Source organism: Megascapheus bottae, chromosome 15 (genome assembly GCF_031878675.1).
Source record: "Megascapheus bottae isolate mThoBot1 chromosome 15, mThoBot2.hap1, whole genome shotgun sequence".
Taxonomy (NCBI): domain Eukaryota; kingdom Metazoa; phylum Chordata; class Mammalia; order Rodentia; family Geomyidae; genus Megascapheus; species Megascapheus bottae.
Window position 1 is genome coordinate 14,488,115 of NC_143523.1, and position 71,815 is coordinate 14,559,929.

Here is a 71,815-nt window from a genome sequence, read left to right on the forward strand (position 1 = left end):
CACTTAAGGTGAAAATCAGTTAATCTTAAAACCTCTAATAAGTTTCCAGCAATAGAAGACCAACAGATCCCTAGGGTCACTTAGAATTCATAGCTCTGGTTCTAGGATTAGCATTTCTTTTCTGTCTGAATCATTGAACAGACAGGGAAGCCTAGTGATAGCATTTTTCCCCCTGTTTGCGTAGATACCATCAGTTACTCTCAGTCTCTCCACAATTGCTAATAATAGCCTCACACTAGCCACAGTTGCGAAGCACTCCTGCATACTCCGCTTACTTAAGGTAACAGTATACCTTTGGTTTATCAACTTTTATCCATGTAGATGACTCCTCCTTTCTTCCCTTCTTCTATCATCTTCTTTCTTTCAAAACCCTTCATTGGAAGTATGCCTTAATCAGCTTTTGTCACTATCACATTATACCTGAGTCAGGCTAACTTCCTAAAGAGAAGAGCTTGATTTAGTTCTATCCCAGAGGTGACGCTCTTGGCCAGCATGGGTTGTTTGATCCTCAGCAATGCACACACACAAAACAACCTCCCAGAAGTAACATTTTTCTGCCTTATCTTGCTTCAAGCATTGTTAAAAGAACAGAATATAAATTCAGCTATTGTATGGACTTTGCTTTTAATCACTGACTTGGTTTATTGATAAATGAAACATTTATGGTACAAAAGGTAATGTTTTGATATGCACCTATACACTGTGGAATGATGGAATGAAGATAACAGATTCTTTACTACCTTTTCCAAGCATTTGTGTGTGTGTGTGTGTGTGTGTGTGTGTGTGTGTGTGAGAGAGAGAGAGAGAGAGAGAGAGAGAGAGAAAAGAATTAAAATCTAATCTCTTAGCAATGTCAAGTATATAGCACACTATATTGAATTATTGCCACTCTGTACATTAGACCTTATTAATTATGATATGTGGACCCCATACCTGGCTCTAATGTCTAATTGTCCTTTTAGGGAAGACATTTCTCCTAAGCACTCCCATGAGAACTGTGAGCACTGGATCATATTCACTGTGTACCTATCTCCAGACATTATATATTTTAACTCATAATCCTTGCCATCCTATAAAGTGGGTATTGTGATTATCTTTGTTTTACAGATGAGGAAAATGAGGCACAGAGAGATTAAAAACCACAAATGAAGTTTACATTCCTCCTTCCTTTCCAATTCTAGATCAGGTAGTTTGTTGAGATGTAATTACTGGATAATTATAATTTTGAATATGTTTCCACAGTAGCCATGTTGCAATCTTGAAGCACATGCCTAAATAATCACAGGATTCCTATGTGTTCACTTCTGGTTTTGGACTAAGAAAAGTTTACCAGGTCAGAAGCAAGAAGCAAGCCAGTTGACTGTTCTATTTAATTAGTATTTGGCTTAGAGTCACTGTGGGACTGTGTCACTGTGAAAAAAAAATGAGATTAACTAACCAATGAGGCAATTGGACTTTTGTAGCCATTGTCATTACTAAAAGTTTACGCTGTGTATACAAAGCATGCCTCAACTCCCAAGAGCTAAAAGTCAACTAAAACTTGCTCCTGGGAGGTTAAAATGTCATTCATTCCAGGATTTGATCAATTGATGTGTTTTCTGATAGAATCCACTCTTTGTCTAAGTTATATTTATTCATTAGTTAATGAACAAATGGCCTAGAAATTTAGATGGCTTGTGCTTTAAAGACACCCCTTACTCTAGAGAAAAACCAATATTACTGATATTAATATTTGTTTAGCTCATCCATTCACTGAAGTGCTCACTCGTGTACAATTGACAAATATCCATCGATTTATGGAGATGAAGCAGGGATCCTCCCACAGAATTGACAATTGCAGGAAAGAGTAACATATTATCATCAATGACATGGTGGAAGTATGGGGTTTTTTTCATATTATAACTAAAACCAAATGTGCGATGGCAATTGTGTGAAGGTGTAAGTCACCCAAAGTGAATGGTGGAACTCCATGATCCATCCAACCAGTAGTAAAAAATAGTTGGAGTTAGACAGGTAACAGCACCCTGTGAATTTTGTGTGATGGGAAGCCTATCAGAACACCTTCACTTGTGTATTGGAGACCAACATCTGGATACATTTGACTAAATCCATAGTTAACTGTGTTTAGGCTTTATATTTAGGATTTTTGCTTTCCAGCAGGTATTTTGGATAATTGGAATCTGGGTTCAAGATGAATTCTTAACTTTGGAAACCATTTTTGGGGGGGAATGTGGGAGTTAAAAGCCTAAGATATTAGTGAGAGTATATTTGAAGCATGCAAGAGAATAAATTTTTCCACAGAGAAAAAAAATCTATGAACTTTTATATGTCCTTGAAAATAATTAAATTCCTTTAGAAGTATTCTATAAGTGAACCTTGGTTGAATTTTGATTCATCTTCCTCCTAATTAGACTTAATGAATGAGGTTCTATTTGTCCTGTTCTATTCTAATCTACTCTATTCAAATCTAAATATACAATACTTCTGTTTCTCCTCTTCATGAAAATTCTGTCCTTTTTGATGAAATCTGATTTTGGAAGGAAAGAGAAAAGCAACCATGTCTAGCTCTTCATTTGAAGTATGTTTTCCAATTCTTTACTTCAGGTGTACTTGGCAGATGTATATTTCCTTCCAGCTTCAGCTTGGCTTAGCTCTATGGCAACTGTTTTACCCTGGGGCTCCACCCCAGCCCCCCTGTGCCACTGGTTACCTTTAAGGACCTCAGCCTTTGTTTCTTCTCACAGTTCTAAGCTAGGAAATAGGGTTAGGAAACAGATGGGGAATCTGAGCTTACTTTTCTATCAAGTTTGAGTACATGACTGCGCAGAGATCCACAAAGCATTTACTCCTCCAAATCCCATCCTTGAACACTTCCTATTTCTGGCGTTGAGCACCTGATTTGTGCAAGACATTGCTCCATACTAGGAATGAATGCAATGGATGGGAATGGGGGACATCGAGAATGACACATATGAGGTAAACATGAAATGGTAAATTTTACCACTATTTCATTATAAACATGATAGATCCCATGAGAGAGCAATGTGTGGCAAGGACTCAATATGAAGGATCAATAAAGGTTTTAATGAAGTGGTAAGATTTGAGCTGCAGTAAGAAGTGTGAAATAGAGAAAAGAAGTGAGGGGTGTATGAGAGAGAGAGAGAGAGAGAGAGAGAGAGAGAGAGAGAGAGAGAGAGAGAGAGAGAGAGAGAGAGAGAGAGTGGGGAAACAAATGTAATCAAAGAGATTTCCATGTGCAAGAGGAAGGCACTATTTTTTATAAAGGAATTGAAAGAAATCTACGGTGGCTTCTTTTAGAGAGAAATAAGCTGAGTAGAAGCAGGTGGCAGTGGTCATTGAGGACAAACCAAACCAGACAGCAGACACCATGTTTAAGACTTTCAATTCAACTAGTGACTGGTAGTTCACACCTGTAATGTCAACTACTTAAGAGGCTGAGATCTGAGGATCCAAATTAAAGTAAGCTCAGGCAGAAAATCCCTGAGACTCTTCTCTGCAATCATCCAGCTAAAAGCTGCAAACAGAGCTGGGGCTCAAGTGGTTGTGCAGCAGCTTAGAGCAAAAAAAAAAAGTCAAGGGAAATCATGAGATCCTGAGTTCAAACTTCAGTACCAGCATTTGCAAGCTGCACATACCACACACACACACATACACACACACACACACACACACACACACACACACACACACACACACAGTGTTTTGTCTTAATGCTATAAGGAATACTGGAAAGGATTGTAATCAGTTGCTGTGCTTCACATGCTTGTTCTGGCTGAGGGGGAGGTTTGGAAGGGCAGTGGGTGGAAAGCCAGACATGAGGAATCCTGGCACTAAGTCACCGCTTGCCCCCCTTCCCTCACCAGGATGGCTGTGGTTTGTATAAGGAGAGAACAGATAGGAAGAAAGAAGGATGGGAAAGGCTTTAGAACAATTTAGAAAGTATGGGAAGAAAGCCAGAATGACTCCTAGATTTCTGGTCTGCTAAGTACAGAATGTAAGGTGAGAACGAGTTGGAACTTGAGCTAGTAGAAGATATCAAGAAAAATCACATAGGTAGGTAGAGAGATGAAAGAGAGCATGAGTTGTCAAGGCAACTTCTTATCATCAGAACTTGGGTGACTTGCTTAACAGGCTGTCAATACCCAACAGACCGATAGGAGGCAATAGAACAGTAGAAAGTATCCTCTGAATACACCTGCAGTCCATGGGAGCTTTCCCTCTTCCAGAAATAAGATGCCTTCATCTCTCCAGCTAGGCTGGATGCATGACTTAGCATTTATGTGCTTGTACTCTGGAATCAGACAGAACTGAAGTCTGCCACTGTCTAGATTCATGTGACCTTTCCTCATGCCCCCAAGTTCCTCTTTGAAAAATGGAGGTACTAATTACTCCTAGCCTGGGAGATTATCGGAAGATCCTGTCCCTCTTATCCTTCCAGACTTATTTACCATCCTGCCCTGTCCCATTCTCCCTCTTGGTAGCTCTGCAGATTTATGTCTCAGTCTTCCTTTGTGGCTTGTTCTAGCTTACAGGAAGGGCTGGTAGGTGATAGGAAGGCAGAAACCAAGTATGCCAGGGTTTATCCCTCTTGCTCAAGTGATGGTTCTGTAGTGTTAGGCTCCTCCTGGGCACCCTCCCCTCCTTTGTCCCAGTTGGTTGTGTCAGTCCAGCCCAAGGGAGGGTAATGATCTTGTGTTGTTGCTAATCCCCAAATTGCTTCACTACACCCCACATGTGTCCTTTTTGGTCTTCCGGGACCTTGTTAAGCATTTATCTGTGTGAAAGTTCCAGTCCTGAGCTGTTTGGCATGGCACTGTGTTTTCCTGTTTCATGACTGACAGAAAGGCTTGCTTGAGGCAATGCTTGGCCCTTAGCACTGGATAAAGGAACACTTATATAATAGATTTACCTCCCACCTAGAGCCTCTCTGACCAGTTTACCCCAGGCCGGTCCGTGAGAAGCTCTCAGTGCCCACCTCCCTTCCTTCCAGACTGATGGAGCCTACAGACATGTGTTTGTACCTCATTCATCCTTATCTACTCTTAAAGGTGCACAAATCCCCTCTATGATATTTATGACACATGTAACCATTTATCTTTAATTTCCCAAACATTTTTACTGCTATAGCTGCTCCCTTCTGGATTTACTTGCTTGCTCCCTACCTCTTTCTCTTTATTTCATGCCCACAATACTGACCTTGACTCAATTCTCACTATCTGCTACACTCTGTCCTTCCTCTGGGCTTTGGCATTTTAGGTACCTCTTGCATGGGTTTTTTTCTGAGCTCCTGGCTCACTGTAGCTCTCCCCTTCCATTTTGAGGCCCTCTATGAACATTTGAAGGTTGCTCACCTGTCTCTGTAATGAATGCAGTTTGAATTCCTATTGCCACTTTCTTACCTTGTGTATTTGTTTATTATCTTTCTTCCTCCTGTCCATTCCTAAAGGCAAACACCTCCAGACTGTTAATTTCATAAGGCACATTGGTGAAATCTTCAGCTTTCGTGTGCATGTGTGTGTGTGTGGTGTGTGTGTGTGTGTGTGTGTGTGTGTGTGTGTGTGTGTGTGTGTATGTGTACGTGTTGGTACTAGGGCTTAACTCATAGTCTCATGTTCTCACTTGGTTCAGGGGGGGAAACAGAATGTCAGGCAACATAGTTTGGATGAATAAATATTGAATTAACTTGTCTCTAAACAGCTCAGAAAAAAGTTCCTTAATTCCAGGTGACTATTTTGAGCCTGTTATTTACCTGAAGTTTGTGTTATTCAGAGACCTAAGCTCAGTTCAAGCTGATTTTTGTCCTTGCCTAACCCTGTGTGGAATACAAAGCTCTATTCTCTCAACACCCAACACTTGAGACTTTCCCAAAGACTCTCACTCTTCACAGTGGTCTCATTTCAGCCTCCTTTGAGGACCTGCTATGCCCTAGGCCCTGTGTCCATCAGGGGAGACTTCATCACTGAACCCCCCCCAGTCAGACCCCTCAGTCCTGTCTGTATTTTTCTAAGTACCTGCAGGATGTTGCCTCTAGCTCCTTCAAAGACATCCTCTCCTCACACAATCCAGTCCAACTCTTAGAGGAAAACAAAAACCCTTTGATGTCTTGTCTACTTGGCTACTGACCCCAGCGAAGCAACTGTGTATCCTTTTCTCAGCCATGAGTAAAGGAGAATCATCTTTCATTCCTTAAGAATAAGCAAAGGGTTGTTTTATTTTCTGATGCCTGTTCTGAGGTTTGAACTCTGAGTCTGTCCCTAAACTTTTGTGCTCAAGGTTAGTACTCTCCCGCTTAAACCACAGCTTTTTTATTTATTTATTTTGTAAAAATTTTTGGTGTTTAATTAGAGGTAAGAGTCTCATGGTCCTTCTTGCCCTAGCTGACTTCAAACCTTGATCCTCTGAGCTCAGCCTCCTGAGTAGCTAGGATTATAGGCATGCATTACTGGTACCAAGTGTAGTTTCTTTTCTTTTTTAAAGGCATGCAGGTTAATTTTTAATTTATGCTCCTCTGCACATCCTAGGCCCTAGCTCTTCTCTTAACACAAATATCTGCTTTGAGACACAGCTGGAGGCTGAAAACCTGGAATCTAGCTAATTCCTGCTGTGCTTCTTTCCTGAGGAGTTAAGCTTTGCCTTGTACCCCATCCTTTTAGGTAACAATAGGACAGGTCTCCCAGAAGCCTGACCTCCTGGTGCTTGGCTCAGGTATATTTAACAGCCCTTCTGAGGGACTGCTGCTCCAGTCTGTTGTGGCGTATGTTTTAAGTCCCTTATAACTAAGTCCTCCCATCTCGTATATGCATGAGTTAAATATGGGCCTGGCACATTCTTTGTATGTTATGTCTCACTATAACTGGCTTTGGTATTGGGGAAACAGTCCTCATCTTCATTTTATGGGGTTGTGTCCTCATAGCTCCTCTCTAGGTTGAAGTCTTAGTGTGCCTTGGCCTTGACTTTTGGAAACTTATACAGTAATAAGCCACAGTTCTGTCTTCTTTTAAGACCCAAAGCAAGTAAATATGTAAGAGAAAAGTATTGCAGATAGCTTAGGGTGGGTTCCATAACTCAGGACCAAGTAATTTGTTTGGATGTGGTAGGCAGAGCCCAGTTTTCATGGGACACCATTTTGGGAGAACCTTACTTTCTCTAGAAGAAAGCCAATACTCATTATTTGCTTCTCTGAATGGTGCAAAATTGAATATTAATTCTACTAATCTATAGATTATTTAAGTATAGATTCTATATGTCTCTACATATACAACATTGATTTTAGGCAGTGAGGAATACAGGTAGTAGCCCAGGGATGGATGAAATTGTAGGTATTTTCAGTGAATGCTAAACCTAATTTTCTAATCATTCTTTAAAATCTTCTATTGGAAGCTTAATCTACTGATTAGTTTACTGATGAAGCATTGTAGTATCAAGATCTGTGATTTGCTTAAGACTAAAAGAAGTCATGATGCTAGTGATTTAAGTAGGAGGGGATTTGATGCGAATGGGAATGGGCATGCCACACGCTAAGGGGAGCACTTTCTGTGTCTACTCCCTTTTACTTGGAAAAAGAAGCTCCACAGATCCTCAGAGTTGCCTTTCTGAGAGATCACATGGCTCTGTGCTGGATCGTGGACTGGCTTGGCTACAGGGAAGTTGCAATTTAGAGAACAAGATTATCATAATTGGCTGCCATACTTCATTTCATTCTTCACTCTGGGCTGGGCAAGGAATCGCCCTGTACAAAATCAGAGGGAGAAAATAGATGTTGCATAGTTGAGTGTCTCTTAGAGCAGCTCCAAGTCAGCTCAGTGAATTCTAGAAGCCACAGACCAAAGAACTTGAGGCTCATCTTTGAATCTTTCTGGAAACAGTTCTTAAGTGGAAGTAGAGTAAGTATTCTAGATTGTAAGCTGTAACTGGGGAAGGGTTATTCTAACTCAAGATTGTGTCTACAGAAGAATGCCTGGTGTGAAGTAGAGGTTTTATAAATATAGATTAAACAAATAAGCAAAAGGATCAGAGGAGAAAAGAGAAGACGAGGAAGACAGACTGGGTCCAGTGAGAGTAAATTATGTCAAATATGTCCTTTAAAATTGAATGGAATTTTTAGATCAAAGAACGTCACAGGTTCTTTATCATTGAATGTTTGTGAGCCAGTCACCAATGTTCTTATAATATTCCTGTGGAGAAATACTAGGATATATAGGTGGAACTGTCGCAAAAGAAACAAATGTGGTTGGTAGGTTTTTGATCAATGAGTCTGGATCAAGCTGAGGGAAAGCCTTTTGAAGGTGGTCTGCTAGGAAGGCATTGTGCTTGATTGACAAGGAGTAACTGCGAGAAAAGGCTTGGATATAGGTCCCTTTTCTGCCACCTTCTGTCTGTTCTTTCTAGACTTTGTGTTATTATAATATATCTTATTGATACATATATGTAATTTCCTCAAAATATGATTTCAACTTCATTGCAGGTTTCCAGTTAGCATTTTTTCTAGTTAGCTTTTTCAAAGGATTTAAAAATAAGAAAAACATTTTTCTTTATATTTATGGTTTCCAAAGATCTTACTTCCCTTAGACAGATGAATTCTCCTAACTAGTAGCATTTTCTTGATTCTTTTGAACAATTTTATTTTCTCTCAGGGACTGGCTCTTAAGAGTTGTTCAGGAGGACCACAGCAATATTTTCTATGAAGCTAATTTTGCTGTGCTACTGACCTGGGAGCCCTCTGAATTCTTTCAGTGTGTGTGTGTGTGTGTGTGTGTGTGTGTGTGTGTGTGTGTGTGTGTGTGTGTGTGTGTGTATGTATGTAAAATGAGAACTTATCTTCCTTCTTTTTCTTTTTTCTTCAAGGATACAACCTGAATGTATACTAAATTTATTGATACTTGTTTATTTTTATTTTCAGTCTGCTTCCTCTCTTAGTGTTTCTTTTTGGGTAGTTTCCATCACTTTTTAAACATTTTATTCTCTTTTTTAATAATGTTTCATCTGTTGCAAATCATATGCATGCGTGTGTGCAGGTACAAGTTAAAAATTGCTATTATTTTGTAATGTTTAAATTAGATTATTTAAGGTTTAAAAAGTTTTCCCTGTTAGTCGGGCGCCCTGGCTCACACCTGTAATCCTAGCTACTCAGGAGGCTGAGATCTGAGGATCAAGGTTCAAAGCCAGCCTGGGCACAAAAGGACCTGAGGCTCTTATTTCCTATTAACTTCTAGAAAATGGGAAGTGGGGCTTGGCTTAAGGGTAGGGTGGTAGCCTTGAGCTGAAGAACTCAGGGACAGCGCCCAGGCCAAGTTCAAGCCCCCCCCCCACATCCCTCCCACACAAAAAATCCCTGTTGGTGCTTAACAAGTTCTTGTCTCAACTTTTATCATTTGTTAGTATTCTTCCAGTTAATAATTCTACTTTCTCAGTATGGGGGATGATTTTTTCCTGCCTTTTTTTTCACATCCGTAATTTCAACACCATTGAGAAATTTTTCCTTGTCCTGTGTGGATTGTTTTGATTGTCTATAGCCATTCTTAAGCTTGATTCTTGGATGCTTTGTTCTTAGAGACACGTTGCTCCTCTGGAAGGAGGGTTTTTAAGGTTTGTTTAGTCTAGACCACAGTAGCACTTTTGGTAAGGCTAATTTGCCCTGCTCCTTTAGTGAGCTCATTTGTGATACAAATCATAATTTTCTAGTCTTTGATTTTTTGCACTCTGAGTGCCAGGATTGGGCCCTGTTCTTGGTCATTTATGATCATTGCATGTCTTTTGGCTGTGATTTGTAAAGACAGAAATTCTCCACCCTATGCAAACAGGTAATTGCAGTTTCTTCTCTTTATAAGCTGCTCTTCCCTGGTCTGGGCAGGTTCCTCAAGTGTCTATACTAATCCGCTGAACACTGGATAGAGATCTTCAGTAGATATCTATGCTTCCCTCTCTGTGTGTGTGTTTTCCTAAGTTCTGTAACTTCACTTCCAGTCCCAGCAGTTTTGGCCTTCCTGATAACCTCATTTTAACTCCTCAACTCAGAAGAATCAGTGTAGGTTTTCTTTCTCTCTGTTGCAGCATGGCCACTCTTTCTAGGTGATAAAGTGAAGAGTTACAGGGCTCAAGATAACATAATGTCTCATGTTTAGAAGCCATTGTTTTATATTTGCCTATTTTCACTTGCTTTAAGAGGGACAGTAAATTGACTCCTGTTGCTCCATCTTGGATGGCTAGACTGGATGACTAGAAATTATTGTTTACATTATTGAGGGTGTCATTTAGAATACTAAGTAGGTATCTGTTTCCAAAACAATTTTATTAAGCAACCTGAAATACCTGGCATGCAATCAATCCACATTTACAGGGACGTAACCTTGTGCAATGAGTGTTAATGAAAAGTTGTATATAAGTGAATTTTGTGGTAAGATAATTTTCCCTGGTGGCTTACTTTTTAACATTTCTGCGATACTCCCTTTTCTCTATTTCTTATTGCTGCCCTTTTAGTAGTGATTCAAACCCTAAGGCTTTTTACTGTATTTTCTTCTTTCCATCATTTTTTCTTTGTTAGGAGCCAGTAATATGTACACAACTTTTTTGGAATGTTTGGAATTTGAATCTATTTTATCCTCCTCAACACATAGTGATGTAAAACTAGATATGGGCTGGTTACTAAGCTAGATGTGAGGTTAAATAAAGTTAGGGACTTTGACTTCAAGAAGGTCAATGTCTGTTTTGGTTTTTGTTTTTAAATAGGAACATTCACTGAGGATTTTTGCATTGGATGATAGATTTATATATAGAAGTATCTAGTTCAAGAAAAGAAAATCTCCTTTGTGTTGGTGCTTCTCAGCTGGAGTGTTTATTGTGTTCTTTACCATATCAAGGAATGAAATGATCGTGAGATTGAAACAAGTCCCTGGCAGTTGGTAATGATGTGATAGTTTGACACAGATTGGGAAAGACTTAGGATGTGAAGCCATAGATTATCTATGAGATTTTGCAGGACAATGTGATCACTGAGACTTGGAGATAAAAGAGAAAACTCCGAGAACTAGTTCAGGAACCATAAGATATGGTGAGAATGCCACAAGCAGACTTAAGAGTTTGAATGACTATGACTTGTCTCTAAACAATCAGAGGGGTAGTGCCTCCTGCTGGAGAAAGATGAGGAAAAATAGAAGCCTGTGTATATAGGCCTCTCATATCAGGTGTAGATATTTGTGTTCTAAAGAGCTTTGAATGGGTTTTAGTTGGGTGGAGGCATGCAAAGATTTGAGCAGAGCATATGAGCTAATTCATGCATGGAGACAAGGACTGTTGGCAGAGGCTTGAGGACAGAAATTTCTTAGTCATCTTAGTTTTCCCAGTTCCTAGTTTATCTTTGATGCTTGTGGCCTGAGTGCAAGCAAAAGGTTATCATGTACCTTTTAAATTGCAAATGCTCTTGACAGCCAGGGGCCTTGTCAGTGGCATGATTAATATTGCCAAAGAGTCTCTTCCTGCCCAGTGTTGTTTTGCTCAAATAGCTAAAAGGAGACAAATTTTGGCTTAGACTTTAATCCTAAAACACATTTTAATTATAAAATAACAAATCAGTTACAAAGTCTAAGGTACAAAGTAATTTGATTTTGTAATATAATGTGAAGTGCTTTAATTAACTCAAATACCATGTTTTTGTGGTGAGAACATTTGAAATGTACATTTCAGTATCTCTGAGGATACAATGCATTCTTATTTATTGTATGTAACTGCACATATCTCTGACGCTATATGTACAACTTTTCAAAGGAAAGTCATTTCCCCTCTGACTGAGGCTTTGTACCTTTGACTCTTTGTTTTCCTTTTTCCAGTCTACCTTTTCCACATCTCTTATAGAAATCATATAAGATATTCACCATCTCTGTCGCCCTCATCCTTAGTCAATCCTGAATCGTCTTACAAATGTCATAAAAGGGCAGATCATAAATGTACAACCGAGCCCAGGAGAGGTACAATTCCCATATTACACACCGACACAGCAGGAGGAGGAGATACCAATTCCCAGACTACCACGCGCAAGCACACACACACACACACACACACACACAGCGCTTCAGATCCATCCAGCAGGTAGCACCACGCCGCCTGGCCCCGCCCCTCTCCAGGCCCCTCCCCTCTCCGGGCCCCGCCCCTCTCAGAGGCCTTGCCCTCTCCCGGCCCCGCCCCTCTCCGGGCCCCTCCCCTCTCCTGGCCCCGCCCCTCTCCCGGCCCCGCCCCTCTCCCGGCCCCAGCTGTCTCCGGGCCCCTGCGCTCTCCGGGCCCCGCCCCTCTCCGAGGCCCTGCCCTCTTCTGGCCTCGCCCCCTCTCCCTGCCCCTGCGCTCTCCGGGCCCCGCCCCTCCCCCGACCCCGCCCCTCTCCGGCCGGGGGCCTGTCACTAGCAGCTCTGGCCACGTCACTGGTTGGGCCGGTTGCATCATCAGGGCGCGACATTGCAGCAGGCGCTTGCTTCAAGTGCGGGCAGCTGCGGCGGCGCCGGAGCTGCGGGCGGAGCTGCGGGGCGGGGCGGGTGCGGGAGGCCGCTCCGCTGGAGCGCTGGGACAGGTGCGTGGTCGTCCCCCGTCCCCGGGCCTGGCCAGATTCCCGGCTGTGTGGGGAGCGGAGAAGGCGGCCGGGCTCTGCCGGCTGGGATGGGCACGGTCCCGCCCGGGAGCGGGGCCTGGCGCAGCCGAGTCCCCGGGCCGGACAGCTTCCGAAGCGCTCGGGGCCGGAGCCGCGCCGGCCAGCCCCGCGGCGGCGGCGGGAGCAGCCGGGCTGGGGTGGCCCGGGCGCGGCCCCACGTTGGCTGGACCCGGAGCTCGCCCGTGTCACGTGCTTTGTACGCGTTACTCACTTAGACTTGCAGCCCGAGTAGGAGGGGTAGGCTTCTGCCCGCTTTCCAGATGGGGAAACTGAGGCACGGGAGCTAGCCAGCCTGCCCAGGTGTGTGTGTGTGTGTGTGCGTACCTCAGAGCTGGCCCTCTGTTTTAGATCCCACTGCCTGCTCATCCTCACCCAGGTTCCTGATGTGATGATGATAATGATGATTTCTTGTCCTTCTTCTTCTCCTTCTCCTCCTCCTCCTCCTCCTCCTTCTTCTTCTTCTTCTTCTTCCCCTCCTCCTCCTCCTCCTCCTCCTCCTCCTCCTCCTCCTCCTCCTCCTCCTCCTCCTCCTTCCTATTACTCTTATTTTTAATGTACTTGACCTTGTGTAAACCCTTTGGGTAGGGAGGAGGAGGAGCAAAGCGTGAACTTCCTATTGGCATGCCTGTCTCTTTTTCTTCCCTGCCACCTTGACACTCTCCCCCTTCCCCCCTCCCCACAGCAGCTTGTGTTCACACTGTTGTGTGTGTTGTGTGGACATTTCTTCATGGGGAAACTGAGAACAAAGTGCTGCATTTTTAGTCTCTAGGACAGAAGAACTTTTCTTCTTCCCTGCGCGTGGCTTTCTTTACTCTGCTCCCCGACTATTATGTTACATTGTTACTTACAGGTAAACGATCAAGGGCAGCCCATGGAGTAATTACTTTGAGGTTCATAGTTATTGTAGCAACTTCATATGGCAATTGTAAAGAAATTAGAATATACCCTTGGTAGAGCTCTGCTACATGGAGGTGATTTTTTTTCAGGATTTTAAGGAATTAATCCAGCTGAGAAATTGCCCAAAGCTAAATAGAGGATAAAGACAAAGTTTTGATATTTTGCATTAATAATCTGTTTTAGAAGTTTACTCCCATTGCTTTTAAAGCATGTTATGAAAACTATGAAGCTCAATTCGTTTTAAGTGGGCAAGTTATGGAGATGCCTTAATTCTTTTGTCTATTTTACACTACATAATTGTGGACGCATGAAAATTCCCAGCTCATAATTTAAAAAGTTGTATGTATGCATGTACTGTATGTATTAAGTGCATTTCTTCATTCTCTGAGAATTATTTAGTTATCAATAGGGATGAGATAATTATTTGTTTCATTCTGGGCATAAGTCATTATTACATTTGCAAATTAATATTCACAGCTGTTTCAAACAAGAAATCTAAGGACACATGTCATTATTTAAGATACGAATGTGACACCCATCTCTCCAGTTAGGGTTGCCTCACTGAACTACCAACCCATCAAGGGCAGGTTTTTTTTTTTTTTTTTTACAGTGTAACTCAATCAAGTAGAAGTCTACCAATTTAATGGTTAGCCTGTTGGGGAACAAAATAATGTATAAAGTCAAAATCTAGAACTGTATTAACTTTCTGGATTCCTCATTAAACAGTATATATTTCTTATAGCACATGATTTGGAAGTTTTGTTCTGGGACATGGATGAGTCTGCACTGACCCTGGGTACAATAGATGTTTCTTATGTTCCAAATTCTTCAGAATACAGCCTCGGTCGATGTAAGCACGCAAATGAAGAATGGGTAAGTGTGAGAGATAAGTGAAAACTTTCAGGTCAGCAGTGTTCATTTTAGTGTTACCACAGCAACATAATATGAAATAGAGATTATCTGTTGCAGAAATTGCCTCCTGTGGTTAGAAGTGACATTATAAAATCTAACAATTACAGACATTTTTATAGTATTATGTTAATTGGGAAGAAAAATTGGATAAAAAGGTAAGCACAGTGATTATATTAGGGATGGGACCCTAATAGATGTTTTTGGTAGTATACTTATTTATAAAGAAATTCTCCCCTTTCTTTTGGTGTCTACTCTCTGTAAGTTTTATTTAATAAGCATGAATAATTATAATGGAAGTAGACTAAAGTTAAATATGAAAAAAGTTTGTATCAATATAACATGGCATGTTGCTTCTTTTTGCAAAATAGTTTATATCAATAGGATTTGTGCAATGAATGAGCTCAAAGTTCAGAGGAAAGTTTTGGAACAGCAGAGCAGGATTTCACCCTAATGTAGCAACATGGCTTTAATGCCATGTTTAAAGGCCAGCCAGCCTTTATTCTCATTTGATAGGATCAAGGAATTTTGCTATGTTTACCTTCTTTTTCATTACAGTAAAGTATTTTAAGCTGTAGAACAAAGTACTCACAAAATAAGGCATTTAACAACTTTAATATGGTAGTTGTGCATATCCATGGAGCCACAGTGTCTCACTTTAACACATGTAGTAAAGTGTACAAAGATCCAATCAGGGTGATTAATCCATCAGTTTGAACAGTGATCCTTTCCTTGTCTTAGAAATATTCAAAATGCTTTCTTGTAGTGTTTGAGAAATGCATAGTAAGTTATCGTTGTGTGGTCATGTATGCCTATGTAATCCAAGCTAGGTGGGGGGTGGAGCTAGGAGAATCACAGTTTGAGGCCAGCCCAGGCCAAAGCTCAATATCCTCAATTTTCTGATGGAAAACTACAACAAAAACTAAAAACAAAAAAAGACTATGGGCATTACAGTATTAGAGTACTTGCTAAAGCCCTTGTGTTCATTTTTACAATGTTCTGGACCACAAGAATGCAATGTTCCTGTATAATTATATAATTGTACCCCTTCTCCAGCATTTCTTTACTCACCAACTTGCCTAGCCAACAACCACTATTCCCCTCTAATTCTCCAGCACCAACTTTTTTGTCTTTTACCTATGAGTGAGGACATGTGGTATTTGTCTTTCTTTGCCTGGCTTATTTAAGTAAACAGAATGAAATCTTAGTTTTAGAGATCAAGTGGACAAGTATAATTCTCTTCCCATTTAGTCTCTATTTTCCTTTAATATTCATTAGGGTGACTGTGGTTTTAGACCCACCTTCTTCAGGTCTGCAACATTAAAATGGAAAGAAAGCCTCATGAGCCGGAAAAGACCATTCGTCGGAAGATGTTGTTATTCCTGCACTCCTCAGAGCTGGGTAAGAGTGGTCGTGTTTGGTGGTCTTTAAGAAACAGAAAAATATATGACATAGGTTCAGAGCTTGGTGTACATTTTGTTGTTTGGTCTTAGTGGTCTTGGTTTGTCCTTAGAACCAAGACACACATGTATACACCAAATATTCCCAGTAGAAACACAGACTTGATTTTTCTTTCTTTTTTCCCTCCCAGTAAGTACTGGTTTCATCATAAGTCTAGGCAACATCTTCATTCCTTTGTGGCTTTCATATGATTTTATGGAGAGAGTAGTTCTTGCCCAGAGTTAACTCTTTCAGAGAGCTAGAAGAAACCTTCATGTACCTTCTAGACTTTGATTTTCAGCCTTAACATTAGCATCCTGGTAAGATGAGAGATTGTGGGAGCTGTGGCTTTTCTGTTCTCCTTGAATGTGTTTCTGTTGCTCAGGAACATCTTTTAATTGTGGTAGTAAGAAATGGTCACTGAGATGTTAGGATGAAGACTGAAGAAAGAGTATGTTTGGATCTGTTCCTTGTATTTTGGTGAACAGAAGCTGTGCTTGAGATTGCAGCATCTGAGAGGAGCTGAGGTGGGTGAGATGTGGGCTTCTCGTGGCGGTTGCTGCCCTCGCCAAATTGACATAAGGTGTAGAATGTTGTTTGGCAGTGTGTTTGAGCATTAGGGTAACCTTCTAAAAGGTTATATTTAGATGTTAAACTCACCCTGAGTTGGGCCAGTTATTATGAGGCAGGAATTCTGGCATTTAAGAGCCTGTTATTAATACATGTTCATTCTAATCTGTACAAATAGTTAACTATGCTGCTGAAATTTTCTACTTATGGTTGGCATGGTTGGAAATAGAATTCCAAGTTTGATTTCCTAATATCAGAGAGATTTCTGTAAGACTCAAAACAGGTTGTGTTTGTGTTCAATATTTAGGTGTGATTAAGAATTTGTCATTAGAAGCATTTGCTTAAACCCTAGAGCCTCGCTGCAAGAATATGGTAAAATTGAAAGATCATGGAAATTTCTAGTTCAGGCGTAAAGCCAGTTCCTTTTTCAGAGGACAATGGAAATAAAGATTTAAATAGAAGATCGGATCTTTTTAGATCTGACCTCCCCCTTAATTCTCATTTTAAATGCATATTCAACACAGTATAGTAACCACAATGTTACAATGTGTTCTGATGTCTGAAGGCACTATGAAGAATTATTTGGGACCTGGGAGGGTTGAATGGCTAGAGACAGTGCAACAGATCATTGATATTTGCACCAGTATGGTAATCGGTCAAGCTGAATTTGATCTCCTTCTATGGCATGTTCATTTAAAGTAGTTGGTGTGGAAATATTTTACAGTTTTTGTCATTTGCTATCATTACTCTGAAATCCTATTTGTAAAGAACTCTCTAAAGAAATTTTACCTAAGTATTTTTTTACATCTTTTTTGAGGTTACATTATGTCTTTTTAAATTAGCATTTACTTCCAAGCCTTGCACCATGTTTTGCCCACATCATTAAAGTTGTAACTTACTCTAACAGAGCTGTCTCTAGATTATCTTTGAAGATCATATATAAAAATAATAATCTGGGTCTAGCGTTTAGCCTAGTGGTAGAGTGCTTACCTAGCATACACAAGGACCTGGATTTGATTCCTTGGTACCACATATGTAGAAAAAACCCAAAAGTGGTTCTGTGGCTCAAGTGGTAGAGCTCTAGCCTGAGAAAATCTAAGGACAGTGCTCAGGCCCTGAGCTCAAGCCCAGGACTGCCAGTAAAATAAATAAATAAATAAATAATGTGTGAGAGTATGTATTTTTTTCATTAAGTGAACAGTCATATAGGGGAATAGGATGACCACCTTCTCTGGGGTGAGATCTTAGACTGAACTGGGACAAACTGTGTTTTTCTCAACTGAAGAGTTTTTGAGGCTTTTCAGAATTAGTAAGCTTATATTTGAAACTTCTAAATTTCAAACCAGCCTTAATGATGATCATGATTTTATTGTCTTTTGGGAGATTTGGTAATCTGATCACAGTCTGCGGTACTTTGCGTAGTACTTGTGTGTTTGGGAACACTGAGATCTGTGGCTGTCCCTTGTCCTGTCCTTGTGAATGACTTAAGCCAACTCTATTTCTTTGTGGGTAAAGGTGAAGAGTGAGACAGGAAGGGAAGAGGCACCACATGCACCCTTTGGTTTTCTGACATTAAAAACTAATATGAACAAATATAACCCCTGCTTATCTGGATGACCTTATCTAAAGACCAGCCTCTGAAACTCAAATGTAAGACAGTGTGAGACCAAGGGTGATGGAGTGGGTAGGATTTTACTTACCTGAGTCACTGGGAATCTTTTCATGCCTTTGTTAGCACCTTGTACACATAATCTTAGATAAGCACATGATATGGAATGGAACATTACTGAGTATTAATGATGTACTTAGAGCCATTTGGATAATTTATTACATGTGAATCCTGTATATTAGCAATGCATTGGACAGTATGGCCCTGATATGGAGAGGAGGTAGTAGGGTGGAGTGCCCTGGGCTTCAGGTCAGTACGTGTCTCGGTAGATGTGTGTATTTTTTAATATGTTATGTTTTGATTTTACATCTGTATCTGTGTGTATTTTTTAATTTTTAAAAATATAGATATATACTGTGAGAAAAATTAACTTTGTGACCTTTGAAGTATTCAGAGTACTTTTGAATAAAACCTATTTTCCTTTATCTTGTAGATTTTCAAAGCAAGGCCTAATTTTATGCTTGAATATTTAAAAGTCATCTGGAAATAGGAATGGGACTTCTTCACCAGCAATCCAATTGTGTGTTCACTTGTTTTGTTTTGTTTTACACAGGAAAAATTTTTCAACCCTAGCATCCCATCTTTGGGTTTGCGGAATGTTATTTATATCAATGAAACTCATACCAGGTAAAAAGAAACTAAGTCACAAAAGAAAATCTCTGTAATGTCAATTAGCATACTTTAAAATAAGTCTGGTTTTGAGAATACATAGAATATGAGCTTCTAACCAGAGAGGTTTTATGTAAACATTAGAAGAAGATAGACATCAGAAGGATCTATCACTATTAACATCTACTCTTCCAACACAGACCCCTATGGCATGTCAGTGCACTCAGAGTGTACTTTAAGGTATTCATAATGTCAGCTTTTGCTAAACTGTGGAAAATACTTATCTAAGGAGAGATGTAGTTTCGAATGTTTTATGGTTGATTATGGATGTTTTATACTACAAAAAAGTATATGTGATTTAATTTTTGCCTAGTCTATAGAATATTAGAAAATGTTTTCTACTGAGCAAATGTTGTTTAACTTATGTAACTCGGATTTTTCTTAGAATTCCAGGCCTGTAGAGCTGGACTAGTAGGAGAGAGAGAGAGAGAGAGAGAGAGAGAGAGAGAGAGAGAGAGAGAGAGAGAGAGAGAGAGAGAGAGAGAGAGAGAGAGAGGAAGAACTTTGTCTTATAGAATCAAAGGGAATGGATAAAGCAGTTAGTTAGAAGGCTGTGTGTCCTAGGCAAGAGAAGCAGGAGTCAAAATAGTACCAGGCCTTGGAATTCTGAGAGAAGATGCCTGAAACAGGAAGTAGTAGGCTCTAGTGATGAGAATGAAAAGTGTGGAGATTTGAAGCCTTTCTGATATTACTGTATATGTAGAGGAAGAAGTTGGAAGTAAGAATGTAAGACCTGTACGTGAGTGTGCACGTGTGCACATGTGTGTATACACACACACACACACACACACACACACACACACACACGATATAGGACTTAAAGCCTAATTCAAAGGATATAAGGGATGCATTTTTTTCCCTGTCCTCAGGCTACTCTTCCCTTCTCCTCTTCCTTCTTCTCTTCTTCCTCCTCCTTTTCCTCCTCTTTCTCCTCCTCATCCTTCTCTTCATCTGCTTTTTCCTTTCTCCTTCTCCTTCCTCCTCCACTTCCTCCTCTTCCTCTTCTTTCTCCTCTACTCTCTTTTCTCTTTCTCCTCTTCCTTCTCCCTTATCCTTTTCCTCCTCATCTTCCATCTCCTTTTTGTTTCCTACTCTCATCCTTCTATTTCTCCTCCTCCTCTTCCCTCCCCTCCCCCTCTCTCATTCTCTGTCCCTCCCTCCTCTCTCTTTTGCTCTGGAATTTAAAGGAGAGACTTGGCCATTGAAGTATTTTTTTTTTGTAGTTGATGTGGTTAATACTCTAAAGAAAGGGATACACTCTTTTGTTTATGTAAATTTTACATATGATGCCAGAACTTTTGCTGTTATCCTCAAATAGAGTAGTTAAGAAAAACAGCATTGGCTATATTGACTTATATGTATGAGACTGTTCAGTGCAGTAAGCTGCTCTGAAGCTGTTCAGCTTATGTGTCATATGAAGCAAGATCTAAATATTTTTTACAAACATACCTTTGCTACTTCCATATAAACACACTTTCACACAATCATAACACACATATAACAACTGTTATATGTGCTCTACACTTCCAAACACTTTTATCCACTCACTCATCCACATTTTCACATACACACAGTGTTTTAGTCACCCCCCCAACACACACACACTGATGTCAGACATATACAACAGTGCTTTCAGTCCGTTTCAAAGGCAGTTCATACAGAGCTGGACTTTGGGTACTTCAGGAATTCTTGAAATTTTCAGTGAAGGAAGACTTTAGGAAGAATGATGCATAGTAGGCCTACTTTTCAAAAGACTGAAACGAAAGGAAGGAGGAAGGGGGGGAAAAAAAAACCAAATACAAAACAGGAGCGGTAATGAACGGTGATTCTGCACCAAATTCTATTCCCCAGTGCAGACTTCCTGGTTCCTCCTGGAGTGACTTTGTTTCTGCTTAAAATGTCCACTGTCCACATCACTGTGGATGAGATGACTGCACACCATTACATAATCATAACAGACGGCTTCAAGTGCAGACATGTGGCATTGTTACTCTAAAATACAGCTACTCAGCGTGCTGTCTAAATAGAAAATAGTCCATGTCACTGGTCAGAAATATTTCTTGTCCCATAGGTATGTGAAAAACATAACTGCATGTTGAAAAACAAAACTGGCTTATTGAATTCAGAGTTTAAATATTTAGGTCATTACATAGGCTGGTTATGCTTGATTTCTTTTTGTCTGATCAACCTTTGTTAATAAAGTTTGTAAACCAATGATGAAAAGTAGTCATTCATCATTTATGTTAGGGGAAAAGTACCATGTCTTTGTGTAAGCTATATACCTATATTTGCATATATATGTACACATACCTACAAACATTTATGTGTGTGTGTTAGGCTATATGTTAATATTTGACATTTTTGCCTTATTAGTGGTATTGTCAGATTTTTTTCTTTATTGTTGTTGTTTGTTGGTCATGGGGCTTGAACTCAGGGCCTGAGTGCTGTTCCTGAGTTTTTTTTTTTGCTTAAAGATAGTGCTCTTCCACTTGGAATCACAGCTCCACTCAAGTTTTCTGGTGGTTAGTTGAAGATGTCTCACAGAATTTCCTTCCCTGGCTGGCTTCAAACTGTGATCTTCAGGTCTCAGCCCACCGAATATCTAGGATTATAGAGCCATCAGCACCCAGCTTTAATAGATTTTTTTTAACTTTTTTTAAAATTAGGGTTATTTTTCAACAAAATAAGATTATCCAAGAATTAATGAAGAAGTTAAGAGTTCTAATTTTGCTTGAGAGCACTTAAAAGAACTTGCACATTATATAATTGCTGCATAGCATTTTAGATTACTAAAGAGAATTTGGTAGAGAGGAGCCTAGGTCTCAGGAATGGCTGGTCTCTAAGAGTTGTTTTTGTTGTTGATCATCTAGATGTTTCACAAGGGATTTGTTGCTAATTCATTTATATTTGCATTCTAGGCACCGTGGTTGGCTTGCAAGACGACTTTCTTATATCCTGTTCGTTCAAGAACGGGATGTCCATAAGGGCATGTTTGCCAACAATGTCATGGAAAATGTCCTAAACAGCAGCAGGTGAGGGTAGGGATGGACACTGGGGAGAGGCAGGGATGTGTAGAATCTTTGGTCTCCTGAAGTGTTTGCCCTTTAGAATATGAAATGTTCAGCTGCAAAGGATGGTGGTGGGGAGGCAGGAGGTAAACAGAGCCCTGTAAGAACAGCCATCCTGTTTTCTGTGTTCTGGTATGGATGGATTTCCAGTAGGTGAAAAGTGAGTAATGAGCCAGAGTCTAGAAATCCTCCTGTTCCCAGGATTCTATGGTGGTAAGGCTTCTGATTTGCAGTTACTGATGACAGCACATTTTCTGTTGTATAGCCTAAAGAGAAGCGAGTTTGTTTTTGTCAAGTCGTTATTTAGTTCTTAGGGAAAAGTTCATGGAAGTCGTTACTAGAAATCTAAAAAAGTAGAGGTTGTCTTTGTTCTTAGTGGCCCTTGCTTGCTAAGGGGGGATTCTGACTTGAGCCCATGGGTAGGAATCAGGATAGAGCGGCAGGGTAGGGTGTCTTCCAAAATTTCAACAAACTGACAACTAAGAGAGTAACAGAAGAAATAGGCATAAGAATTTACTGACATACCCCAAGCATCACAAGAGTGATCATTATCCAGAGACTTCTCTATACAAGAGAGGGAAATGAAGAGACATAGGTAATTTTGCAGTATAGTCATTGGTTTTTTAGGAAATGATAAGTGAGCCAGGAGAACAGGCAGTAGCTGAGGGATGGCGATCATCTGTGCTCTGGTATGCAAGGCAGAGGCTGAGCTCTGTGAGCAGTGTCTTCCTGAGCCGATGAGACTCACATGTCCTGGGCAACTTGTGGGAGCCACCCTCAGGAGAGAACTTTCGGTCTCCTTTCTTCCCAGGCACTCAACCTATTGAAATAGGTTCTCTGGGGGAGTTACGACAATAAAAAAAAATTTTAAATTAGTTTTTGGACATTTTCCCAGGTAGATAAGAGAATTCAAGAGAGCCACTCGCTGTGCTTTGGCTGCGGAGAAACAATTGACAACAGAAAGTTAACAGATCCTTAATTCTCAGGCAGCTCCCAAGGTCTTCCAGTTGCTTTTAATTTTAAGGCAAATTTGAAGCACACCAAGAAAACCCCATATATTGTGGTATGGTTTTCTGAGTCCCAGGAGGGTCAGAATCCATACAGAATACATCCCAGAGCATGGGAGTCTGGATGAAGGTTATTCTGTTCACTCTCATCGATGTGGCCTGTTTTAGTGATACAGCTCAGCTAGGAGAACAGAAAACAGGTGGATTCAAACCTGGGTGCTTTTATCCATTAAAGGGTATACATAAAGCTTCAAAAGTATTGACTCTAGTCTTTATTGAATAAACAAATGAAGATAATAGGGCTGATTTCATTCAATATTTGCAAAAATATTCCTTGCTAGGAGGGGTAAATGCTATTTAAAGAATAGACTGGGTACCTCTATATCCTTGGAGCTGTTTCTTTAATATTAATGAATTGTGAGGAGTTTCTGAACTCAGCAGCAATAATAGATAAAAGTAATTATTTGAAGCTATTGGATTATTATATATTCTGTTTTCTGCTTTTAAGTATGTTTGGAAAGTCATTAATTTATGTCCATCTTCTGGGTATAGCATAGAGCATCTTCTTGCTAATATTTTAGTAGTCCATATCTGCTAATAAACTTCCTTTAAAAAATGCTGCATTTGTGTTTTCAGTTGCTTTGTGACTCATTTGAAATTCAGCACTGAGGGAAAGCAGTTTTTTTTTTTTTTTTTTTTTTTTTTTTGTGTGTGTGTGTTTGCCAGTCATGGGGACTGAACTCAGGGCCTGAGCACTGTCCTTGGGCTTTTGCAAGGCTAGAGATCTACCACTTGGGCCACAGCATCACTTCTGGCTTTTTTCTATTAATATGGTGCTGAGGAATAGAACCCTAGTCTTTGTGCATGCTAGACAAGCATTCTTACCACTAGGCCAAACTCCCGGCCCGAAAGCAGTATTTTAATTGTAACTACCAGTTCGTTCATCCAGAAGCCCGGTGCCATGTTTTGTCCTCAGTGAAAAAAAAAAGAGAAACATTACTATTATTTATTTATTTATTTATTTATTGCAGATTGAGTTGCTATAGGGTATTCTTGGTTTTCACAGTATTCATCGAGCTTTGGGATTTTTAAATTGACAAATAGTCACCATGTATAGAAGAGCATGGCACATATTGTAAGATCATAGTGATCTAAAATGGATTTTTGTGTGACCTTACAGGACCTAGAAAGAATTCCAGTTAAACTCCCTGCAGTCTTGGATAACTTATGCTTTGTTTCTAGTGTGTTTGTTTCCTGTATTGTACATGTTCTTTTTTAAGGTTGCTTTTAAAACTGAATAACAAAAAAACCCAAACAACTTTTGAGTATATTTCAGTCTGTCCCATTATTCTGAAGTAGTAATTGGGATGTTTGGCTTATGAATATTTAACCTCATGCTTTCTTTACTAAGTCAAGGGAGTGAGTTATAAATCTGCATTAGACTTTTTCCTTTAGCTCATTTTTTATTCCTGTTCTGATCTTGGGCTGTGCTTTTTTCAAAAATTAGTAGTTCAATTTGACAACAAAATCTTATATATATTTATTCCTCTCTTTTATATTTTCCAGAGATTTTCTTCTAGAGCTTTTTGCATGTAGTTCTTCTAATAGGGTAAACACTATAAGTAAATATTAAGTTAGGATTTCAGAATGGTATGCCTAAAAGGGTAACTTTTTTCCTTATGTTTTGTTAGAACAACATTTCTATTCCTCACAGAATAGCCAGAACATTCAAATTCACATAGTTGTCTGTTAACCACTGTATCTGAATTAAATTCTTAAGTCTGCTTTAAGATTGTTTTGGGATTCATTGATTTAGGACTATGAAACCTGGCATATTATTAATAGAGAGCCAGGGAGAGAGTACTTACTTCTAAGTTGAACTTTCCCCCCTTCCCCCCACCCCTTTATATCTTATTAAAGAAAACATACATTATAGATATTATGTCCTGTGTTTCCATCTCGGAATGTAACATAGAATCAGTTATATCCTGTGTCTCTCCATTTTCAATTCAGAGTACAAGAGGCAATTTCTGAGGTGGCTGCTGAGTTGAACTCTGATGGTTCTGTCCAACAGCAATCCAAAGCCCTCCAGAAAGTGAAGAAGAAAGCCAAAAAGATCCTTCAAGAAATGGTTGCCACTGTGTCACCAGGGATGATCAGGTATGAAAAGACAAAGCAGAAACTTGCAACCAAATAGCACTGGACTTTCATTTCCCTTTCTAGTTTCATGCTCATGGAAGAAGACACTGCCTGCATTTCTGTGTTCAATTCTTTTTTTTTTTTTTTTTTACTTAATGTTTTTATTGTTAGGGGTTACAGTTATATAAGCGAGGTAAAGATTATATTTCTTTTGGGACAGTGTCACCCCTTCCCTTGCTCTCTCCCAGTTTTTTCCTTCCATCCCACCCACAAATTATAGACTTCCCTTTTAATACAGTGTCCAGTGAGAAGCATGGCTACTTTTGTTCACCCTTTCTATGTGTGTTCAGCTTCTGTGAGAAGTAGAAGTAGTACCATGTAAGTTTCAGGCTGCCTTCAACAGTGCTGATTTGTCATAAAAAGAATGGTTTGTTTATATTACAGGGATTATTCTGCTCATTGAATATTAGCTCATTCATCTGTCTTTGAAGTACAAAGTGTTATTACTGTGAAATAGGATTTTAGTCCATAATAAGTGGATACTTTTGTAAGGAATAAGTCTTTAAAGCCAGCTTACTAATTCTTCAATGCAGATATACAGATGTGCATGCCTACTTAGTAGGTCATTTTCAAGTGCTCTTAGGTTGTTGGCTCAGAAACTAAAGGATAAAGTCAACCATAAACAGATTGCTACTGATAAGTATATGCATGTAGATTTAGTTATTTTTAAATATTTTTTTCAGGTTGACAGGATGGGTGCTCCTAAAGCTATTCAACAGCTTCTTCTGGAACATTCAGATTCACAAGGGTCAACTTGAGATGGTTAAAGCTGCAACTGAGGCAAGCATTTCTGTGAACCTGCTGTTCCCTTCCCAGTGTTTATGGACTAATTATAGAGAGTTTATGGAGTTCTTTAAGAAATGCTCCCTGTGTCCCGTTGTCCATTTGGAAGGCTTCCCGTGTTGTGATAGTGCTGATAGTGCAGTGGCCAGCAACGGCCCAGTCCTGTCTGACTTGGAGAGAGGCAGGGCCGGGGATGAGCTGGGCAACGTGTTCAGGACCGTTTCTATTAGCTACCCAGCAATAAGTGTGAAACCAGATGGGCCAGTTTGTATATTATGCATAAGGAAACAGAGATACAGGCAGATTAAGAAGTAGTTTGGCCAGTACTTAAATCCAGCCCTGGTTCAAAAAGCCTGTGCTTTATGGGCACTAGTGGCCTCCACCCATATTCCTAAGCATTCAGGAGGCTGAGCTCTGAGGCTGCCAATATGAAACCAGCCTGGGGAAAATAAAGCTGAGACTTTTGTCTCAAATTGACCAGCAAAGAATTGCAACTAGAGGTGTGGATCAAGTGGTAAAATGAGAGCGTGAGGTCCTGAGTTCAAGCTCCAGTACCAGCACAGAAAGAAGAAAAAAAACAACGATTCCGTGTTTCTTGTTTCCCCATATGACCAGAGCTGTCTCTCAAGAGTCAGGAGTCAGCTTGAGCCCTCCATTACTCTTCTTCCCCCAGTTGAATTTTGTTACAGTTGTTTTTCTGTTTAGAGACATAAGTGTTGAATATAAAGAAGAATTAGTATTGTGAAATGTTTCAAGGAGTGAGTTCTGATTAGCTCGTGATCCTCAACAAAGATTAGTTGTAAAGAGGGACAGGGTTTCACGTTGAATTTGGCCTTTTCCTCTCCATTAGACGGATTTGCCGCTTCTGTTCCTGCCTGTGCACAGGTCCCACATTGACTACCTGCTGCTCACCTTCATTCTCTTCTGCCACAACATCAAAGCACCCTACATTGCTTCGGGCAATAACCTCAACATTCCCATCTTCAGGTAAGTGCAGCTCAGTTTGAGAGCTGACCATAGATTAAAGCCGTCTTGAATTTTGTTGTTGCTATTGTTCTATGCTTTGATACATGCTATTGTAAATAGTGTTATAAAAATAAAGATTGTGGTTTGTGTAAAAGGGGAATAGTTTAAAAAAATGGTCATTGTCCCCATTGTTTATGTATTTCCTGTGGGATATTTGGTGAACTACTCATATTTGAGTGTGATGGGCAATATTTGAAAGTGAGCAAAAGGTAATTAAAGAGGCCAGATAGTGATTACTGCCTCCAGCTTGGCAGTAGAGGGTGAGTGGTGGTGGGATAAGAGAATCTAATAAAAGTAACTACTACTTTATTGGAATACTATTTGCTGCCAATAGATAGTAACCTGTTCCTTTAAACTTATGCTTTGATAGAGCTAGAAATGTGGGAAGTACAATGTAACATGAACAGTGTGTGCTAGAGTTTCCAGGAGAGGGCAGCACATTCTGTGGAGAAGGCCATGTGTGTGTGTGGAAGTGGGAACATTGTGGGTTTGGTAGGTGAAGGACAGATAAGTAAAGTTACAATATTGGACCCCTGGAAGGGATCAGAGGCTAGAGCTGGTATCTGCTTAGGGAATAAGAAGTTCTAACTCAAGAGTATGGAGTCTGTCCTTTATTTGAAAAATGACACATTATACTGAAATGACATATGTTTTACTTTGAAAGGTGACATTAGATGAGTAGGAGTTCAGTCAATTCTGATTTTTTTTTTTTGCTTCTACTAATGCTTGAACTTGGATCTTCATACTTTCACTTTGTGTGTGTGTGTGTGTGTGTGTGTGTGTGTGTTTGTTTGCTTTGTTTTTTCATTCAAGGAGTGAAATTTACCACTTGAGCCACATCTCCACTTCCAGCTTTTTGTTGGCTAACTGGAAGTAGAAGCGTTAAGGCTTTTTCTGCCTGGGCTGGTTTCGAACCATGATCCTTGAGATGACAGGATGACAGGTGTGAGCCACTGGCACCTAGCCCAATTCTGATTCTGTTATATGGGTAGAAGATAATGAGGGCTTCATTGAGAAGTGCAGCAGTACTCTTGTGGAGGAGAGTGTAGGTAGATTTGAAAAGTATTTAGAAAGCTGAAAAGTATTTAGGACTTTGTGAATTTATAAGACTTGGTGCCAACCCAGATTCAGGTTCAACAGAGCATCAGGAGAGACACAGGTGTTTACTATTTGCAAAACCAGGTCACCAGTGGGTCTGAGTACCCCTTGGTAGCTGGGGCAGGCTGCGTTGAGGTGGCCTGAGAAAAAGTACAAAGTAGCTGTGAGGTCAGCTCTGTGAGTAGAAGGTGAAGCAGAGGAGGCTGCATTTGGATGGAGACAGGAAGGGATGTGGCCTAGTCCCCGAGAAAGTAGAGCAGTGTAGGGTGGCAGTCATCCCCTTTGTGTGCTGGGAAGTCTGGGCTTCAGCCTCCACAGCCCTTTGGTTCAGATTCTCAGCCCGTTGGCTCAGTGTTGGACTTGTGTAACCAGCCAGCCTCATGTGATCAGCAAAGGTACCATCGTCCAATTCATGTATCCAGTGATGTTTATCCAGCTGCGTTTTACATGAGCGTGAACACACATATATTTTTCACTGCTAAGTAGCTTATAGTGCAGCTCGTTGACAAATAAACGTGTAGCTGCAGTACACTGTGATAGGACCCTTCAGGGCAGGCCTGAGTTTCTAGGTAGTAGAATACCTGTGTTGACTCCCTGGGGCATCCTGTCCTGGGGTCAAGGAATCTGCAAGCTGAAGGTCATCGGAAAATTACCAGAGGAGGAAGACTGCAAGGGGCTGCAGAGAAGGCTGGCATTTTTACATTAGAGCAACCACACTTCCATATACTTATACTTTCAACTCTTTCATGAACTTTGAGTCTGTTACTGCTCAGCAATTCCTTCCTCAGGCATAGACAACTGTCATAAATAACCAGCCTGTTCCTCTGAAGCCTTGTTTTGTCACATTCCTACAACATGTAGTCATAAGCTAATTCAAGCTAATTCTCAGGGTACATTATTGTTGTGAACTCATCTCATTGATTATGAAGTGTGTGCGTGTGTGTGTGTGTGTGTGTGTGCGCGTGTGTGCACGAGTGTGCAAGTGCGTGCTGGTATTAGGGCTTGAACTCAGGACTTGGCACTCTTGTTTAGCTTTTCACTGAGGTTTGGCACTTTAGCACCTGATCCACAGCTCTACTTGCTGCTTTTTACTTTTTTAATCGGAGACACAGTCTCATGGACTTTCCTGCCCAGGTGGGCTTTGAACTGTGATCCTTACATCCTCAGCCTCCTGAGTAGCTAGGACTCTAGGCATGAGCCAACAGCCCCCAGCTCGTTCAAAGTGACATTCATTCTTCCTTTTTTTCTTTTTTCTTTTTTGGCATAGGACTTGAACTCTGGGTATGGACACTGTCCCTGAGTTCTTTAGCTCAAGGCTACCGCCTTACCCTTTAGCCAAGCCCTACTTCCTGTTTTCTAGAGGTTAATTGGAGATAAAAGTCTCAGGTTCTTTTGTGCCCAGGCTGGCTTTGAATCTTGATCCTCAGATCTCAGTCTCCTGAATAGCTAGGATTACAGATGTGAACCACAACACCTGGCCTCATGTCCTCTTTTGGGTACATATCAGGTGAAATCCTCTGGCTTGACACTGCTGTATTGGAACTTGATTACACATACTGATATTCCATAGGCTCCAGTGTGATGGAATGTAAATAGGTGAGACATGTCAATAACATGAAAAATAAATGTCTACATTTTCCCTCCCAGCATTCAAGCAACCCAGCTAGTTTTTACGCAAATGGAAACTGTTGTGAAGTGGCTAGGAATTTGACAATTTTTTCCTTATAAATAATTTGTGCGTTTTTGAATTTATAGTACCTTGATCCATAAGCTTGGGGGCTTTTTCATACGACGGAGGCTAGATGAAACGCCAGATGGACGGAAAGATATTCTCTATAGAGCTTTGCTTCATGGGGTGTGTATGCTTTCTGATTATTCTTAAAGCCATTATGTTAGCTAGCACAGGGACAAAGAGAGTTGATGAGGTTGAGGTTTTTATAAAACTGTTCTCAGAATCCTTTGAGCAATGATGGCTTAGATAGAAGTAAGACTTTTTTTTTTTTTTTTTTTTTTGCGAAGTTACCAAAATCCAGTGTTGGTAAAGCTTTTTAAATGCTATTTGTGTGGGTGAAATATTTTGTCAGTAGTGAAGTTACAGTTTTTTTTTTTCTGTGCTTTGTCTGAAGACTTTTTCCAGCATCATCTCAGTTGAGCAGCTGGGTTCACCTGTTGCTTTCTCTTCATACTCCAGCATATAGTTGAGCTACTCCGGCAGCAGCAGTTCCTGGAGATTTTCCTGGAAGGCACACGGTCCCGGAGTGGGAAAACCTCCTGTGCCCGGGCGGGACTATTGTCAGTGGTGGTAGACACTCTTTCTACCAACACCATCCCTGACATCTTGGTGATACCAGTTGGCATCTCCTACGATCGGATAATTGAAGGTCACTATAATGGCGAACAACTGGTAAGGGAAGTGCCTGTGCAAAATTCAGTTCCATGTTTCAAGTTTGTTTTTGGATGTAATGATTAGCATTTGGCTTTGCTCATAGGATTAACTAAGAGCATCTTTTCGTATTGTTTATCTGGAGAACAGCTGTGAAACATGGCTGTGGAGACCACAGCTACGTCCACCAGACAGCTTGTGTAATATTTTCCTGTGCATGATTAGCTGTGTTGGCCTTGGTCATAGGAATGGGAAGTAGAGCCAGTAGCCCCTCTACTATGGTTGGGTTTCCATGGTTTACTCGCCCAAGGCCTGCTGGTTACATGTGCACATCAGTTAAGCCTGAAGAGCTGGCGGGCTTATGTGGACAAAAGTATGGCAGTGCTTATTTTCAGTCTTTTTTTTGAGAGGGGGTGCGGATAGTAGTGCTAGTAGGTTTAAATTCAGGGCCTTGCATTTGTCATACAGCAATACCCTGAGCCCATTGATAACTTTGTTGTTGTTGTTGTTATTGCTTTTTTTTCCCCCCAGTCCCAGAGTTTGGACTCTGGGCTCACATTTGCCCATTTAGCCTGCATTGTTGGTACTTTACAGCCTGAACCACACATCCAGCCCAGTTCTTTGCTGATTATTTTGGAAATAAAGTCACTTGTCCTCAAATCATGAACCTCTGGATCGTGGTCTCCTTAGTAGCTAGGATTACAGGCATGAGATACCATCATCTGGCTTCAGTGAACTTTTTGCACCAAAGAATGCAAAAAATCACAGCTATGTACACTGACTTATTACAAGTGACTATATCTGTGTAACCAGCCCTCAAATGAGGGAAGCTCATCAAGGTATCACGTCCCCTTAGGACTCATCCTGTCATCATTCCCTGTATTACCACTTACTGACTTCTTGCAGAATAGATTAGTTTTGCCTGTTGCTGAGCTTTATATAAATGCATAAATAGTGTGTGCTCATTTGGGACCTAGTTTCTTCTGTTCTTGCAGGTATTTTTGAGATTCTTCTCTGTGGCTGCATGTAATTAGTTGATCTCTTAGACATTCAGTATTCCAGCACAGTATTCCAATTCTAATTCCAAAATTCCAATTCTAGTACAGGAGTAAGCCACAGTTGATCCTTGGTACCCTATATAGATTCATTTTTGTCATGTATGTACCTAGGTGTGGCAGTGATAGATCATAGAGTATATATGTTGAATTTTCATACACTTTGGTTTTACCACCTTACCACACCTACCAACAATGTGAGGAATCGAAGTTGGTTCTGAATTAATGTATTTGTTTCTAACTTACTGCTTTAAATAAATGAGGTGCTCAAGGACACATTAACACTGGAGGTTTTACAACTTCAGGGCTAGACTTGGACTGCCAGCTGAGTGGTGTTCTTTCTGTGGCCAGTGTGTCCTTGATGTGTTCTTGAATATCCTGATTATGTATCGAAGGTGTCTTTCACGATTCTCATCCTATGGTGAACAAATACTTGGTTAATACTTTCCGAATAAGTCATCAACTATGCGGCCACTGTGGGGTTCATTATGACGTTTAGTGGTTTAAAGTTAGGAGTTTAGACTTGGTGATCCACAGACTTCAGATAGGTAGCGCCTTGGACTGCTCTCAGAATGGTGTTTTTAGGGTATTATGGAATTTTGTCCTTTGTAGCTATATTTGCATGGATTATGGGGACTAAATGGAATAGTGATAAATAGTGACTCCATAACTCATTACACCTTTTAGCTTCGGTGAATACTAAACATTTTCTCATAGGTCACAGTTAATGGATAACTTGTTTTCTCCTTTCATTCCTTGTGTTCCTTTCAAAGATGAACCTCCAGTTTGTATAAAGAAGTCATCCTTTGGAAAGCAGAATGTTTGTACCTGTTAGCTTTCTTACAGTGTTGTTTTTTCACCTCTGAACTTTAGGGCAAACCCAAGAAGAATGAGAGCTTGTGGAGTGTAGCACGAGGTGTTATTAGAATGTTACGGAAAAACTATGGCTATGTCAGAGTGGACTTTGCACAACCATTTTCCTTAAAGGTAAGAGTCTGTAGACGTGAACTATGGTCAAAGCATTGCCTGGAGGTAATGGTAAGGGATAGATAAGAAACTGATGCACGAGCAGAGATCATCACTCTCCTTTCGATATCTACTTTTAAAAGAATATGAATTAAGAAAAAGACTTTGTACTACATTGGAGGCTTAGCTCAAATGGTGGAACCCTTTCCTAACAAGGACCAGGACCTATATAAAATCCCCTTTCCTAGAAATGGAAAAGTAGAGAAGATTCTGACTGCTCTATGGATTCTTTCTGGTCTTCTGTTTTATCTGTGAAGGAACTACATCATTTCTTTCTAAACATTCCCCCCTTAAACTTTTGTGAGGGGTGTGTGTGTGTGTGTGTGTGTGTGTGTGTGTGTGTGTGTGTGTTTGCTGGTCCTGGGGCTATAACTTAGGGCCTGGGTGCTGTCTGAGTTTTTTTTAGTTAGGGCTAGTGCTCTACTACTTGAGCCACAACTCCACTTCTGGCTTTTCGGTAATTAATTGGTGATAAGAATGTCACAGTCTTTCCTGCTCTGGTTGGCTTTGAACCACAGTCCTCAGGTCTCAGTCTCCTAGTAGCTAGGATTACATGTGTGAACTACTAGCACCTGGCCACTTTAATCTTTGAAGATCAAAATATATTTTATATGTTGATAGGGTAGTAAGGCAATGAAAGTATTCCTCATATTTACTTGCTGTTGTTTTCCAGGAGTATTTAGAAAGTCAAAGTCAGAAACCTGTGTCTGCACCACTTTCTTTGGAGCAAGCACTGTTACCAGTGATACTTCCTTCAAGGTAAGATTTGCATAAAGTTTTTATATTAACTGAGCTATCAAATAGCTATTATTTCTTATATTGCATAGAAAAGTAGATTAATTTTAAAATGTTTTTTCAAAATAAGCCAGACTCAGAAAGACAAATGTGATATGTGTCTTTTCATAATCAAAATCTAGATGTAAAGACAAATAATGTAAAGGCGGGTGGACCCAGTCAGTGGGGATGGGGAGAGAAGAAGCTAAGGGGAAGGGTTGAAAATGATTGATGTATTATATTTGCATGTATTAAAATAGCAGAATGGAACCCATTATATAGTGCAGAAATATAAACAAAAAGGAGGGGAATAAGAAAGATTAATAGATATGCATGTGTTTGAAATACATATATGTGTACAATATTGTATATGAATGTTGTACATGTATATGCTAATAAAAGACCATCATTCTTACTCCTTTCCTCATGGGACTGACTTTTCCTTTGATCTCTTAAAGGATATGGAGATGTTGTACTTGGAGGTTTTCGATGATTTGCCTACAAAATAGTTTTGATTTGTGGATTTTGTAGACATTCTAATTTCATTTATGTTTTTGATTGTTTGAAGTAAATCCTTTGTAGTAACTTAGGTTATGTATGTCATATATAACTGAATCATGTAAGAAATTTAAATTCTGAAAATTAAAATAGCACAAAAATCTCCAAGTACAATATCTCCATATCCTTACATCTATACGTAATGTTTTCACCTATTAAAGAGAAAGCATTATGTACAGATGTGTTTCTGCTAGTCATCTTTGGAAGCAATGTGCCAACAACCAAATAATATATGTACTCATAACAAAATAACATATTTTGTCCAGGACAGTATACCAAATGCAATAAAGAATAGTAGGGAGGGAAACAATCCATACATAGTAGCAACCTATCTGAGGTATAAGTTAGTAGTGTGCAGGGATTTGAAGTATGTATATATTTATAAACTTAGCCCCATGTGCTTTGCCTTGTAAGCGAACAGCGCCAGAGGGGACTGATTTTATAATCATTTCAGACCTAATGATGTTGTGGATGAAGGTGTAGACACGCCCAGTAACGAGTCCCACAATGCAGCCGACGAATCCTTCCGAAGAAGGCTGATTGCAAATCTCGCCGAACACATTCTCTTCAGTGAGTGGAATGCCAACTGCTTTTTAATCCTGCAGCTCAGAATCCGTGTGGTACAGTGAGAACTGCGGGTTCAGGAATCTGCTGAGGATCATTTCTTCTCCCAGGTCTATCACTTAATCCCCAGGTGGTGCACGTAGGTTTTAGAAAGGACGCTCGAGGTGTGAAATGTGCAGCGCCTCATGCTGTAGGTGTCATGGAATAGTACCTGTGCTTGCTAAACTGTAGTTTTGTCAAAATGATTTGTGGCTCCTTTTGCTTATGAACTTCTTGGAATTTTTTTTTTTTTTTCCTTTTGTGGTACCATGGTTTGAACATAGGGCCTCCTACTTGCTAGACAAAGTGCTGTATCCCTTGAGTCACTTCTCCCCCCCCCCCCCCGCCGCCCCCCCCCCCCCCGCCCCGAATACGTTGGGATTTTTTTTGTTTTGTTTTGTTTTGTTTTGGCCTGTCTTGGGGCTTAGACTCAAGGACTGGGTGCTATCCCTGAGCCTCTTTGTGTTCAAGGCTAGTGCTGTACCACTTGAGCCACAGCACCACTTCTGGCTTTTTTGAGATAAGAGTCTCACCAGGACTTTTCTGCCTGGGCTGGCTTCAGCCTCCTGGGTAGCTAGCATAACAGGCGTGAGCCACCAGCACTAGGCTGAATCTGTGTCTTGAATTAAGCTGTGGTACATCATCTAGGTTTATAGTTGAAAATCGCTTTCTCCTCCGACCTCTTGGGTACCTTATGCAGTAAAAATTGAGTGACTATTAATCCTGAAGCTTGGTTTTGAACTGTGGGAATATAAATGGGTCCCTAATGGTTCTGCACCCAGATAGCTTCTGCTCCTCTCCATGGAATAGTTGTAGATAAATACCTAAGTAGAGTGGCCCCGAAGAATATAAGCTGAAGGCATTATGCTCCAGCCATAAATAGTGCAGCACTGGAAACTGTTGCAGAGGCTGCTTTAACATACCAGGCAGCCCCATGCTGGGTTGACTCAGCCCCTGCTGCACCCCTCGCCATACCCATGGCCATGTGTAGGTCAGGCTCTGAGCAACTCGTGCCCATACTGTCCTCAGGGACTTCTCCCCTTCTCCTGCACCTTCTCTTCTTCCTTTTCCTACTTGACTCCTTCCTTCCCTTACCTCCTTCCTTCCATCTTTACCTTCCTTTCTTTACTCCCTCCTTCCCCTTCTATTTTTCCTGTCTCAATCTTTCTTTCCTTTTGTCCTTCCTTTTTTATCTCCCTCCTTTCTCTCTTTCTCTTTCCCTCTCTCTTTTCTTTCTTTCTCCCTCCCCTTTCTCTTTCTCCCTTCTGTTCACAGTACTGCAGCTCTGTTTATAGCTGTACATTTGCTAAGCAAGTGCTCTATCTCTGAGCTATCTGTGATTCCCAGATCAAAGCATTGTTTTATAAAGACATTTGATTGTGTGTGTCCCTCGCCTAAGCTGTAGATACAAAGTACTTCCTATTAGCTGAAGGGTTGAAAAATAAAGGTGAAATAAATAGCAAAACCCATTACCCAGATAACCAGTAGTGTTGTTCCTTAAACTGTACAGGTTGTTAATAGCTTTATGTTATGCTGTTTCCCACATATAATATATTTATTATTTCTAACAACTTTATTTTAAAAAAATCTTCATAATTCTTAGAAATGTGGTACATTTCTTTTATTTATTTTTAATTTTTAAATTTTCTTTCATGGGTCATGGGACTTGAACTCTAGGCCTGGGCGCTGTCCCTGAATGCTTCAGCTCAAGGCTACTGCCCTACCCCTTGAGCCACAGCCCTGCTTCCCATTTACTAGTAATTAATTGGAGTTAAGAGTCTCATTAGTATCTGGGTTGGCTTTGAACCATGATCCTCGGATCTCAGCTTCCTGAGGAGCTAGGATTACAGGTGTGAGCCATCACGCCTGGCACATTCTTTTATTTTTTCAAACACTATAGACGTCGATTTTCAGTGAACTATTTAGTTATTGTCATCTGCCAGGAAACTCACAAACAATAGTATCATTTGAGATTATTCTGTGGGTGTTTATATGACTGATCTACATGGTGATCATTTTATACACATCTAAAATGTTTAGATTATGCAATATTGGTGTTCTCACATGTGTTTCTCCTTCCTCTCTCCTTATCTGGGCCAGAATGCAAAGAGGAAATGAAAACAATATACTTTCCTTATGTGCTTAATCTGCACGCTCACAGTGGTGAATTTACCCAGCCCAGTGGGGTGGATAGAAGTTTCAAAGCAAAGCTCAGGAATTTGTGTAATTTGCCCCAAGTCATGAAATTAGTGCAGGCATTAGGATTGGAGTTCACTTTATTCTAACTTCAAACCCCCCCCCTTTTTTTTTTTACTGTACCTTCATTTTAATGTGGTGGATACTTGTAGAATCACTACATTATGATGATGATGATGATGATGATGATGATGATGATGATGATGTCATCTTGATATTTCTATAAAGGCATTATCTCTTGGTCATTCGATCCATTGGCCTGGATTGGAGTCAGACCTGTCTCGGATAGTAGCACCATCGTCTCTAAGAAGGGTCTGGTAACAGAATACTGGGAAACCCAGTTGTGTTTCCATTGGCAAATGCAGTTATGGAGATTGTAGTAGTCAGCATTTCTGTAGCTTTAATTACTTCTTGTTTTGAATTAAAGAAAGTTCAGATAAAGCCGTGTGTTTGTCTTCCAGCTGCTAGCAAGTCCTGTGCCATTATGTCCACCCACATTGTGGCCTGCCTGCTCCTCTACAGACACAGGCAGGTATGTCTGCGGCGCCACCTGTAGTTCATGAGATAATCTGAGGTGTTTTGCCAGCTGTCCAGATACTTATTCAGGGTAGCTTTGACCTGTTTCCTGCTAGTAAACTGAGGTAAACAGTGACATTGGCCTAGACTCTGTCCAAAAGGGTTTCTAAACCTGGTGGAGGAAGGTGATCAGGTGCATTGTGCACATGTATGAAAATGTCATAATGAAATCCATTATTTTACACAATTTAAAAAGAGACTCATGTGCATAGTAATATGACATTCATTGGTTAAAGGATTAGTGTAGAGAGGATATATTTCAGTGACATCTCGTAGGCATTTTGAGAGTGAACCGGGTCTAAGTGATTTGACTTGCACTTTGGACTTCACCATGAGTCTTAGTGCAGCTAACCAGTCTAAGCTGTGCAGAGGGAGAGACCATGTCTGTCCTGGTCAGGTGTGTTCTTGACACCAGACATAGGGGCATAGGGCCAGTAGATAGGCACCAAAGAAATACTTGTCAGATCAATATTCACAGTGGAGAAAATCCTTGCTTAAAATAAGAAGCACTTCTGACTTTCCCTTTATGATCTCCCTTGCTTTGTGTCATAAGATGTGGCTAGAGTATTCTTTGGCATGTGGATATGGCGTGTTCTCAGGCAATGACCTTCCTGGGGTCGGGGTTGAGGGGGAGGGAGAGGCTTTTTGAATTTTGTTTTCTGGCTTGCTCTGCATTCATGGTCTTGCTTTTTGGGGGACTTTGGCCTTGACCATTTCTTTCTGTCATTAGGGCATCCATCTCTCTACACTGGTGGAAGACTTCTTTGTGATGAAGGAGGAAGTTCTGGCTCGTGACTTCGACCTAGGTTTCTCAGGAAATTCGGAAGACGTGGTCATGCATGCCATACAACTTCTAGGAAACTGTGTCACCATCACATACACAAGCCGGAACGATGAGTTTTTTATTACTCCTAATACAACTGTCCCATCAGTCTTCGAGCTCAACTTCTACAGCAATGGGGTGCTTCACGTCTTTATCATGGAGGCCATCATAGGTAAGTCAGGCCTCCAAATATTTTCAGATCTTTTCTTGGAATGACCAAGAGCCTGGAACATACAGTGTAGTCTATTTTGATTTATACGAGAGCTTCTGCGTTGCAGTTTTTTAGCTTTCAAATGAAAATGTACTCTGCTGCCATGTCACTATTTAGAATTACATCCAGTAGTACCCTGTTGCATGTTTAACTATGGAAGCAAGGTAAGAAATCGTGTTACTTTGGAGATGAAAATGTAACTGAGATGATATATACACAGACAGAGAAGACAGTGGAGGCTACTTGTGTTGAGATAATGTGGAAGGAGGAGGGAAGAGGGCTGAGCTGGTGGGAGGACTTTCGATGGAACTGAATCCTATGGCATTGTAGAAATAGAGTTCTGTTGGGTTCTACTTCAAGTTCTCTAGCAAACACAAGCCACTGTTTTTTACTTTAACCATCTGTTTAGCCAGTCCAAGTTAGAAGCCAGTTACAGTCTTTCTGGGAGACCCCGTTCTGTTAAGTTCATTAAGTGTTGCTGTTTATTTTCTCAGCCTGCAGCCTTTATGCCATTCTGAGTAAGAGGGGCTCGGGAGGATCTGCCAGCACCCCTGGCAGCCTGATCAGCCAGGAGCAGCTGGTGCGGAAGGCAGCCAGTCTGTGCTACCTGCTCTCCAACGAAGGCACCATCTCTCTTGTGAGTGACGCCTTTTCTGTGGTACCTCTTCTTTCTTTGAACCTTGGAATGGAAATGTGAGCCACCTTTTTTTTTTCTCTCTTAGAGAATTTTTGGCCAGCTTTTTGTGGGTTTTTAGTGACCGTAAAACCAGCGTGGCATTGACTAACTTGGCCTGTGGGCTTGTGCCCTGGCTATGAGATGGGCTAGGGCGGATTGCACAAGGTTCACAGTTGGTGAGATCCAAGGACACTGAGCACCTACTCTGTAGTAAGACCCAAACTCTGATTGCCTGCTGTGCAGGAGACCCAAGTAGGTAGTTAGCTCATTAGTTACTGCCCCCCTACCCCATGGAGGATGGAACGGCAGATGACAAAAGTCAAAACAGTGCGAATGTCAAAAGGTACATAAACTGTACCTCCTTTTTACAACTATTTAAAGATAATAATTTTTAAAAAGCCAGTACAGCCTTAGAAATCATCACTCAGGTCCCTGTCAGTTCACTGAAGCCCTATACTACGAGTGTAGATTTATGTCACATTTTTACCCTTAGATTTTTACAGTGATGCTCCAAGATTAAGAAATAGATCTTGGACTCTCAAAATCATAAGGTAGAATTCATGTTTGAACTCCAGTATTATTTGCCCTTAAATGAATGTCTAGGAACATTGACAAGCACTTGTGTTGTGAGTATATCCTCCTCCACATCTGCTTTGTGTGTGGTAGACTGCTCTTCCTTCTGGGAACCTGTTTCTCACAACCTTTATGTGGTAGGCTGGGAATGCATGTGGGCCAATAAGGTGCCTAAGCCTGTCCACAGGTCTTTTGTGTTGTTGGAATGTTACATCTCCTTATTCACTTTTTTTTTTGTGTGAACAATCTTTAATAGCTTTGACAGATCATCTTCAAAAAGCAAAAGAAAAAAGGAGGGAGGGAGTCACTGAGAAGCTCCCTTTTCAAGGTTTGCTCCAGAGGGACAGAATCTAATTCAAGAGCGCCCCCTGCAGGTGGCACTGCATTAGGTGCACCACTGTGGGGAAAGAGCATTCAAAGGCTTTGTTCATGACATGTATTTATCAAATGGGCATGAACAATCACAGTATTTACAATGACAGTAGATGAGATACTAGAGTGGAAGGATTTGGCAGCCTCTTGGTACAGTATGGACCGGCAGCATTTATGTTTTAATGACCATTCTTTTCAGCCCTGCCAGACTTTTTACCAAGTTTGCCATGAAACAGTGGGACGGTTTATCCAGTATGGAATTCTTACTGTGGCAGAGGTAAGAGAAAGAGCTCCTTTATTTGTCTGTATTTAACATCGTGTTACCTTTCCTCCTCCTCTTCTTCCTCCTCCTCCTCCTCTACTTCCTCCTCCTCCTCCTCCTCCTTCTTCCTATTTTATTTTTATTTTTTTGCCAGTCCTGGGGGTTGAATTCAGTGCCTGGGTGCTGTCCCTGAACTTCTTTTGCTCAAGGCTAGCACTCTACCATTTAAGCCATAGCTCTACTTCTGGCTTTTTCTGAGTAGTTTATTGGAGTTAAGAGTCTCATGGACTTTCTTGCTCCACTGGTTTTGAACTGTGATCCTCAGATCTCAGTCTCCTGAGTAGCTTGGATTACAGGCATGCACCACTGGTGCCAAGCATTCCTTATCTTTTCTACCAATTATTTAGACCAATATTTCTACTCATTCTTTGAACATTTGCTATGCAATCCTGTCCAGATAAGAAAGGAGAAAAACCAGAATGAGAGTACAAATTTGTTTGATCTATGTTGATTCCTTTTGTAGGATTGGTGTTATCTAAAATGCATCTTGACTGTGACCTGCAAAAGTCCCATTCTGAGATGAACAGCCATGTATATCAGTGTTCCTAGGGCTTGTCCATTGCAGGTCTTCTTTTCTGTGTGTTTTAACTGCTGTAGATTTAGTGACAAGAGAAAGACCGAAGAAAGTAGGCATCTATTTAGAAGACATGAAAAGATCTTTATTTGTCTGGTAGCCCCTCCCCCATGTCCATACCTCCTGTCCCCTGTTTCTCCACTGTTGTCTCCCGAGGTTTGGGGTTTGGAGAGATACCTGGATTGCTGTGTGGGATGGTCCTCAGAGAAGGCCGAGAAGAGCCTGAGGAGAGGGCCATTTTGGGTGGTATTCGTGGGCCTGAGCATGTGCATTTACTGTTGGCCGCCTCCTTGGCATAGCAAGATGACCAGGAAGATATCAGTCCTGGTCTTGCAGAGCAGCAGTGGGACAAGAAGCTCCCTCAGCCTTTGAACTGGAGAAGTGGTGAAGAAGATGAAGACAGTGATTTCGGTGAGGAGCAGCGAGATTGCTATCTGAAGGTATGCTGGGGAAGAGCGCTGGAAACATGGCAGCAGTGAAGTGAGGTTTTGTTGCAGGCCTCTGATGAGTCATTCATAGCTCAAGCACCACTGACAGGCTTCTTTCTAGGCATTTGAGCTGCTCCGTCACAGAGGAAGGTCTCTGGTACCTTCACGGTCCCCTCAGGAAATGCACAGGTGCAGAGCTCCTCCCTCCCTGTGAGACAGCATTGTCTCAAAAGATTATGTCCTTTTAATTAATATCCTCTCAGCCCATATTTTTCAAAGATATGTATCACATTGAATGCATAGCTACAATTAATATATGTGATCCCTTCCTTTCTTTTAACATCTTTCAAGCCTAGTGGAGTGCAAACAGCTCACAAGTATTATCAGTGACTAGGCAGTCTCCCAGTTGAACAGTCCTTCATTTAACTGCATCCACCACTGAATACCATCATGCCTCCCCCTGCCTCACCCTGGAGGAGTCGTCCATGAGTATCAAGTATTGTAAACCTGCCCCGAAGAACATTACGCTGAGATCCTGACCTTAATCTGCCAGCCACTTTCCACTTGAGGGAGAGTTCCAAGGGTGTTTTCTTTGTCTACATTGGCAAATAAACGAAAAGACTTCTCCAGTAATGAAAAGACAAGCACATGCAGGGGCTGTGACTAAGGACTATGCTAAGTTTTCTATTGTCTAGAATTTCTTTGATGGCTAACATAAAGGGTTAGATTCTTCCTTTGAAAGATTCGAGTATCCATGGTTCCATAGCCACAGGACTTCTGAGTGGACTATAGAAACCACGTAACATCGCACAAAGACACAACCTCTTGGAAATTTATAGCAATTAAGACTAAGAAAACAAACACCATGGAAGTGTGGCACCCGTATTTCAGTCTTGAACAGTCTAGATGCCCCTGAGAAAGATGCCAATGACAACTGGAACATCTATTAAGAAAGATGATAGAGAACTCAACTACATATTAGCATGCTGAATTTTGTTTCCCAATGTCCACACAGGGGAATGTTCACAGAAGCCTCCTAAGCCCCATTTTTGTTTCCTTAGGCCTAGAATTCTACTGCCATTTTAGCTTTCCTGTGTAGTCTCCCTAATTGGAAATTTCCTGTGTTCTCCTACTCTACTTATCCCCCCTTAGTGGAGGTTTCTTGTATAGCGAGAGCCTGGAGATGTCTCACAACTTAGTTGTTCAATCTCCCTGTCACCAAGGAATACTTTACCATTGGTGGTGGTGGTGTTTCTTGCCTGGGTTTCTTCATGAAATTGCTTTGTTGTTGTGGCACTTGCTAGAGCCCATACCCCATGCTGCTGAGAGAATTCAGACTTCTGATAGAGTTCCAATCCAAGAGCACTGAATTCCCAGCATCCCAGAGCCTCTGCAGAAGGCAGAGGGACACATCTCCCTAGGGGAAAGGGCTCCTGAGCCCCTTTCACAGATAGGACCCCACATTGTTGAAAAAGTCCTCTCTAAGAACACTGGAGTTACAACAATAAGCATGGAAGTAAAGAACTATCTCAGCAAGGCAACAGTGACTCTGCAGAAGGGCAAGCTGTACTCAGAAATCTGGCAAGCAAGCACCAAGACAGTATTTTATTTCCAGGTGACACTTGGGCATTCACTCCTTTCCCAACAGGAAGCTGTGAGTTTCACTACTGGACAGTGGTCTTTATTCCACACTTCAGAGAGGCCTCAGTGAAGCTTTATGTTTTGGGGGCACACTGAGCCCCCCCTCTCCTTCAGATCATCTTCATGGTGCTGGGCAGATGGGGGTGGTAGAAAGGGGTTGCTAGTGAGGGCTGAGATGATGGTGCAGTCCTTGGGCCTTAGGCTCACTCAAATGGCCTATTACTGTTCCTGACTGGCTGTTGAGCCAAGGACTCTAACCCCAGTTCCCAGAACCAGTTATTTTCAACATTGCCAATGTCATAATTGCATCAGACAGTGGTGAAAATTTCTTCTAGGCAGCTATTCTCTGAACACTAGCCTCAAACACTATACAAGGAAGGATGGAAATTCAGTGCTTGTGTACTTACCAGCCTTTTTCTCCTAAAGAGATTATCTGCACGAGAAGTGCACGTGCTCATTTTTGCTAGTCCTCGCTGTCTCCTTCCCTTTCCTATGACTCCACCTCCTGTGCTTGTGCGTGCAGGTGAGCCAGTCCAAGGAGCACCAGCAGTTCATCGCCTTCCTGCAGAGACTCCTCGGGCCTCTGCTGGAGGCCTACAGCTCTGCCGCCACCTTCATCCACAACTTCAGCGGTCCTGTCGCAGAGCCCGAGTTCCTGCAGAAACTGCACAAGTTCCTCATCACCAGGACAGAAAGGAATATCGCCGTGTATGGTATGCCAAGTCACATTTTCTTGTAAAAATCTGCTAGCATTTGTAGAAAATTGGGGGAAATGCAAACGTAACCTGACCTTTGCTTTGGTATGCCACGTGAACTGAATGGCACATGTAGGCGCTCTTGCCTGGCCTTCTTTTCCCCACACTGTGAGAGCCCTACACATTGTGTGCACTTTCATCTTTTTCTGTGGCTCTGTAGTGTTTCATATTTGATCCATTCTGCTCTTGATGGCTGCTTGGGTTGTGTGCAGGTTAGTGTACTGTGTGGTACCAGTCCGCACGTGTTTGAGTATGCGTATGGGGACACTGTGCTCAGGTCTGGCATTTGTAAAGAGAGTGGAATCATCAGAGCCCACAGGGATCTGGAGATAATCCCCTCCGCTTCATACTTGAGGAAGCTGTCCAGTCCTGTGGCTAGTCTGTAGACAGACAGACTTAGGGTTGACAATTCTTCTTTATTTTATGCCAGTACTGGGGCTTGACCTCAGAACTTCATGTTCTCGCTTAGCTTTATCATTCAAGGCTCTACCATTTGAACCACACTGCTACTGGAGTTTTGTGTGTGTGCATCTGTGTGCACGTGTGTGTGTGTCCATATTAGAGCTTAACCCAGGGCCTCAGTGCTATCCCTTAATTTTTTCACTCAAGGCTGGTGCTGTACCACTTGAGCCCCAGCTTTATTTCCAGCTTATTTAGTGATTAATTGGAGATTCTTGAACCTGATTTTGAGCTTTAGTCCTTAGGTCTCAGACTCCTGTGTGGCTAGAATTACAAGTGTGAACCACCGACAGGTACCCATCCCTGCGGAGTTTAATGGAAGTTTCACATATTTCCTTGTTTGATTCTCACAAGCCTTGCAGGGTAGATGCTTTGGGGATTGCTCTTTCCCTTCCTCTCCTTTCCCCTACCTTTGTTCTCTCCCCCTACCCCATTTTCCCTTAATAAATGACAAGGTAACACATCATTTGAGAGAATGCTGCCTGGTAGTCAGCAGCGGAAGTGAAGCTGTGCCCACCTTGCTGAAACCCCTCCTGGACTTGTGGCCTGGGGCTCGGCATTAACAAGGCTTTGTTGTTTCTTTGCAGCTGAGAGCGCCACATATTGTCTTGTGAAGAATGCTGTGAAAATGTTTAAGGATGTTGGGGTAGGTGTTCTGTACTCGTGGTACATGAGTGTGTGTTAGTTTTTGTTCTCTTGAGATCCAGTCTGCTTGTGCTGCCCTTGCTGTGGGTGGAACCCAGGGAAGTGGGCTTCTTAGGTTAATTGGAAGGATGTGTGTCTAGGAATGAAGGTTGGGGTGGGGAGGGTGAGGCTAATTGGTTCAGGGTCATTATACTATCCCTGAGCGCTGGCTTTCATTCCTGCCCCAGCTGTTTCTGTGTGACCGGCATCAGTATATCTCAGAATACCATTGCACGTAGTGTTCCAGAGATTTCCTGTCCTTGTCTGTGTGTTTTCACTAGTCTTGTCCTCAGGCAGCCTTTGCCCACAGAACTACTGTGATCTTTTTAGTTTTTGGTGCTGGGGGTGGGGGTGGGGGCTGGTACTGGGGCTTGAACTGTAGGCCTGGGTGCTGTCCCTGAGCTCTTAAGCTCAAGGCTACCTACCACTCTACCTCTTGAGCCACAACACTACTTCTGGTGTTTAATTGGAGATAAGAGTCTCACAGAATTTTATGACCGGGCTGGCTTTGAATTGCAATCCTTAGATCTCAGCCTCCTGAGAAGCTAGGATTACAGGTGTGAGCCAGCTGTGCCCGGCTTGGCTTGCCTTTATGCTTAAGGTTGGCAACCTGAGCCATACCTGCGCTTCCTCCAGTGAACTTTGGAAAGGGACTGTGGAGGGCTTAGTTCTAATGTCAGTTTTGAAATGTAATGAATTGATTTCAATAAAAAATACCCCCCACACCCTCCATTTCATCCTAACGGGCCTCCACATCTACTTTTATGTGCCTTTACTGCCTTGTAGAGTTAGGACACAGGTCAAGGGTTGACACCCCATTTAATTTACTTTCAACTTTCTCTTTAGGTGTTCAAAGAAACCAAGCAAAAGAAAGTATCTGTTTTAGAACTGAGCACCACTTTCCTACCTCAGTGCAACCGGCAAAAACTTCTAGAGTATATTCTGAGTTTCGTGGTGCTGTAGGTAATTTGTGGCACCTCTAATGAGTGATGAGTCCTACTCAGGCTCCGGCATGACCTGAGAGTGGTGGGTGCCATGGCATGGCCAGGCCTGCCCTGCCCCACCCTGCCTTGAGGGGCCCTCCTGGAAGACAAGTGCCTTCTGCCCTCCTGGACCTGTGCTCTTCCCAACTCAGATGCAGTGGTTTGCCCACGACCCTCGGGGCCGAGGTCTCTCTTTGCAACTCATAATCAGTAGATTGCTAGATGAAGTCTCAATAAATTATTTTGGAGTTTATTAAAAATTCACCTTTTAAGTACAACTTTTAAGGACTAATTACTGTGATGGACACAGATGCGTAGTTGTCTTGGAGAGCCAACTCTTGTGAATTACACATCATGCTGTTGGTAATTTGTTGGTCTGTTTTCTGATTCATAATGAATGTTTCCTTGGAGAACACTTGGCCATCCTTCCACTTCTGTTAGTTCTGGCTTTGTCAGGTAGCTGGATTGTACCCCGGGAGCCCATTGTCTCCCATAGCAAGTGAATGGGCTAAGATACCACATACCCAGGTATTACCCAGTTATTGCTGTGCTGCCCCTTGTGGCCAGGCGTAGAAAGTGTTTTAGTTGTTGAAAAACAGACAATAGTAGTTTAGGTTAAGGAGTTGAGATGTGCTTGGAGTGGGAATTCTGCTTGGTAGAATTCAAGGTATACATGCCAGACAACTGGTACCGAATGATTTTGCTCATATGATTAAGTGCCATTGAGTTCAGTGACCAGCAAGTGTTTAGAAATGATTCTTATTTATATGTGCACCCTTTCCCACCCCTCAGCTGGAAGGTACCCACCTCCCATGGGTACAGCTGTTTTCTACCAGTCCTCCAGCCAAGTAGCGACTGAACTCAGTCAGTTAGCTCAGCCGGACAGACTGTGGTTCAGCTGCAGACAGCTTACTGACACGTGTACTATACACACCTGGATTGCACCCTGCATGCCAGTCTGGGTGCCTGCTACTCACGGGAGTTCTGCAGTATGTGTGCTTGTCCTGCTGAGTGGTAAGTGGTTGGAGACATGTATAGATTTTTAGCTTTGAGGAAAATTAAAAACAGACAAAAGACCCCTCTTATCTCTTCAGAAATCTATGTGTTATGTGCCCACCTCCCAGTGCCACATAGAGGCAAGTCATTGTGAAAGTGTCTGTTTAGAATGAGTAGGTACCTTTGTGTGTATGTGAAGAGGAATCTTAATTCTTAGTTCTTTGTGGTAATTATGGTGATTTCTTAATGTTAAAATTTTTTTCCCTAAAAATGTATTGTCCTGTTAACACAATAGTGTAGAACCAGAAAACATTTTTTTCCCTGGTAAATGTTGCATAGATTATTCAAATTTAATATCAAAGCATCGAGGATAGAATTGATACTGTCCTGAGCTTGGATTTTTAAACCCTAATACCAAGGCCATGAGCAGCGATATGTGAGTGTCGGGAGGGTGGGGATTGTTGTTTCACACCACCTGAGGTACTGGGTGGGAAGTTCAGCAGTTGTACTCTCCCACCATGCTCCATGCTTGTGAAATGTGTGCTTTCTTTACTGTTGTCAGAGCTCTGGCCCCAGTCGCCACTGTCAGAGGCAGTGACTATAGTATGGAGAGGCTGGAGTCAGCTCTCAGCCTTTTCACTAGCTAAGGTAGAGTGCCTCCCAGCTGGGCCATGCCCCAGCATCTGCTCTGTCCCCGCCTGCATTCCTCATCTGGGCAGTCACACACTTTGCCAGTCTCTCTTTTCCCCCTGTCCTGTGTTCCAAGCCGCAAGCTAAGAATCACGCTCTGTTAAGTGGCTGGAAATTCAAGATTGAGGCTGATGTCTTACTGGATCTCGCTGCTCTGCCTGTCACTCTTGCAAATCACTGCTGTCTTGCCAGCCCAAGCTGAGCAACTGTGCGTTCTCTTGCTTTGTTTCCCCTTTTGGTTCCACTGTTTCTGAGCAGTTGAATCAGATGCTTTGGGGAATGCACTTTGCTTGCTCTTTTGCCACTTGTCGCACTGTGAGGATAAATATGCATGCTTTTTGTAATCAACTGGTGCTTTGGAAACCTTTTGTAAGGAAGAAAATAAATCTCAACCAAAGTTGTATTCATCTAGGCAAGTGGATCCTTGAATTAATTTTTGCACAACTCATCCTTCAGTGCCTCATTACTGAATAATAAGTCATCACAATAAAGCTTCTAGGTAGCACTGTTTTGCTAATAGACACATTCTCATTGTTTTTTTAACAGCAGGTGGCTTCCTTGTAAGGTTAACACAACTAGGTGCTTGTAAATACTTTATTACAGTTTACTGCATTTCTGCAAAAGCGAAATGCATGTCCTTCAGGGGAAGACTGTGAGCAAAGTTAAAAACAATAAAAAAATTTAAAAATCTAGTAATAAGCAATATGAAATCTCACTCTGCTTTTTCAAGTGAGAATGTCCTAAGTAATTCAGAAAGGAAGATGGAGCTTTTACTCTTAAAATTTTAAAGGTTAAAAATGTTAAGTAAAAAAAAAAAAAAGAACAGAGAGAGCACAAAAAGGTGTTTAGCAAGGGAGTGAGAAAACACCCAGATGGTAATTAGTAGATGCTCAGGCTGGGTGTTCCTGTAACCCCGGAGGGGAAGGCATTTCCGGTAAGGCACCAGGGGGTTTCAGAGACAGCTCTCCTAAGAAACACCTGCAAACAGACAGTCTGTCTCAGCACCCAGCAGCAAAAAGCCCATCTAACCTCACGTTTCCTAAACTGTTCGACCTCAGGAACTTTTCCCTCTTTGGGACACCTCTGAACCTTCTCACTTAGTATCTCATGGAAAACATTTTGGGAAATTGTTCCTAGGTGGTTCTTTCAGTAGTCAAAACAGTAATGAGTAGAAGGCACTGTGGCGGGATTCATGTATGTGTTTGTCCTATCAAATGGCTCATTGGATGGGTGATGTATTTCTTCCTTGGGAAGGAGAGGCATGGAAGGTTGTAGTATGGGTGGTGCAGGTGGCAGGAGCCCTTTCCTTTGAAGGGAAGACCAACCACCAATCACCCTGGCTTTTAAAAAGGTTTTTTTTTTCTCTCCCCAAAGCAGAATTAATTGGTGATACATGATAGAGATTTAAATTCCCCTCTAGAAGAAAACATTGCACAATTGAATGCAGATTTTTATCCATAGATAGTTCTAGAGTTTTGAAATGATAGGACCTGTCCTTAAAATTTGTAAGACTTACTATGGGATGTCAATGTTGTTTTTTTAAAGACACTCTTTTTAGGCATTTGAGAGTTGCCATCTGGCATTTCAGTTTAATACAGAAGATCGCTTTGAAAGAGACTCTTGACCTTTTTTCTAAACAGTAAAAGGGCTAAATGTCTGGATGAGAGGTGTTGAAGTATTTGCCTGTTGTACAGAGAAATGTTAGATTGTTGTTTACTAGAAAGTATTGTAAAATAACACTATGTGATTTTGTGAATGAAATTTCATTGGAAATGTTGATTTTTTTATGCCTGATAATGTATTGTGAGAAGCCCAGAAATGTAGTTTTGTTTTAATAAATCAAAAGGAAAAAATTCTTTATGTCTTGGATGTTCTTGTTTGATTTTTACATAGCACTTTATGAATATGATGGGGCTCGAACATGGATCCCTGAACTCAGGACTGCTGCTCTACCACTTGAACCACAGCTCCATTTCTGGCTCTTTACTGACTAATTGGAGATCACAGACTTTTCCACCTATTCTGGCTTTGAACCACTGTCCTCAGATCTCAGCCTCTTCAGTCAGTAGATAGGATTACAAGTGTGAGTCACCTGGTGCCTATTTTTTTTAATGGTACTGTGGATTGAACTGAGGGCCTTACACTTGCTAGGTTAGTGCTCTACCACTTGAGCCATGCCTCCAGCGAAGCTTCTCTGTCATAAATTTATATATTTAGTGACATTTGCCAAAGCAGGGTGAGAGTGACAGAGCAGCAGGCAGCATTTTGCCTCAGGACACAGGGAAGAATGGTTTTGCCACAGCTGGATCATGTTGAGCTGTGAGAGGACTGAGCAGGAAGAAAGACTCAGAGTCTTAAAACTTCTGCAACATGCTACCATCCAGTGGGCATGTGGCACTCAGCTATTTAACCCAGCAATGCTACTTAACCCAAGAAATGATTCACATGATAATGTTTTATTGTTTTGTGTGCCAGCCACCAGGTGAGTGGCTAGAAAACTGTCAAATTACTCAGGGTTGGTGTAGCTGGTTTCCAGCTTGATCTTCAGCGTTAATTGTTTCAAAGACTCGGGAAAGGCCTTTAGCATCCTTGGCTGGAAGGGAAGACAGTTGGCAGGTATGGAATACAACACAGCCTTTAGCTGGACTCCTTTGAAATCTCCCCCTGTGCTCTCTATGTTGGAACACATCCTTGGGCCCTGCCACAGATGCAAGAGGCCATGTGGCTGCTCCCTTCTGTCCTCCCACACCACCGTGGTCTGACATGGTAATGTCTGACCTCTCCAAGGCTCCAGATAAATCTATCTTCGAAACCTGTAGCTCTAGGACAGCAATACTATGAGAGAGAGACACAGACACAGACAGGGACACAGACAGAGACAGGAGACGGAAGAGAAGGAAGAGGAGAGAATCTTCTAGCGTTCTAATGACCAGGAATGAGATAAGAACGTTGCCCTGGCTGCTTTGCTACTTCCAGAACGATCCACCACTGTACTTAGATATTACAGAGCTATCTAATCTCCAGTATAGCAGGGACACCCAGAAAGAATGAGTCTACAGGAAGTCTTCGGCCCCAGCTGCTGCTGGTCATAAAGCTGACTGCTCTATGATGGGAGCTCTGCCTCTGCGGATGACCTCGCAGCCCGCCTTCCCTGGGAGCCTTGGCTTTTCCCCCTCGGCTGACCAGGGCGTGGCCACGCCGCGCTTCCGGCATCCGTCCCCTAGGTGGCGCCAGGCCGTCATCCAGGGCTCTGGAACCGCAATGGGGGAAAAGGGTGGCCCGGGGACCCCAGGGCTTGGGGTGGACCCCTCCAGGGATGCCCCTCGACGGTCGGCGTGGCTGCTCCTCACCAGACACACGACTTCTTCAGGGAAGGGAAGATCCGGACGTGGGGATGGGGTGGGAGCTGCAGCACAAAGGGCTGCCTGGCTCCGGCAGCTCAGCTCCTGCACGGAATCCACCCCTCCTGCTTGTCCCCTGTCCCTGGAATGCTTGCAGCAGCCAAGGATGCGGGTGACTCCCACCACTCGTGACCAGGGGTCGCCATGAGCTCCTTATCACTCTGCCTTGTAGGTCTCCCTCGGTACCCTTTCACCTTTGAAAAGTGGGGAGCTCGTGATTTCAGGAGTCGATCAAGGAGGGAGAGAGTGCCTCCGAGTCACCCCGAAATGTGCCTCTCGTACCCCGGTCTCCACGAGGACCTCACAGGCCCTGCACGCACTTCCTCCAGACAAGGCTCTCCTCTTAAGTCCCGCCAGAACCAATGGATGTGACTTTGACTCATTAGTGAAAATGAAATCAACACGGCAAACTAAGGAAGACCTGGCTAAAGATGCAACCTCCTGCCTGGCATCCGTGGGAAGAGCAGGGGTAGCTGAGGAGGGGCGAGGGAGGATGCTGGGATGGCTGGACGTGAGGGTCTTGCATTTGGGTATTTTTGTTCTAGGTTGGCTCCTGTGTGGTCTGGGACCTTCTATGAGGGAGGGAGGAAGAGAGGGAGAGGGATGGGAGAGAGAGAGGGGGGGGGGGGAGGCCTTCAGCTTGGACTCGGGGTGGAGCCTGTTGTGGCCGTTGCATCCACGAGGGGGCGCTGGCACTCTTCGCTGGGGCTCTGAGTGTCCAGAACAGGCTTCAAAAATTGGGGTGCCCAGGCACCTAGAGAAGACCACAGGCCTGGAATCTACTGGAATCTTCCCTCCACTCCTCAAATGTGGCCGGGGTTTTCTTGGGTAGCTCAGAGAGCTGTGAGGTGGGTGAGCTGTGGGGAGGGTTCTCTGGCTGGGGTCTGGGGCAGGAGAGGCTGAGCCCACACCAGAGGGATTTCCTGCCACTCCTATGGCGTTTCCTAAGGGAGACAGCAGGCCCACAGCATGCTTGCTCTCTCCTCTGTCCCCTCAGGGCCTCCCTTCACCCAGTGTCCCCGGAGAAATCACCAAGGCCCCCAGGCCTGGCTGTTCAGAAAACCAATGGCCATGAGGCTGGAACTGCCACGCTTCCCAGCCTAGCCTACCCTTGGCGGGGTATCCTCCACCGAGCTCTGCTAAGCCAAGAGGACCCGGTGCCCAGCCTCAAATTCCCTCCACTGTGAGACTTTGTCCAGATGCTGTTGAACCACTGCTCTCCTGGACTTCCTGGGACAGACTGGGGCAATCCACCTCCGCGCAGGGATGCTGGGCTGTGGGGGCAGCCGAGACCGTAGCTGGTTTGCCTTGCTTCCAACACCTCTTAGGGCATGGCTAACCTGGGTTCAGGGTTGTACGGGAATCGTGTGTGTGTGTGTGTGTGTGTGTGTGTGTGTGTGTGTGTGTGTTTTGGGATGTGTCCATAGCCTTATTACTAGGCGCAATAGGCCTGCCCAGACAGTGTTCTCTCCTGACGGATCAAGTTTCTATTCCTTCAACCAGTACATGCAGTTCACTTGCTGGACTATAGCAGCCATGCCTGCTGCCCAGAATGTCTGCTGCCTCACGGGGTGGTGAGCTTGTCTAAAATGTTAATATATTTGCCTTTAAGTGACACTGGCGGACACAAGAACCTTAGTGATAAAAGCTGTCCAGAGCCTGAGGACTCTGTGCAGAGCTGGCTGGGATTCCAGGGAGTCTACTGGAAAGAGGAGGCTGGGGAATCAAGCGTCCTAATAGGGCTTGGGTTTAGATGTTGGTGGCACTGGCATTCGGAAAGCACAAACCAGAAGACAGCCTGCTGGGTAGAGGCTGTTCATGTGGGGTTGGGCTGCTTCCCTTCTCTTTTGGCCTCTTCTGGAAGCTTCTCCTTTCTTGCAGTTTTACAGTACTTGCTCTTCCTCCAGGGTACTTGTCAAAGAACAGACAAGAAGCCAGTGGAAACTGTCTCCACTGGATTGCCACAAATCAGGAGAGCCTTGGCTCTTCAAAGGAGTAGAAGAAAAAAAAAGCATAAACATCTTGGTCATTTTTTTTTTAATGAGACAAAGGATTACTATCCAGAATATATTTAAAGAACTCAATAGAACGAAGCACCAAAAGAACAGATAATCCAATCATTAAGTGGGCAAATAAACAGAAGTGCTGTAGTAGAAATGGCTTATAAACACATAAAGAAGAGTGCTAATATGGTTAACATGTTCCATGTCCCTAACCGCAGAGAGAAACTGAGATTCCATCTCAATCCTTCAGAATGTTAACTGTCAAGAACACAAGCTGAAAAGAGAGCTGGTGGGGATATGAGAAAGGGACCCATAAGCACAGAGGGTGAGGAGTGTAAACTAGTATAAGCGCTCTGGAAATCAGTAGGGAGCTGTCTCAAGATTCCAGAAGTCCCTACGATTCTGCCAGTGGCTTTTGCCTGGACTCACCCTTGCACCGTGACCCTCCTACCTACAATCTCCTGTGTTGTTAGACACAAACCACCACATCCGGCTTACTTGTTGATATGAGATCTCACTTGTTTCCTTGGGCTAGCTTCAAACTGCCAACCTCTTAACTGCTGCCTGCTAGGATTATGTTACCATTCCTGGCTATAAATTATAATTTTTTAAATAAGTAAGGTCTTAACAGAACTGGGCAGCCTTCTTCCTGCCTGATCATGAGCTCTGTCTTATTTGTTCTGTGGTTACAGCTCTTCATACTGTCTAGCACACAATAGGGGTTTATCAAACTTGATGAATAAATGAACCCAACGTATACACAAGTGACAATATTGCACGGGTGCAGGTGGCACACAGGGCCAGAGGTTAATGGGCTGTGGATGGGTCGGGGGGGGGGGCCACTGTGGGGCAGATGGCAGCAAAGCCCAGTGCGTAGGCCCCGAGGATCAGTGTGATGGTGGAAGGCCACTGCCAGCTCTATACTTGGTCATGAACTTGGGGTCACCAGGGAGGGCTCAGTGTGCAGACATAGCTGTGCTGACCTAGGCCTTTGGGCTGTGATTTATGCCCTTCACGGGTCAGCGAGCAGGATCCACAAGAGCCTCAGAGCAATTAGCTGTTGAGAGTGATTCAGCACAACAGTGGAAGTGAATGGCACAAACAGGACGCTGCCATGGGCCAGCGAGGAGGGCCTTGAGGAGAATGGGCTCCGGCGGGGTCCACTGAGGCCTGGAAGGCAGGTGACTTGGCAAATCAGCAAGCACAGTGCCTGACTGAGGTGCCGCAGGCTTGAGCCCAAGTCTGCCTGCGCTGATCTTATCTAGAGAAACAACAAGAGCAAAGAAGACCCTGCCCCCTCCGCCGCCCCTCCCCCTCATGCCCTCTCCCAGGCTGGCATGGCCTTTAGTCAGCGCTGTGATCTGGAAGCCATGAGAGGTGTGTGATGGGGACGGACTAGAGAGTGGGGAAGAAGAAGGCTCTGTGGGCAGAGAGGAGGTGTCCAACCAGGGCTAACCCTCCACATTCCTCCTCTAGCTGTCCATGGTACCCACAAGAAGCCTCCAAACACAGCTTTGCAGGCAGGCACACTGTGGGAGCCTCGTCAGGGCTGAGTCAACAGATGGCAGTTAGGACGGTGCCAGGGCACCATTTTCTTGGCGTGTCTCTAGTGTAAATACCAGTTCCCGAGGGTGACCTCATCCCCAGGCACCCCTCAGTCCCTCGGGGGTGGCACTCCATCCACCACTTGCTAACACCAAGAAGAAATGAACAACAGCAAGTGTCGGCAATGCCGCCCTCTGTTCTCTCAGGAGCAGCAGAGATGGTACAGGTGGGGTTGGTATTTGGAAATCTCTGCTGACCTGCTTGCCTTGAACACATGGATACACACACTGGGCCCAACAAGTAAGGGCTGGTCACGGCAGTCTCTGGGCCTGGGCTCTTCTATTTCTTTCCCAACCATGGAAGCCTCCTGGATATGATTACTGTGTGAGAAAACTACTAACAAATGATTTAAAAAGGTAAGATTTCCCTTTGATGGGCGGGGTGCAGGACCACGGGCTGTTTTCTGAAATAAGGAACCTGCCGTGTGGGAGGGGCCTCCAAATCTTAAGAATCACAGAACAGAAAGCATATTTAGTTGATAATAAAAGCCTGTCATCCTATGCCTTTGCTTCCTTGTCTGCAGATAGGACTGCTTCCCTGTTTTGGGGGGGGTAGGTGGTCGGGGGTGGGAGGGTGTGGGGGGGCATTTGCTCACATCAGATCTCCCTGTGTGTCACAGGTGATTCACTGACATCTCCCCCTCTACTATCTCCTATCCCCAGTGCTTAGGTCCAGTTGAAATTCTTCCAGAAACCTTTGCTCTTAGTCTTTGGACAAAATGTGTCCCAAGTCACAGCTCTGAGCCTTGATCTCTAACTTGACCTGTAACAACACCCAGCTTGCCTTTTCTTCTCCCTGTTCCCACTCAGCAAAGCTTGACTTTGCCTGTATCTTCCCCAACCCACTGGGGAACCTTACAAGGAAAGGAGGATGGGCCTGCAGCAGCCCAGGAATTCTACCTGCAGGATCCAGCATACCAGAATCTTCTTTTTGGTGATGACAGGAGTAGACTATTGAGATTGGGCTTTTAACATGGGGACCAAAAGGGTGTGGGTTTTTGAACTGCTGGGATTGAACATGCAGAAGTGGAGTAAGAGAAAGGAAGAGAAGGAGCAGAAAAAGAGGAGAAAGTGGAGGAGAAGGAAAAGGAGGAGGAAGAGAAGAAAATAAGATAAGAGGAGACAGAAAGGAAAAGAGGAGGAAGAAGAAGGGGAGGAGGAGGAGAAGGAGGAGAGACATCCTCTCCTTGTCAGCCCAGCTGGTAGGTACAGATGGGAAAGTGCTGATGTACAGATCAAGGCCCATTAACAAGGCAGCCATAAGAAGCCACCTGCAGCTGGCTTTGTGGAAAATCTGGCAGCAGAGCATGGGGCTCTGGGTGACCCATCTGGGGAACGATTGAGCCATGAGTTTCTCAGCTCATGCTTAGCTGCAAGTGGTAGCACAATTGGCACCCAGAACGCCAGGTGGTACAAACAGTGGTTGGGGACCCAGGCTCCCTGTGTAGAGACCACATATTTCAACACAGGCCTCGGTGTGTAATTCCTGGGATGACTGAGTACCCACTGCTAGCTGTCTGTAAGCCACAGAGAGGGGGCCTCTGTGCTCACGGTGTGCCTTTGCCTTCTTTCCTGGGTCCACCTTGCTTTGATAGAGCCATTGGGAATCTACCTACCACACCTGGAAGAATGAGAACTGCATACCTAGCATTGCATGGAGAATGCCAGACTGTTGGATCCAATCTCCCCACCCCTATCTGGGACAACATGGGCAAGTAGCTCAAATGACTACACCTCGGTTTCCTCTTCTGCCAAATGAAGGCATCTAATTCAGAGAATAGCTTCTAAGATTGCATGGGATAATGGAAAGAGTCACTGGCATCCAGTTCCATTTATTGAAGGCTACTTCAAAACTACATCTAACCATTTGATAGTGGATTTTGTTTGTGTAACTCTTATTTGACCTTAGTCCTGGGCCCTGGCCCAGCACTGAAGGCCCAGACAGGCAATCCTTCCCTTTCTTCCCTTCCTTCTCTCTTTCCCTTCCTCTCTCCTTCCCTCCCTTCCTTGTTTCATTCCTGTGGTTTTTTTTTTTTTTTTTTGGTAGGTTCTTGGTCTTGAATTCAGAGTTTGGGTATGGTTCCTGAGCTTTTCATTGTTCAAAGCTAGTACTCTGTGGCCAGAAGTTTGGCCTAGTGGTAGAGTACTTACCTAGCATGCATGAAGGCCAGGGTTCGATTCCTTGGAAATGGTGCTGTGGCTCCAGTGGTAGAGCTCTAGCCTGAGAAAGCACAAGGATAGTGCTCAGGGCCTGAGTTCAAGGACCAGGTCAAAAAAAAAAATTCAAGGCAAAAAAAAAAAAGCTAGTGCTCTACCAATTGACCAACTGAGCCACACTTCCACTTTCCACTTTGTTGACAATTAAGTGGAGGTGAGTCTATGGCCTTTCCTGTCTGTGCTTACTTTGAACTGTTTCCTCAGATCTCAGCCTCCTGAGTAGCTCGGATTACAGACTCGAGCCATAGGTGCCTGCTTCCATCTTTTCTTTCATGCCTGATTTCTCACTCCTGGAATACTCTTCCTTCTCCTCCTCCTCCAGGGCAGGCCTCGGGAGAGTCCCAGCTGCACGCGATGGTGAAGCCGAATCTTCCCAAGCAGAATCTTATTAGAGCTTTCCATTTCCTGAAACCCTGCCCATCAGAGATAGCCTGTTTCCAATTACTGTACCTACCCATAATTAGATGAGAGCCGCTGGAAGGACGGGAGCCCCAGGCCTGCTGGGCTGGCCTACAAGCTCTTAACCTTGTTATTAATGACACACGTGTTGGGGATGAACTCTTGACCACGCTTTCTTTCTCCACCTGACGTTGGCATGTGGCCCACAGGTAAGAGTCAGGTCTTTTTTATTCTTGATGTTTGGGCATTTTCTGTGACTTCATTTCCTGGTCCATAAAAGGAGTTAGACCCTGTGATCTCTGTGACTATTACTGTTTTATTGGACTTAAATGCATGTAGCCGGGGGGAGAAAAATAAAACCCTTTAGGTCTAGATATCTATAGTCCACTTAGCTCAGAGGCTCAGGCCAATGCTGCCCTTGGGTTTGTAAAAATTCTTCTCTGGGTTGGGTCCTCTGTAAGTGACAAGGCTCTGGGCCCCATTAGAAAGGAGTGTGTGGAGCTATGACTCCCTATCATTTCAAAAGTGCCATGGGTTGGGTGTGATCTGGTCTTCCTAAATAGTCCTTGGCTGGGACCAAGAGGATATCGCAGGACAGGTGAATTGCAAGCATGTGGGAAGCTCATCTGAATGGTGGGGTGGTGCCAGGGCGGCTGAGCAGAAGCCAGAAGCATTTGTGGGAGCCAGGCCCTCCTGGTCACTGTGGCTCATGGGTAGGAAGTAACATTTAATTTCGAGCCTTTTCTCCTGGTCGATTGTGGTTAATATCCAAGGCTATCTGCTGTGGAAGATGGCGTGGACAACCCCTTTGAGAAGTCAAGGTCATCTGAGGGATGTGTGTTTCAGGAGAGGGGCTTCCTCCTCAGATGAATTCCTCTCCACCGAGACTCACGTGCACACTCCACCCACCCGCAGGGCTGTGGACGACTTATCTCAGGGCCGGGGAAGAACATGCAGGAAAATACTCTCCATGGCTTCATACAGCTGATGGAAGTCAAACCACTCTCTGCCATGTAATCATGGTGGAGAGTGCTAACGCGCCTCTAGTTAGTGCCATCAGAGTGTTCCCTTCAATTCTCCCCATTTGAGAACCATGGCAGGAGAGGCTGGTAGTCGTATGAACTGATCAGTACAAGTTGCTAGGGGGGGGGGCTGCTGTCAGCTCTGAACAGAGTTAAGGGTCTGACAGCACTGAGTAGATGGCTCTCTCCAGGGGAAGCCAGGTAGTGTTGAGCACAGCAACCCAGGGGCAGAGTCCTTTGATTCTCCCTGCAGTATATAAGGGCGTCCTTTGTGCTCTCTCTCTCCTGGGACACTTTTCCAGGGCTGGGAGGTCCCTCAATTTTTTCCAGTTTCAAGAGGCCATTTGGACATGGTGAATTCTTTGTGGCATGGACAGGGAGGTCACCTAGTGGTAGGTCTTGCTTTCTACTAGCACTGTGCAGGTGAAGACAGCACTTTACCACTTAGCCACAACTCCAGCCTTCCTTTTGTATTCATAATTTTAGGGATCCATTCTCACTTCTTGCCTCGGCATGTGCTTGGACCATGGCATGCCTAGTTTAGGCTTCCTAGCCTAGATGGGATGGAAGGTGTAGCTATTATACCCAGCCTCTTCCACTGAGATGAATTCTTTCAGATGCCCTTGCCTAGGGCTGGCCCAGAACTGCAGCCTCACATGCGGCTTAAGAGGACAGGCACATATCATTCTGACTAGCAACGGAGTCGGAAGGGATCTTGCAAACTTTTTTGCCTAGACTGGCTTTGAACTGGGGTCTTCCCTGTTTTCAGCCTCCCAAATAACTAGGATTGGAAGCCTGAGCCACGGGTGAAAAGATGCCTGAACAGATGCTTTTTTTTTATTGCAACTCCCTAACTGACCTTAGACTCGTCAACCTCCATGACACTTTGCCGTGGGGAGCAGCAAGGGAAAGAAGTCCAACTCAGAGAGAGACTGCAGCTCTGCTTTTTGTTTAAAAAGTTTTGGGGTGTTTGGGGGAGGGATGAGGAGCAGTAGGGGGGAGGAGCTGCCAGAGGACATGGAGTAGGCCCTTGTTTAACAACTGAAAATGATAGAATTTGTAAGAGTAATTCCAAGTGCTTTATGAATCCCAGGTCTGGCCTAGGGTGATGATTTATGAGAATGCCTTGCTCCCTGAGCTCTCTTCAGCTCTTCAGAGGCTGGTGCTGGGAGATTGGAGTTTCATTTAAACAATTAGAAATAATGCCTCTAGCTAGCCATGAGAACATGCGAACCATAGTCCAGAAGGAATTTGATGTTGAGGACCAGGTCCCAGCCTACCCCACATCCCTGGGACATGTAGCAGGAGTTGATATTATTTCCCTTGGATATTAAATTATCAGCTACAGAATGCAACACAGTTGCAGGGCTCTTACAGAGCAGCAAGGGTGATGCTATGGACATAATCACCTCTAATTATAATCAATGCAACCTTCAAAATATGTTAAAAGAGAAAATCAAAGGTGCACGTGGAAGTATTGGGCACTGAATGGCTACGTGAAACCCCTGTAGCATTTGCCTCTGGCATACTTAGGTCTCCATGAGGGAATAGGAGAGAGGAGAATTAGCTCTCCCTAACTGTTATCTGGGCACAGATGTTCAAGACTAATTTACCAAAGGGAAAACTGCTTATCCTATTTTGCCTCTCTGTTGAAAGAGTGAAAGGCGAGTGGACATGATGTCTCTTGGGGCTATTTTGCCAGTGGAACAATGTTATCCTCTGCCACCAATTAGAGGCTTAATGCTTTGGGGAAGCAGAACAATGGGTGTCTACGAGCTGGAGGACTCAGTGCTGCCTACCTGTGGTGAAACTGGAGGCTGCAACTTCCTTTGTGTCAGGAGCTCCAAATGCTACTCCGGATCCACTGGTGGATCAGAAAACCAACAGGGACATTTTCTGTGGCTTTTGCTCCCGTATCCAACTGGATATATTCTTCCCTCCACACCCCATGCTTCACAGAGACATGCGTTTCACCTCCTATCTCCCCTCTCCCACTCTCCATCTGTGCCCTTCAGTCTCTTCTGACCTAGTACATAGCGTCATTGGTCTCCCAGAAGGGAAGTCTGGTGCCTTCTATGGCTTCTCTCTCTTTTTCCAGGGCTAAGCAATCATAATCCTGTTCTTCATCAGTCTGTGTATTATTATTAATTACTGTTTTTAATTATTGTAAAGGTGATGTACAGAGAGATTCATTATCTATGTACCATTAACTTGCCCTGATCTTTCCAATCTTGGTGCTTTCTATCCCATATCAGTGCAATTGTTTCATGTCGAGTCCTCTTATCTTCCTTCCATCTCATGTCCCCATAGTGTCTCTGCCATCCTGTCACCAGGTCAAGCAAAAATCACCCGCATGACTGTAGTATTGGATCCACTGAAGGCCTATTGGTGGCCTCCTCTCTTTATGATAGGTCCAGTGTGAACTCCTGAGAACTGACTTACCATTTCATCCAAGACGAAACTCAACACTTGTTCCTTGTTTCAGATGTTTCAGAGTGGAGTATGGAGGACAGACAACCCCAGTCCAAACTTAGGCACACCTTCTTAGGCTCCGTGTGATTCAAGGAACCCACGGAACCCCTCTAAACTTCTCTCTTTGAAGTGTAAAGGATACAACACCTGGTTCCTGGAGTCAGTCTCAGGATTAATGAAGCGGGTCATGGAGCTGCTCAGGAATGACCAGTGATTGTTCACTCTGATGGAAACCCCAAGGTCCTCTGAGCACTCCACCCTTGGGAGTAACCTCTTCTTGTTTATATTAGAGCATCTGCAATTGCGTTAAGCTTGGTTGCTGTTTTATTTTAACCCTCAGTTTCTAGAAGAGAGCTGGAGGAATAGTGGGAACTTTGATCATTTTCTGGTTTCCTGTTGGGTCTCCTGAAATCTCAGAATAGCAGTAAACTGCAGCCCATAGATAGGTTGGTTAACAGTAGACTCTCTAGGAGGTGGTCTTGGCCTCAGGACCACAGGTGACAAAAGTTTTGTATCCTTTTGTAATCTTAGTTCTTCAAGATGACCCTCCAGAAGCAACCTTGAGTCTTGAGTTTCCTGACTTATGGGAAAATGATATCAACCAATGAAATCACATATTTCAAAAAACTGAGACATTTCAAAATTAAAATTGTTCTTTGAGAGACAGTATCAAGAAGATAGACTATTCTTTTGCAAGCATGCCTATAATCCCAGTTCACAGGAGGCTGAGGCAGGAAGATCTTGAATTCTGGTCTACATATTGAAGCTATGTCCAGTAAAACACGATACCCATCATTTATTGATATATTTTTATCAGTATTTCCTGGTTGTACAAGAGGCTTTTGTCATGTTTCCATATGTGCATTTAAATTTACTTCCTTCTTAATGCCCACCACCTCTTGAAACAATCTTAGCAAGTTTCCTTCATTGCTCTATTTTCATACATGTGTATAAAGTCCTTCAACTGCAGGCACCCACTCTGTTCTATGTCTTCTCTTCCAGTGTTACTCATTGCTCTCAACAGAACCACTTTTACATTTATTTATTATTTGGTCATTTATTTAAAAATTCATCATTTGGGTTGGAGGTATGGCTCAGTGGATAAAGTGCCAGCCAATGAATGAAAGTGTCAGGTATGGAGTTTGAGTCCTGGTCTTGGAGCTAAAAGGAAGGAAAAAGGGGAAGAAGGAAGGAAGGAGGAAGCAAGGGAGGGAAGGAAGGAAGAAAGGAGGGAAGGAAGGAAGGAAGGAAGGAAGGAAGGAAGGAAGGAAGGAAGGAAGGAAGAAAGAGAAAAGTCATCATTAACTTGCTGCAGGTTAGGAGAACCAGTGCCATCGCTATCTGGACTGATAATGGAGATTGCTCTGCTGGATGGAGCTGAACCTCCTTCCAGAAACACTGCCACTCACTGGCTTCATCCAGTTGTAAATAGAACAGCAACACAAGGACTCCACCAGCTGTTCATTTAATCAGATAAAGACAAAAATACTTCATTGTCTGGAAACTGTAGCGTATATCTCTGTAGATGAGCTTGCAGGACTATGGAGCAAAGGTAAAGCCCCTAGTGAAAATGCTCATAAGTACAGGGTCCTCCCTGATTCATGTGGTAAGTCACCATTAGAGATTAATCAATGTACAGGAGCCACTGTTAATCAGTTGATTGACTGATAAAACCGATAATAAACAATCTTCATGAAAGACTCACTGTGCTTTCAACTTCCCTGTAAGAGATTTTTCTGATTTAGCTTGTGACATCATAAACTATCATTCGCATAGAGATATTATCTTTCCTAAGATTCAGGTGAATGGCATTTGATAGAATTTTTTTCTTTGGAACATTTCATCATATGAATAAATATGGAACAGTGTATTCATGAAGAGTTCCTGCTATTTTGATTTTACAAAGAGCTAGAATTTAAAAAAGAAAATAGCCAATCTCTTCTAATCAAAATGGTCCCTGTTTTTTAGTGTCCTCTTTCTGTGCCCCATCCCTAGATATTTTTCTTCATTTTAGTTACTTGCTGAAGGTTAGCTCAGCATAGAATTTTCCAAGTTCTTTCCAAATAGAAGCTTCTAGAAAGATGCATCATCTGCTCTGCTCTATTCAAAGCTGGAGGCTTGGATCTGGGATGGAGCTCAGCGACAAATGCTTACTGCCCAAGTACAATGTCCTGGGTGTGATCCCTAGTACCAGTTTAAAAAAAAAAACCAAAATTTGGAGGCTTATAGCAACAGCATGGTACTTAAGGGTCATCTGTTACTCAGTTTTGCCAGTGAGCCTTGACCAGGAGACCCAGTTATAACTCCCAGGTTATAACTACGTTTCTCAGGTGTCAGGAAGCATCCGTGCTCTGTGGTAGAAGATGAATACAGCAAGCAAATGAATTCTCTAACTGCTGGAAAGCCAATGGCATGGAGCTGGTTTTGTTTTATTGAGTTATCCTCACTGTTTGGCACAATAAGTTCTGCTGAAATAAGTTCCCATTTCTGAGCTTGTCTTTATTACTTCAAAATTTGGGTCTTTTATTATTATTATTATTGGTGTTAGTGCTTAGAATAGATTTTAATATGTTATGCAATTATCTTTCCATCATATTTATTATGGTTTAATCGCCTATTCTAGATCACCATGGGCTAAGTCAGCAGAAGACAATGTCCATTAGCTTGAGAAGACTATGCTAAGGTGTCTCGTCTACCTTTATAAATTATTTGCAGATCCTGGCAGTGTTGAGCTCCAAACTTTAGCAACAAATTCCATTTCCATTCCCTTCGAAACTACTTAACAACCTAACATCTCCCTGCAGGCCTAGATAGTTTGGTTCAATTTTTTTTCTCACTTTTATCATTTGTTTGGCTCCATCATGCAATTTTGACTTCTGCCTCTGCATTTTCATCTTCTAAATAGTGTAGATCTTTGGTTTTGGTACATTTCTGAATGCACAGGATTGACTGTTTTCTAGAGGCCTGAACATTATTTGCAAGGCCAAGTATTTGAATCTGATCTGGTATCTACCCACATCTGGCAGCTGTGCTGATCAGAGTTACCCGGCTCACTCAACCCTTGGCACAGAGTCACTTCTCCAGCAGAAAGTTCCAGATGCAATCTGGGAAACTACTTTCTTACTCCAAACTCATCCTCAGGCACACTTATATTTTACCATTTATATTTTAGGAAGTCTATGTGTACTGTTGGTTTGTGATGGTCTAGGACATGTTTTTTTTCTTTTTTAACTCGTGAAAACATACAAGAAGTCCAGTGACAATGGCTTACACCTGTGATCTTAACTGAAATCTGAGGATTACAGTTCAGTCAGCCTGGACAGGAAAGTGTATGAGACTCTTACCTCCAATAAACTACCAAAAAAGCCAGAAATGGAGCAATAGCTTGAGTGGTGGAGCTCTAGCCTTGGACACAGAAAGCTCAGAGACGGTACCTACGCCCTGTGGTCAAGCCCCAGGACCAGTATCAAAACCATTACCACCACCAACAACAATAAAAGCATATAGTATAGAAGATACTTGGATAATACCTCTAAAGATGCCATTTGTTCTTGATAGGGGGATAAATATGTATGTTTTTAAAATCTCTCTAGGGGCTGGGAATTTTGCCTAGTGGTAGAGTGCTTTCTTAGCATGCACAAAGATCCAGGTTTGATTCCTCAGTACCACATAAATCGAAAAGCTGGAAGTGGTACTGTGGCTTAAGTGGTAGATCACTAGACTTGAGGAAAGCCCAAGGACAGAGCTAAGGCCCTGAATTCACCAGGACTGGAAAAAATATAAATAAATACATGAATAAACAAATAAATAAATAGCTCTCTTGATCATTCTTATCCACATCCAGGGGTGGGGGTCAATAGACTATGGGGTGTTTAAAGCTTTTGCAAACACCGATTTCCCATTGCTATTAAAATAGTAACCCCACCTATTCTAAGCCAAAGCCTCTTCAAATGCCTTTCACATGTTCTTTGCTTGGCCTTAGCCCATATATTCTTCTTCCTGTGGATTTTAGATTTGTTGTTTCTTTTACTTGGATGCTCTTTCCCCCTCTCCTCCGCTCGTGAACTCCTATTCATCCTTCCGAATGTAAGCCAACCAACATTTCCTCAGGGAAGTTTTCTTTGATCCCTGTCTCGGTTAAAGTCCACTCCCTTGGAGATATTACTGGTGCTGTTTTACCCTGATGTAGGTGACATTTTCACCCCTATGGCTCATCTCCAAGTCCATAAGTTTCACAAGGGCAAAGATCATGCCTTTTTTGTTGAAAGTCCTCTTGTCAGCAGAATGCCCTCTTATGGTTAGTATTTAAGACAGTGGTTGGGTGAATGAATACAACTTTTCTGTATCTTGTCACTTTGACTGCTCCACTATCAGAAAGGGATTATTTGTTGATTAGCACTAACTCAAATCCATTAATTGTGGAGTCAATGCCATACATCACATTGATCTAAGCCAGGCCTTCTCCACATGGGCTCTACTCACATTTTGGGTTGGGTAATTCTTTGCCACAGAAGGAGCTAGCCTGAGTGATGGAGGGTGTTGAAGAGCACCACGAACCTGACCTGATAGTTACCAGCAGAACTCCTCTCAGAGACTGACTAGGATGTCTGCCAGCAGACCTGCGGCTGGAGCCATTGACTCATGGAGAACCATAGATGCCCCACATTGGAACCTTCTGGTTCCAGTTCATGTCCTGTCCCATCCGTAATTAACCGAACTATAATAGACCCTAGGGATAGTGAAAATAGAAGAATTCTTTAGAAAGACAAAGCCAAAATAAGTATTTGGAAATGGATACTTACAAAGAGGGGGCAAAGAGAGGGTGGAAGAATGAATGGTGGAAATGTGTAGAATGCAGGCAGGAATTCACTGCAAGTGGCACAGACCTGAGAAAACGAAGGGAATGGGTAGATTGAAGGGAGGTGAAGACGTTGAAGGGATGACACAGATCAAGATGCATTGTATTTATGTGTTTCTTTGTTAAGTGGCAAAAAATTAACACATAACATAAAAACAAAGAGAAGCGAGGGAAGGGATAGGTTGGAAGAGATGAGAGTGTTGAAAGGGATGGCATTGCTCAAGAAACATTGTATCCTACAAGCTTCTCTGTTGAATGGCAACAGAGCATACAACTACTTTAAGAAACAATGACTTCCCATGCAACTACTTTAAGAAAATAATATAGACTTAAAACATTCCCTTTACTTTGAAACACTGTAAAGTCTAGGATACACTCATCTCATTGGATCCTACTGATTTGGACCTCTTTGGATACAATGTGAGACAGCTGTGCACATGTACTCTGTGTGTGTCTTACTTAACCCCGGGACCCTAAGGGAGATGCAAAATGAAGTGGGGATTCGTGCCATTGGAGTCCGCTCGGGTATATTCACTAAGGATTTTTTCACACACTCCAAGTAGTACTTGTATATGGTGTAACAAATTTAATTTGTAAGAATCTGTTTAAAAGATGTCACTACACACATCAGAGAACAGAAGTCTCACTGGGATAGAGTTAGTCATGTTTTGTATTGCAGACAATTTGGTGGAATGGGATTTGTATTACTGGACACGAGTGCAATACAAATGTAATTGTTTGGAGGTAATTTGAAGAAAAATGAAATGTGCTGGTCTTGGGAGTTTAAAGACAGAATTGGAGGGGGATGCTCTTGGAAATGAGAGTCTGAGTTCTGAGCTGTCAGCTGGGTGTATGCTCAGATCTCTAAGGGGGAAAGTAGCTGTCCTGAAAATATTTCACCCTTCAACAGTTTCTTCTGCAGTTTTGTATAATGACATCTAATTTATCACCTTGATGTACCATAGCACAGAAGCTTATAGATTTTATTTATGTTGCTGGTGCTTGAGGTTCTAGCACAGATGATAGTAGGATTTTATTAAATTATTGATGTAAGAGCATACAGACTTTTGAGATATCTTTTTTCTGTTAGCTCTGGTGTTTAGGATGGCTGACTCAGGCATTAATTCTTGTCTGCATTGAACATATGTTTGCACAGTAGGTAGGAATTTTAACTTGGAAAGAAAGAACTTGGAAAAGATCGAGAACTATCCACTCTGGGCAGCTGGGTGTGTGAGTAGTTACCTGGGTGTGCAGTGGATATAATCTAGTTCCAATATAGTTTTGTCACTTGCTAGATTTGGTGGAGTAAGATCTTCCCCAGATCCTGCAACCTGTGTGGTGTGTTTTTGGTCCACCCATTAAGGGCTAGCATGCACCTTATGGATCCAGGTGGCCTTTTGGACCTGCTGTACTCAATAGAATATAGAGAAAGTAATTCTATGTTAGTTCTAAGGTGAGACCTTAAGGTTTCTGTCTACTTGTGCTTTCTCTTGGAATACCGCTTCTGCCCCACGAATGAGCCAGAGCTAGACTGATGGAGTATAGAACCCAAGAAGACTTCTTGACTAACAGGGGTCGATATCTAGAGGCAGAGGCCTTGACAACTGGTGGTTGAGGGAACAGCTTTGTCACTGTTACAAAGTTCCTCAGAAAAATCAATTTTTTAAGAGGGAAGTTTTATTTCAGTTCACAGTTTCAGAGCTTTTGGCCCACGGTTGCTTGGCTTTATGATTTCATCCTGGCTGGGAAACATGATAAAGCAAAGCTGCTCACCTCATGAAAGCCAGGAAAGAAGGGGAGAAAAGTTCCAATACTCAAGAATATCCCGCCTCCCCCTCAATGACCTAACTTCCTCCTACCAGGCTCCAGCTCTGAAAGATCCCACCATCTCCTACTATCACAGTAGGTTGAAGACTAAACTTGGACATATGGGCATTCTTTTTAGGGACAGGTAATACCTCAACCCTCAAACCAGGCAAGAGTAGGGAAAGCACACAGCTGAACTTAGCTTAAATGTTTAAGAAGTTTTTAGTAGTTTTGTAAACTCAGCAGTCACTGTTGCTCTATCAACAATTTACTCACGCAGGAGCTGTTTAACTATCCAGTGCCTGTTTTCTGGATTGTGTTCTGGGGCAGAAGCACATTATCCCAGAGCCTTGCTTGTGGAGTTTAGGCCTGGTAGGAAGGAATGGATTGATGGGAATAGATTGATCTGTTCAAGACAGATTCACGGAGCCTCAGGCTTGACTTAGTTTGGAATCACTCACTGGAGGGAAGCAGCAATGTGCTTTGTGAGGGAAAGGGAATGCAGGAAGTTGGTGGAAGGGGAGCTGGAGCTTTTTTCTGAGTTCTAGGGCACAAGGAAGAGGAAATGAGACATTGTATCTGTTCGTTGAAGCCAAGGGCTTTTGAGCAATGGCGATAGCCCAGGCTCTGCTTTCACTTGCTGCCCAGATTCTGAGCCTTCAGCATAAAACAGTGTTACTACTTTGTTTTATGGAGCTGAACGCTTCTCAGGAAAGGAATATCAGTTTGATGTTCAGGCCTGTAAGATGATAGCAATACTGGAGAACTTCTTTCTACCACACATGGAAAAATGTAAGTCCAGACTCTCCCCTTAGACCCTTCCAAGGCTGGAATGGGCTGAAGGTCTGAGCACTGACGTCGCAGAGAAGGGCCAGGGATGCATGTGGTGAAAGACTGGCATTATGAGAACAGAGGGCATTCTGGAACCAGGCTGATGGTGGCAGTTCCACAAGGCCTTATCCCCATTCGCAACTAATGTTTTCCAGAACACAACTCAGTGGAGGAAATTTCATGAGAGAATATACCTCTAGAGGTCTATTGGAACCCATGCTCTCTGCTTTGTAGAGTTTTGTGTTTGCCAGAAAATCTATTTGCGCACTGTGTCTCAGGAGCCATGCATGTTAATCACGTGACTGCCTAGGTTGACTTGTATAGGAATGGTGTGGGCAATGAGTCAGCCACTTCATTGGCAAAGTGTTGTCCTTTGTCTAGAGGAGCTCAATCAAGTCCAGCCTACCTCCATGCTAGACTTCGTAGCAAGTGTGCATTACAAGAATCACAGGGGCATTCACTATTTTTTTTTTTTTACCATATCAAATAGCTGAATAAGAAGTAGAGGCGAAACTGGGGAAGAAAATGGTGCTGGGTAAAAACATGAGAGCTGGCTTCATATCTAGCTTTTGCTTTCAGTCTTATTGGCGTCCTGTGGCCTCTACTACAAAAGATGGCAAGACCAATGGTCATGTGTGTTAATGTAGTAGGGAGATTTTTGTTCATAAACTTAAAAAATTATCAAGAGCCTCTGACACTCCAGGGGTAGAAAACATGTATGTAAATATTGGGTGTGATTATCTTTCTGTTTGATAGTCCTAGTTCTGTTTAATGAACCCATTGTTGTTCAGATGTGTGTCCTCATCCTGACATGGCAACAAGTGATAATACATGGGAAGTTAGGCCTGTAGCCCTTCTTAACTCCCTTGAACTAGGTCTCAGTACCCCTAAAACACTGTTATAAACACAATTTGTTCTTTCCCCTATTTCAATTATTTTCAGATGAGCCAGTACTCTGACTCATTGGTTCCAGAGGCAGGTTGGGTTTGTTGATGATAGTATGATTGTTCATCTGTAGGTCAGAGATTTGAATTTGGGGGATGCAGAGGTTTTGGTCTATACATCTTGTCATTAAAAGACAATATAAACCCTCTTAGAGTAAAAGTATAGTACCTGATACAGTCCTGGGTTTCCAATAAGAGCTCTGTAAATCCAGTTTGATGGGAAGCATGTGGGCTGTTTCATCTCTTTGGGTAGTGTACAAATGAAGTCCCTTGCTTGTGGTAATGAGTGGGTTGCCTGTCTCATGCTCTTTTCTACGCACTTATCTGCATTCTGCATCGCTCCTCTGAGCTAGCATCCTCAAGTACTAGTTTTTCAGATGTTCAGACACCACTATTTTTTTAAAAAATGTTGTGTCTCTTAGTAGAAGGTCATGAATCTGGCAACATCAACTGTGAAAATTCAGTTAAAAGACAACAGGAAGCAAACAACAGAAGACATTTTGAGAAGATGGAAGGAGTAAGAAAACTCTTGCATTAAATTTCCTCATATTAGAGGACTTTTAACTTTTACTCAGAGCCCATAACCCTCTAAGGTATCCTGAACTAAAGGAACTGATCTTCTAGTCTCATAGCAAGTCAGTATAGGCCTGAATAAAGAAATGAGAATTTCTACACAGAGGAAGTAGAACAATACACAGAAAACAACAGCACAGCTTTGTCTTGAGTCATGGGGGAACCCATGTACTAACTGATTTCAGAACAAGCAGTTTGTAGAACATCATGTAGAGAGGCTCTAAAAGGTTTTTGAGCAGGAGGGGAGGTACATGGAGTCCTTCACCTAACAGTGACCACTGCTTTCCTGAACCTTGCAGTCTTGTGGGGATAAAGAGCAGTGTCAATAGCAATTATGTCACAGGAGACATGTACTATGATTGGTCTCTGAGACAGCATGGGAAGTCCCCCAGCCGAAGGAAGTCAAAGAGGACTTCTTGGATGAAAAAGCATCCATGAATTAAATTATCTTAAATTATGCTGCAGTAAGCCTTTTTGCCCTGGAAACACAGCAAATCAGCACATCAAATAATAGAGGGCATCGATTATTATATACTACTTGTAAATTAGGTAATATATGAATATATTTGTACATAAAATGACAAGGGAAATACATATTCATTTCTTTTTTTTTTTTTAGTTTGTGGTAGAACTGGTGTTTTGACTCTAGGGTTCAAGCTTGCTCAGAAGACATTTATACTGCTGAACCATTCCTCTAGCCCTAATACATTTCTAAGTTCAGTGAATTCAGCATATTAACAGTATTGGCTTTTCTCAATCCAAACATCACAAAAAGAATCATTGCTGTCAGATGGTGCCCTGGGCAATATGTTTGCAATACACACATCTTCAGTTCTTGAACATTGAGAAGCACTATTTTGCAGGGGATTGTAAGACACAGCCTACTGCCCATGTAATACCCCCTGATCTTGAATACTTCTCTGAACACAACTTTGGATGGAACCCAATCATGTGGTTTTAGGTGGGTCTTCACGAAGAAGAGGAGCATGGTGGATAACGTGGATAACCACATTTCTATGACTTGCTATTTAGATTCCTCTCACCCCTCCCTTAGCTCTGGGATTTGCTCCACTTACTGACTGTAGTCCTTCCAGGTAGCAGATGTGACATTGCCTAACTAGGAACTTGGCTAAAACTGCAGATATCCAGATAACATTTCACAGCAAGCCTGCAAAAATCTCCTGATTTGATTTGATGATGATACCAACAACCATAACTAACAATAAACAACTAACAAGAAGACTGATAATTTATGGAGCTTTTGAAAATTAAGTGGTACCTTTGCCAGGGCTGACCGGCCCATTCTGCAAGGGCTAAAAAGTGGAGATCAAGAACAGATGGAGATGTTTTTGTGCAGGAACCATGACAGAATGGAGGAGAAAATGAATATAGTAAATTGCAGGACTCTGAACATCTTAAGCAGTGTTTCTCAACAGTAGCTATTAGCATCACCTTGGCAATTGCTTAAATACTATACTTACCTAGACCAGACACAATCAGAATCTCAGAAATGGGATATGAGCATCTAGAGTTTTAAAAACAGTCATTGTTATGGGAATTAGTGATCTCAGAAAGGCTTCTTAAAACGTATTGTTTGCAACTCATCAGGGAGGAGGAGTAAGTGAGAATTTGTATTTCTAGAAAGTTTCTAGCTGAGGCTACTTTGAGAGCCACTCTTCTAACCACTGGGACGAGTTTAGGCCTAGACTCCCTCCCTAGGGGAACGGGGGAGGATTCAGGTATTTCCTTCCGTTGTACCTAGGCAAACTTTGAAGACAGGTCAAATTAGTTGTCCATTTTCTTAGGCTAGCCCTAGCACCACAAACAATTTTGTGGTAGTCACAAATGGCTAGATCAATCACTTTTCTCATTGCTTGTATTATGTAAAATAACAAGAAGATTGTTATTATTATTTTCTTACATAATTTATTTCCATTCTTTGAGGTCACCTTAGTTTGTCTCACCCTGCCTATGTGAGAACATAGATGGTAGCTATACTATTGGGCTGGTTGTCATTTGACCATAGGTGTTTCCTGTGTTTTCCTTCAGCTTTCACCTCTGGGCATGCTAGATTGAGTGTGAGATGTTGACTTAATGTCATAACTGTCATAGGGAATATTGCTTAGCGTAGCAGGCTGAGTCAGACTGATGTCAAGCAAGACCTGTTCCTGAGTAGAAGCAGCACCAGGATATTTTGTGGGTGAAAGTCTACAAATAAATGCTGGTGTCTCTCATGGTGAACACTGGTAAGAATCATTCTGATGCAGGAATGAGTGGGGTGATGGAGAGTTGAGGAGGTAAGGTTTGGAGACCAAGGCTGATGGCCCTAGTGGAGGTCAG

General features: G+C 42.7%; 1 protein-coding gene across 1 annotated transcript; it reads left to right on the forward strand.

The window, feature by feature from the left end:
- Positions 1 to 7,710: 7,710 nt before the first annotated feature.
- On the forward strand, positions 7,711 to 46,110 carry Gpam (glycerol-3-phosphate acyltransferase, mitochondrial). Its single transcript, XM_090345890.1, has 21 exons — positions 7,711 to 7,904; positions 14,292 to 14,422; positions 15,737 to 15,859; positions 18,691 to 18,764; positions 21,725 to 21,838; positions 24,895 to 25,041; positions 25,764 to 25,860; positions 26,714 to 26,850; positions 29,743 to 29,842; positions 30,179 to 30,391; positions 32,299 to 32,412; positions 33,125 to 33,210; positions 34,238 to 34,353; positions 37,044 to 37,114; positions 37,889 to 38,153; positions 38,687 to 38,829; positions 40,013 to 40,090; positions 41,009 to 41,149; positions 43,302 to 43,491; positions 44,580 to 44,638; positions 45,523 to 46,110. The coding sequence occupies exons 2-21, from the start codon at positions 14,321 to 14,323 to the stop codon at positions 45,637 to 45,639; spliced, it is 2,487 nt and encodes an 828-aa protein (XP_090202016.1). The 5' UTR covers positions 7,711 to 7,904; positions 14,292 to 14,320; the 3' UTR covers positions 45,640 to 46,110.
- The last annotated feature ends 25,705 nt before the right edge of the window (positions 46,111 to 71,815 follow it).

What these genes read in the sequence shown, in the direction of transcription:
- Gpam (XM_090345890.1), top strand. Translation starts at nt 14,321, where the DNA reads ATGGATGAGTCTGCACTGACCCTGGGTACAATAGATGTTTCTTATGTT. An exon ending in TATCATGGAGGCCATCATAG is followed by an intron (nt 38,154 to 38,686) that starts GTAAGTCAGGCC and finishes TTATTTTCTCAG; the next exon opens with CCTGCAGCCTTTATGCCATT. An exon ending in AGCGAGATTGCTATCTGAAG is followed by an intron (nt 41,150 to 43,301) that starts GTATGCTGGGGA and finishes TTGTGCGTGCAG; the next exon opens with GTGAGCCAGTCCAAGGAGCA.